The 71,492-nt window shown below is 47.3% G+C and overlaps 1 protein-coding gene and 1 long non-coding RNA gene across 2 annotated transcripts; one reads left to right on the top strand and one right to left on the bottom strand.

Moving 5' to 3' along the window:
- Positions 1 to 14,947: 14,947 nt before the first annotated feature.
- LOC308471246 lies at positions 14,948 to 15,942 on the top strand. The gene is made up of 2 exons (XR_013982836.1): positions 14,948 to 15,433; positions 15,661 to 15,942. It is a non-coding gene; the product is annotated as an uncharacterized lncRNA (long non-coding RNA).
- On the bottom strand, positions 15,721 to 30,446 carry LOC308470967 (uncharacterized protein). Its single transcript, XM_080994725.1, has 12 exons — positions 30,256 to 30,446; positions 29,564 to 29,680; positions 28,170 to 28,405; positions 27,086 to 27,265; positions 26,866 to 26,951; positions 25,048 to 25,151; positions 22,704 to 22,771; positions 20,717 to 20,863; positions 18,851 to 18,941; positions 17,646 to 17,770; positions 16,574 to 16,721; positions 15,721 to 15,922 (listed from the first exon to the last, which is right to left on the bottom strand). The coding sequence occupies exons 1-12, from the start codon at positions 30,357 to 30,359 to the stop codon at positions 15,871 to 15,873; spliced, it is 1,458 nt and encodes a 485-aa protein (XP_080850851.1). The 5' UTR covers positions 30,360 to 30,446; the 3' UTR covers positions 15,721 to 15,870.
- Between the last annotated feature and the right edge of the window lie 41,046 nt (positions 30,447 to 71,492).

A 71,492-nucleotide genomic window follows, 5' to 3' on the forward strand; every position in this document is an offset into this window, starting at 1 on the left:
TGAGTCTTATAGAGCAAAAAATATGGTAAATCCTGTAAAACAAGGTGGCTTCCAGACTGACTGACACAAAGGACGACCAATCAGCACTGTGCACAGGCTAGCTTTTACGGGGGAAATTCCCATGAAATTCACTAAATTTCATTCTGTTCTGTTGTAGATGCAGCTTTGTTTTGGTTACTTTCCCTAAGTTTTGGGGATGGGGCAGGTGATAAATCCGCACACGTACAGGGCTGACCTATGGAAATCCAAAGCAGCGCTTCTGAAATATACTTGGAGTCCTGCAGTGATTTCATGCTCTTTATTGCAGCTTGTAAAGTGATTAAATTTCCTCCCAAACCTCAGGCTTTTATATACATTATTTACACAATGAGTCCTGTCTGATTGGCTGATTCTGCTTCCCTCCTGGAGCCTGATTGGTCTTCTCCTGCAGGCCAATCAGTTGTTGCATTCTAGGATCCTACCTGCCTATTGTTCTAGGATCCAAGCTTAGTACATAACAGCTCCATAAATCTCTTTGATCTAATCTAAGTTCTGGGTCATGTTCACCTAACTTGGAAATTGGATCAATGAGGTTTCCCACAGCTTACTGGGTACTGTGTGCTAGTATGTCCGCCTGACCCTACCTTATTTCTTTTTTTGCCTTCCCCTTTAATTTGAGGTTTGCTCACTTGAGGCTACATGGTTGCTTCCATAATAAGCTTCACCTCTAGAATTTCCACATCTTCTTCACTCACTTTTTCTTGAATACTTTGCAACAGAGCAGTAAGAATTTTTGACTCCCAATTGTAGCAGCAGCTTCCCCCTGAAGTTAGGCTGCTGAAATGAAGGGAGCTTCAAATTACCTATTTATTGAGTACTCATCCTGGTTTGTTTGTTTTTCAGAGACATTAGACAAAGTTGACTATTTAATGAGCATTAATTCTGATTCTCCTCCCCAACCCCGACTATTCGGGCACGTTCAAAGACTATGCCTGCTTTATCTCTAGGAAAAGATCACCCTCTTCTTTAAGGAGGAGTGTTTAAAGGGATAAGGGGACCCCTGACCATTAGGTCCAGTCGTGACCGACTCTGGGGTTGCAGCGCTCATCTCGCTTTATTGGCCGAGGGAGCCGGTGTACAGCTTCCGGGTCATGTGGCCAGCATGACTAAGCCGCTTCTGGCGAACCAGAGCAGCGCACAGAAATGCTGTTTACCTTCCCGCTGGAGCGGTACCTATTTATCTACTTGCACTTTGACGTGCTTTCGAACTGCTAGGTTGGCAGGAGCAGGGACCGAGCAACGGGAGCTCACTCCGTCATGGGGATTTGAACCGCCGACCTTCTGATCGGCAAGTCCTAGGCTCTGTGGTTTAACCCACAGCGCCACACAGTAAACTCTGGTTTGGACAAGCCCTTTGGTAGTTGTAGGTGGTATAGAATCGCAGAATTGTAGTTGGAAGGGACCACAAGGGACATCTAGTCCACCCCCTGCAATGCAGGAATCTCTTGCTTAACGTGGGGCTCAAACCCACGGCACTGAGATTAAGAGTCTCATGAGCTATCCCAGCAGTTGTCATTAGTCCAAAGCTTTTGTGGCTTCCTAATGCCACATGCCACTGCTGGTTACCATGGAGAGGAGGGAGAGCTTGAAGTCTGCCAAACTTTGACAGCAAATCAGCAAATTATTGTTCCCCTGCACCAAGCGTCATCCATTTCGAGAGCTCACAAAATCTGAATTTCTGGAAGGAACAAAACAGCACCACAATCTCCACCTGTGCAGATTGCCTTGGTGCTTCTCTTCAGTCTTTGTAAAGAAGGGTGAGCAGCTTTGATGTGTGCAGTGACATTTTGGACAAATGAGCCCTATCATCATTTTCCCCCCAGCACATGTTCCACTATTTATTTTCTGCTCCAGCACCCTTTTAGCAGCATGGGTTGTTTTTAACATTATTTTAAAATTTGTATTTTGGTTATTTTGCCCACATTAGCAAATGTTAAAATATTTGCGTGAGAGTATTCGAAGCTGGGATGGGGGATATTTATTTTATCTTTTGCAGTGATACCCCACCTTTTTCTCTAAGGAGCTCAATGTGTCTTCCGTGGTCGTCGCCCCCCACATTTCTTCGGCACAACAACCCTGTGAGGTAGGTTAGGCTGCGAAACAGTGACTGGCCCAAGGTCAGCCCAGTGAGTTTCAAGGCTGAATGGGAATTTGAACCCTGGCCTTCTTAGTACGACACTCTAACCACTACACCACACAGTCTCTCCTGTAATATATGAGGTCATAGGATAGTGTTACCTCACCCCAGCAAGCATGGTCAGTAGTAAGGGATGATGGGAGCTGGATCATCACAATATCTGATGGGCCAGAGGTTCCCCATCCGTGTCTTGTATTTTAAAGGTGTCCTAAAGGTAAAGGGACCCCTGACCATTAGGTCCAGTCGTGACCGACTCTGGGGTTGCGGCGCTCATCTCGCTTTACTGGCCGAGGGAGCCGGCGTACAGTTTCCGGGTCATGTGGCCAGCATGACTAAGCTGCTTCTGGCGAACTAGAACAGCGTGTGGAAATGCCGTTTACCTTCCCGCCGGAGCGGTACCTATTTATTTACTTGCACTTTGAGGTGCTTTCGAACTGCTAGGTTGGCAGGAACAGGAATCGAGCAACGGGAGCTCACCCCGTCACTGGGATTCAAACTGCTGACCTTCCGATCGGCAAGTCCTACACTCTGTGGTTTAACCCACAGCGCAGCGGCAGCGGGAGGCCCCATTAGCTAAAGTGGTGCTTCGGGTTAAGAACAGTTTCAGGTTAAGAACGGACCTCCGGAACGAATGAAGTACTTAACCCAAGGTACCACTGTATAATAAAAAAGGCATGCTAAAAAGGCAAGTGCATTGTGTGGGCTATGTGTACCTGTTTTGCATTCCAGTTGCATCCCAGCTGCTTCCTCTCTCTCTGTCTCTCTTCCTACCTCCCCACTCCAAAAAAAGTCCCCTGTCTAACTAGCTCCCCCAAATTGTCAATAATTAGGTTTGGCGAGAGCGAGGCCCAAAGCTGCGGTCTCTGGGAATTGCCAGGGTTTCTGTCTCAGGACCCATCTTGGAGGCTGCTAGCAAAGCTCCTTGTGCTTTTAGGATGGCAGATGTTGCTATGGCAATGCCTGCTACTTTGGAGCTGTGCCCACAAATCCTTATGCTTGCATCGTTAACTCTTACAAGCCTGCGTGTCCCAGAGCACATCAGGGTGGAAATTAGGAATAAATTTGAAGAAGAGAGCTGTTTCCTCTACTTTATGTTGCACCCGAGGCTTGTAATCATAACCACGGGCATCTCCCCCCCCCCCCGGCAGGTGGTTAACCTTGCAGAACCCCTGGAGAATCCTGTTGTTTTCACATCCAAGGTGCTCAAAACATGCCCTCCAGTATTTCACAGATGGAAAGAGGGACACGCTCTCACACATACTTAGGACGCCTCAAACCCAAGATCAGTGCTGGCACCCCCATTCTTAATACTATTGCCTGAAATTGTTGAATGGCATCTATCATCCTGCTGTTCATTCAGTCTGTAACAGACTGTAAGCCTGTGCTGGCTTCTGAAGCAAGTGTGTTAGTAAACTGACCATAAGAATGTAACTTTTTGTTTATCCTCATTAAAAAACTTTAACTTCTGGCCCTCCATTTGTTGCTGAACTACAACTCCCATTAATAATAATAATAATAATATTTATATACCACCCTATACCTGGAGGTCTCAGGGCGGTTAACAGAACAAAATCAAAATATAAAACCACAAAATATACAATCAAAATAAAAACAACAACCCAATAACGCCCCCCCCCGAAAACCCACATTTTAAAAGGCCATAGGATGCCAATCAAATCAACCAAAGACCTGGTTAAAACCCCATGCTGGCTGGGGTTGATGGGCACTGGAATCCTACAACGTTTGGAGGACACGTTTTTCTGCCCCTGTTTTAAGCCCTCTAAGAGCTCAGTTTAAAAACAAAACACAGCAACTCAAAAACGTTCAAGACTGCAGTCCTATATACACACTGACCTGGAAGTAAATGCCATGGAACTCAGTGGGACTTCCTGAGCAGACAGGCGTAGGATTGCACCGTTCATTCTGCAGTGGGGCAGGATGTCTGTCTGGCAGGTTGTCAGTGTTTTTAAACAGCAAAATGTGATGTACAGCCAGTCCCTCATTGTGTCATCACGCTCTGTATTGCATGCTTTGGGGTAGTGTGACGTCACATAATGTGGCTCAAATGTGACTGGCCAATATAGCATTTTGGGTGCATCACAGAGATTTTTTTTTGATAGCAATAACAGCTTTGACAGCTGTGGGATAGCAGCCTCATAAAAACATAGGAAGGAAGCTGGCTTATATACTGAGTCAGACAGTTGGTCCATCTCTAGATTACCATTTTCTACACGGACTGACAGCGACTCTGCAGGGTTGCAGATGCAGGATATTCCCACCCTATGCAGGATTGAACCTGGGACATTCTGCATGCAGACAATGGTGATTTTGGCAGGAGGAGATGCTGAATAACTGAGGACAGAACAGGGTAAGAAATAGTCTTTCCCCAGCAAGAATTGATGATAGAAAATGGTGCGAAGAAGCCATTTTGAGCAAATTCTTCCCCGCAGTGTATTTATAAACTTTATAAACACATGGGGGTGGGATTCCCTGAAATAAAAGCATAGTATCTTAGATTTCTTCTCTTCTTGAAATCCTGTACTTCATCCTTGAGTAGTACAAAAATACCACACAGCACAGAAAAATCATTCCCAGATGCCTCTACCTACCTCAGGACCAGTGTGCCCTTGCTCCCCCCAACACACACACATTAAAAAAAACAGATTACATTTGGCTAAACAACTCAGACTCCGCACTGGCATGTTTCCAGTCGGCCTGCAAGCAGTTGTTGCCCCACTACCTGGTTTGCTTGCCAGCCATTCATCGCAGAAGGCACTAAACATCAGCGAGCAGTTTTTTTAATAAGCAATTGGTATTTAACTGGCTAAAAGGTACTAAATGTCAGATCGGGGGAACTCCATATCCATCGCAGGTTTAATGGACTAGGAATGCAATCCATTAATTGCTTCTGCTTTATGTTAATTACACTACGCCAGGATTGATGGCTGGGCTGCCCTGCCAGCCATGTTGGCAACACTGTGCCGCGCTGGGAGGTTGGTGGCGGTGGGGCGATGACGACTCAAATGTGCCAGCTTGAGAGTCTCTCCCAGTACCCCGTGCGACCCCCTGTATTGAGGGTCTGTTGACCATTGCTCGGTGCCTCCCTCCCCATTTTTGTGAGAGATAAGAAGCTGAAGCTTTTCCAGAGGTTGGTTCCTTGAGAGAAGAGAGTGCTGGAGGCTTCTTTTCTGGAATTTTTGCAATAATCTGTTGCAGAATCTCTTGGGGTTTACAAGCTGAGCATGGGCGAGTGGGCAAGCACTGAGACAGGCGCTGCTAGCCTTTAAAGCATCATTGGTTCCTCCAAAAATTGTACACTTTTGTGCAGAAGCCCACAAAGGGCTGCCTCTTCCCAGCCAGCAGCCAAACTCAGACTTTTGTCTCCTTCAGCAAACCTTTGTTGTTGTTGTTTAGTCGTGTCCGTCTCTTCGTGACCCCATGGACCAGAGCACACCAGGCACTCCTGTCTTCCACTGCCTCCTGCAGTTTGGTCTAACTCATTCTGGTAGCTTCGAGAACACTGTGCAACCATCTCGTCCTCTGTCGTCCCCTTCTCCTTGCGCCCTCAGTCTTTCCCAACATCTAGAGATTGGTTATTCCTTCACCTGCCACAACAGCATATCAGGGTACCCACTGCAAGACATGAACTTTATTCTGGAAATAAATACCTTTCCCTCTAATGGTCCACCCATTAGACAGATTTGTCCTGCCCACCCTAGAGAGGGGTAGTTTTGCTATATTTCACCTGGGAAAGGGGTTCTGTTATTTGAAAAAGGCAAAAGAAAAGGCAAACTTTGCAGGGATGGATAGGTAGCCGTGTTGGTCTGCCATAGTCAAAATAAAAAAATCCTTCCAGTAGCACCTTTAAGACCAACTAAGTTAGTTCTTGGTATGAGCTTTCGTGTGCAAGCACACTTCTTCAGATATCTGAAGAAGTGTGCTTGCACACGAAAGCTCATACCAAGAACTAACTTAGTTGGTCTTAAAGGTGCTACTGGAAGGATTTTTTTATTTTGCAGGGATGGGTATCTTTGTGTGAGCAGCCATGGCTGACTGCTGTCCTGCTTCAGAGCTTGTAAAGACAAGAGTGGTGAGTGAGCAGCCAAGTTCCTGGGCGCAGCTGGCACTTCAAAACAAACAAGCAGTCCTAGTTCTGCACCTGTGCTTCTTGCAGCTGCTTAAGGTACATTAATGTAGCAAAGGAAGCTTTTCCTCACATGGATGAAATGATGGGAAATGTCTCATCCAGTTCAGTTTTGGTATGTTACAGTCCTGCCTCCTTGGTTGACATAGCTTAGTATTTTTCCCAAGAGGGTCCTATGCTTTTAATATTTGTGCAACAAACAGAAATCCAGCAAGTGAAGCTTTTCGCATCACAGCATTGGCATGTCAGCAGACGCTTCCCTGTCTGTATTTCTATGTGGCTTTGCAATGAAGCACCTGAGGCAAAAAATACAGACTGGGCCAGTGAAATACCCAGTGATGGCAACCTGTGGTATTGTTTGGGGGGTGGCTCTGGGGTATCAGAACCTCAGGTCTTTTTCATTAGTCCCTGGATCTCCTGCCCCTTCTCCGTTTTCAACAAAATTACTATACAATCATACCTCAGGTTACAGACGCTTCAGGTTGCGTTTTTTTGAGCTATGGACCGCTGAAACCCGAAAGTACCAGAACGGGTTACGTCCGGGTTTTGGCAGTCGCGCATGCACAGAAGTGCTAAATTGCACTATGCACATGCGCAGAAGCCCTGGATCGCAACCTGCACGTGCGCAGACACGCCACTGTGGGTTGCAAACGTGCATCCCATACGGATCACATTTGCAACCCAAGCATCCACTGTATATCTATATTATGGGTCAGCCTGGATAGCTCAGCTGGTTAGAGTGTGGTGCTGATAACACCAAGGTTGCAGGTTCAATCCCCATATGGGACAGCTGCATATTCCTGCCTTGCAGGGGGTTGGACTAGATGATCCTCAGAACCCCTTCCAACTCTACAATTCTATGATATGCATTTCATTTTCAGGGCCGGTCCAGAGAAATCCCAACCTCCCACTGCCTTCGTTTGTGGAGGGCCTAATCCACGTAGTGTCCTGGGCCCAGAAAATCCCCATAGTTAAGAGTAAGCCCTCATGGCTGGTTCCCACCCTACCTCAGAAAGCCAGCCTATTTTTGCATTTGTACATACAGATTTGCCTATGCAAATGTTACGCAATTGTGTGCCACAGGCCTTTGGTCCCAAGGCTTTGATGTGCCTAGCCAACCCCCCCTGGTGCCAACCTTAATGTTCCATACAGCACCTCTGATTTTTAGGAATTAAGAGCCCCTTTCCTCCATCCCTCCCACCCACTCTCTTCTCAATGCCACATTCTTCTTGCACTCGCTTCTCCCCCCCCCACTTTTGTTCCATCCATCCGGTTCCTGCCAGCTGGGGCCTGCTCCCCCTCCCCTGCGGCTGGTGTTTGCAGCCGCGCTCCCCGCTTTTAATCGGCACGCAGCCGAGCTCTACATATTTAACTCCCTTAATCTGCCTCCATAACTCAGTCCCACCAGCCTCCTTCATCATTTTTGTAGCCGCTCTCCCAACTGCTTCCAGTTTATCAATATCTTTCGGGTAATGAGCTGCCTTTGCACAGGAGGAGGAGGAGGAGGCAGCCGAGGCAGCCTGTTGGGAGGAGTGCAAAAGGACAGAGAGAACGTGGCGGTTTCGCAGCGTGATGAACAATGCCGATTTGGTGCTTTAAAAGATGATCGCGCAAGATCATGCGTCCCTTTTAGGATGCGGCTGTGATTTCGTGAACGGGCCAATGGCACCTATATATACATACATGCATGTGCAAACAGCAAATGGATTAATTAGCCTCAGGGCTTAGCCAGGGCCACTTTCGACCAAGCCTGGAATGTATGAAGTCAGAATAGATTATGGGGTCACGGAACATGTGCAGAGTGCATCACCCCCCACCGAGGAAGCTACAAGCCACAGTAAGCAAAAAGAATAAGGGTGATCTTCCCAGGCAGACCAGTGCCCTGCTATCACTTTTATAGAAATTAAGCACTGCTGCCCTCCTGAACCCCCACATAAAAGCCTAAGGGGTGATGGACACATTATCACTTAAAGGTCTTTGAAACAGACTCTCTGCATACGGCTGCCTCCATGCCATAGCTGTAAATATATAGAGTGGAGCATCACTAGAGATGCATAGGATTGTATGACTGCAATTCTATGCATAATTTCATGGGAGTAAACTCCATTGAATGCAGTGATGCTCTCTTCGGACTGCATAGGTGTTGTCTACTCTGACTGGCAGCAGAATATTGGGCAGAGAGTCTTCACCTCACCCTTTCATGAAGCTTTCTACGACAGGGCGGGTTGACCTTTGGGCACCTTTGACCCTCCAGAAGTTGTTGGACTCCAACTCCCATCGTCCTTGCCCATTGTCCATGCTGACAGGGGCTGATGGGAGTTGGAGTCAAGCCACATCTTGATGTCCACAGGTCTCCCAGGTCTGCTACATGCAGAGCATGTGCCTTATCCCTGAGCTGTGGCCCCTCCCCATAACATGGCACACTAGGCCACATCCACACCCTTTATCCGTGCCCCTTTAAAAGTCATGGCTTCCCCCAAAGAATCCTGGGAGTTGTAGTTTACCCCCTCACAGAATTAGAACTTGCATTGTATTTTTGTGTATTGTATTTTCTTCTTCTTTCTTATACAGTGGATGCTCGGGTTGCGAACATGACATGATCCGTGTGGGAAGCACATTCGCAACCTGCAGCGCCCGCAACCTGCAGCGCTGCGCATGCGCATGCGCGGGTCACGATTTAGCGCTTCTGCACATGCACAAGCGCCAAAACCCGGAAGTAACCCGTTTGCTACTTCCAGGTTTGGCACGGTGCGAAACCCGAAATCGTGCAACCCAAAGCGTCTGTAACCCGAGGTATGACTGTACACATCTTTGTTTTCTCTTTCACACGCTTTCCCTTCTTTTCTTCGTATCACTTCATTTCTTTCTAATTGAAATTATTTCGATAAAATTAAATAATAATAAAAAACCTATAACTCCCAGAAACCTTAGCAAACCACATTTCTCAGGATTCTTGCCGAGGGTGGGCAGCCATGCGCTTTAAATGTATAGCATGGATGCCACCATAATTTGCAAGCTGCTGTTGGTTCAGAGCGGTGGAGGCAGCTCGCCATCAAGATATAATACCAGTGTGGGAAGCTCAGCAGCGGCGGGCAATATGCTACCAAGCCGGATATAATTTTGACATAAAGGCCCTGGATATCTTGATGTGCACTTGACCCTTCGTAGATGCCCTGAACATTGGGGCCAGATACCTGAAGCACCGTCTTCTCCCTTCCACACCTATCCAGACTTTTGAGGTCATTGGGGGACGCCTTTCTCTCAGTGTCTCTGCTCTTTGAGCATGTGGTGGCTAGTGAGAGGGTGTTCTGAGTAGCGGCACCCTCACTTGGGGTGTGCTCAGTGCTCTTTTTCTAGAAAAAGAGGTGCCAGAGCTCTCCATGAACGCCTCCCTTGTTGTCTTACAATGATAATGGCTCCCACCTGTTTTTTCGACTGAAAAAGCCTTGGGTGTGCTTATGGGAGTTTCTACATCAGGGGGAGAAGTGAGATGTTCTCCCCATCTCTTAATGTGGTGCTACGTCTTGCTTGGCTGATGTAATTATATTGTTGTTATATTGTGTGGGTGGTGTGGGTTGTTTCTTTTTTACATTTAATTGTATTTAAATGACATATTGTTTTATCATGTTTTTAATGTTGCCTCTGGGATTCGCTTGAAGAATGCAGAGCAGGTTATAAATAAAATTAATAAAACGTATGTCCCTCTGAAGGTTGTACGCCAGCACACACACCCTGGCACACCTGTATGTAAAGCAAGGAGGGGAAAGGAAAGATGCGAAAGACATTGTCGTGTGATGTGTGAAGCAAGGCCTCTCGAATGTTGTGATTTACTAGTTTCATTTGATTTCTGTTAAGTTGTGGGTTGACATAGCAGACGACACAGCGATTTCTCCAAAGCAGCTCTTTATTTTGTAAGCTGGAACAGAACTGGCTGAGGAGCTCAGTCAGCCTGCTTATATAGAGCTACAGAACAATTGTAACTGTTGCAACATTCTAAAACTATCCAATCACTGAACGTCACTTTTCGATCCTTCATTTGCATAGCTATCTACAGTATCCCCCTGCTGGCCCAGGATGAGAACTTCAGTGCATAACAATTTCTATCCCACCTTCTTCCCAAAGGCTTGCTGGAGGTAACGGGAGGGGGACGTTCAGTGATAGAGCTCATGCTTTGCATGTATAAGAGTTCGGGTTCAACCACAGTTACCTTTGGATTTATAATATTAAAGGTAAAGGGACCCCTGACCATTAGGTCCAGTCGTGACCGACTCTGGGGTTGCAGTGCTCATCTCGCTTTATTGGCCGAGGGAGCCGGCGTACAGCTTCCGGGTCATGTGGCCAGCATGACAAAGCCGCTTCTGGCGAACCACAGCAGTGCACGGAAACGCCGTTTACCTTCCCGCCGGAGTGGTACCTATTTATCTACTTGCACTTTGACGTTCTTTCGAACTGCTAGGTTGGAGCAGGGACTGGGCAACGGGAGCTCACCACGTCACGGGGATTCAAACCGCTGACCTTCTGATCGGCAAGTCCTAGGCTCTGTGGTTTAACCCACAGCGCCACCCACGTCCCTATTTATAATATTAGAATCACAGAATTGTAGTGTTGGAAGGGACCATGAGGGTCATCTAGCCCAACCCCCTGCAATGCAGGGATCTCTTGCCCCAGGTAGGGCTCGAACCCACGGCGCTGAGATTCTGAAATCTCCCACTAGCAGAGCTAAAAAGGCTCTAACCCCAAGGGACTTCCTCTAGGCCAGTGGGGCTGGCAGTGTGAGACGGCTGATTCTGGGAGGCCTGGAGAGGAAGTGGGGTGTTGGAAGGACAGAGCTGTGTGTCCCAAGTAGCCTTGCCTTCTAAGCTACCCTATTGGCAGCCCTCGGGGGTGCTGGAGGATGGTGTCTCATCACCAGGGCAAGCTAAGGTTCAACCTCCACTCTGGTTGGCTTCTGCATGTAGAATGAGCCATGTTGCTCCTTGCCTTGGGCATCAAAATGTTTTGAGCTGGCCCTGCCAGGCCTGTGTAGGCAATACTGAGCTTAGCAATGGTCTGACTCAGTGTAACACAGCTTCCTGTGCTGGTGTGTAAAAAGTTAAAACGTAAAGCAAATTGCAGTGAAAAAGAAGAAGTGGAAAGTACCCAGTTAACATTACAATCACTCCACATTAACTTTACCTTGGTTTTTCACTGTCAGCCCAAAGAGGTAAGTTGCATCATTAAAAGGTAAAGGGACCCCTGACCATTAGGTTCAGTCGTGACCGACTCTGGGGTTGCGGCGCTCATCTCGCTTTATTGGCCGAGGGAGCCCGCGTACAGCTTCCGGGTCATGTGGCCAGCATGACTAAGCTGCTTCTGGCGAACCAGAGCAGCGCACAGAAATGCCGTTTACCTTCCCACTGGAGAGGTACCTATTTATCTACTTGCACTTTGACGTGCTTTCAAACTGCTAGGTTGGCAGGAGCAGGGACCGAGCAACGGGAGCTCACCCCGTCGTGGGGATTCGAACCACCAACCTTCTGATCGGAAAGCCCTAGGCTCTGTGGTTTAACCCATAGCGCCACCCGCGTCCCAAGTTGCATCATTAATCTAGAGAAAAGTCAGGCTCAGACTTTTTGAGCTCCCCAGGGCACCTAGTTTGGCCCGTGTGGGAACAGGATTCTTGATCAGGGTGCCTACGGAGGGCCTGTTCAGCATTTATCCTGATTTGCTTGTACACTGCTTATGTAGCTGGTAGTTAGGCTATATCTGGCTGCCCTGTTTAGGGAAGTTTTATTCTGTTTTTAGTGTTTTGTTGGGAGCCGCCCAGAGTGACTGGGGAAAGCTAGCCAGATGGGCAGGATATAAATAATAAAAGTATGTATGTATGTATGTATGTATGTATGTATTTATTTATTATTTGTTCTCATTTGTTTATGGGGCGGTTGCATGACAATGGGCATTTGTCCTGTTTTGCTTGCAGGGTGTCTATACAGCTTCCTGTTAATGGTGCGTGCATCCCATACTTTCTGATGTATTTGGCCATTCATTTCCAAACTCTGTATACTGTCGAATTGTTGCGCTAGGCCGACAGAGTACTTTAACCCACTTTCAATGTGCAAACTTAAAAATCTCATATGCCCTTGAATCCGTCTGCAAAATCCCGAGTCTGGAGGCAACCCCCAGATCACACGACCTGATTTAGCAGGGCTCTTTCTATTCCTGGGACAGGCAGCCTCGGGAACGGCGGGTGTGCTGTCAAGAGAGTCACCTCTCTGAGTGATCTTGGTGCCTGTGACAGCACAAAGGGGAAGGAAGGTGGTTTCTTGACGTGTCTGGGGCTTCAAGCAGTCAGTGGAGGGGGAGCGAAAGTGACCAGATGGTCTGTGGTGGGGTGGTGGTCCACAATGCCAAGCTCTACAGGAAGGAGTCTCGGCCAGCTTTTTACGGCATGTTGCATCCTTGTGAGAAAGTTCTCTGCCCGTAATCTCCTTGCCCTTCTTAATGTTTTCTTTGCCTTCACTCTCTTTAATAAATGGCTTCTCTGCCAGCACCCGAGCCGCGGTTTATGGCGCCGTCACCTGCGCCTGAACTCGCTGCTGTAATAAAGCAGCATTAAAGGGGGAAGCGGGTGGCATGAAGCCGTTTGTTATTTCCCCCTGCCTCTGCTATGCGCTCAGTAACTAATGCTGCCTTGGCGTGGAAGGGAGGAACGGGAGGGGGTGGGGGTGGGGGCCCACTGTCTCCCTCTCCTGCCCTGTAAGCAGGGCAGCCCCTGGATCACGAGAGAAGCAGGATCTCTGGGGCTGGAATAAATCGCCCGGCGCTGTAACATCAGCGAGGAGTTTCTCTTTGTGTGTGGCTCCAAACGTTACAGGAAATTAAATGCAATGGTGCTGTTGCTGCTGTGCTGGGGTAGGAGCAGTTGATGCCATTGCGGTGTTGCTGGGGAGATCAGGGCGGCTGTCCATGCAGCATTGCTGAGATGCTTCTGGAGGGTGTTGCCAGGGCCATCTTAAGCATATCTGGCACCGTGGTGCAAAGATCCCTTCGGCGCCCCTCCCTTTCCAGAGTTGTCAACCTTTTTTAGGGCTGGAGGAGGTGGGCAGTGGCTGGAGGGTGGCTCCTCTGGCGGGGTAGAGGTGGAGGCTGGACGCGGTGCTTCCCGGCTTGGCTGGCTGCTTTGTGCCACGGTGGCCATGGCAGGCAGCACACTGAGCGAGTGAGCGGCTTGGTTTTTCCCCTTTTAGCCTTCTGGCGCCCCGCAGAATTCGGCACCTGCAGGCTAAAAGGGAAAAAACCGAGCCGATGCTCAGCCGGAGCGGCGCATGCACCCTTGCTCACTCATTGCGCTCATTCTGTGTTCCCTGGACTCTTGCCTGGCGCCCTCCAGAACTTGGCGCCCTGGCGCCCCGCACCACTAGCCTCTATGGGTAAGAGGCGCCTGGGTGTTGCTGTCATTGCACCAGGTTGGCACCATGTTGCCTGACAATGCTTATTCAGTGTTTCTTTCTCAGTTCTTGCTATTTCCTTTCTCTCGCAGCCTGTTCTGAACAGACTCTGAACCATCTCCCAGCTCTCCCTTTCTGTTGCCTGGTTTCGCTTGCATTTAAGTCTCTTTGTACGGAATGAATTTGCTTCCAAAGCATTCTAAAAAAAACCCTGTTGTCTTTCTCTGTGTATATTCTTCTATCCCATTGGGCACTGTTATATGCCCATTATGAAATCTGGCCAAAGTTGAGAATGGACTACAGATCCCCTCCCCCATCACTGGGGCTCATGTCTAGGCTAGACAAACAGCAAATCACATGATAAAGCTATTTATGGACAATAAACCACTTGAGACTACAGGTTGGGGATTGCAGGCTTGAATGACCTTCCAGTGTGAGTGTATTGGGGGGACGGGGACATCCTTCTCTAACAGGAGTGTTCTATGTGCATGGAGGTTTTGCTTTTTAATATGGGAAAAACATTCAGCCAGCAGATTCCCTGACCCACAGTGGTAAAGTGCAGGCACAGAATACCAGATACTGAGCTGTTTGTTTAGGCCAGGATTGAATGGGGGAAAAAATATTTCCTTCTGAAAAAGCCATTGCTTTTGCTGATACTCCATATATTTCTCTCCCTGTTCACTGTAAAATGAACTCATTCCAGTTCTCGTGTCTCCCCCCACAGACCATGTGCCCCAAATCTTTTAAAACAATTTCTGTTGGGTTTTTCTCTGCATCCCTCTCCAGTTCAGGGGTTATAATGGTTTAAGGCAGGGTTAGAAAACCTTTGGTCCTCCAGATGTTGCTGAACTAGAACTCCCATCATTGCTGGCCATTTGCCCATGCTTACTGGGATTGATAGGAGTTGTAGTTCCGCAACATCTGGAGGACCAAAAGTTTCTCAACCCTGGTTTAAGGAAACCAAGTGAATATAGTGCTTTCAAGCCCAGCAGCTGCCAAGGGGTAGAGCAGTAAAACTACCTTCTAGATTATGGAGTTTAGGATGGATAATGGGAAAAAGTGAGGGAAGAGGAAGAGGGGAACGTTCTGCTCACTATCTATGAAAAGTTTTCGGTATTTAGACTTTAGAATTCTAAGCATCTGTACGGTCCCTGAATACCCCCCCCCCCACGCAAACAGCCACAGCCTCGAAACAGACATTTTGCAGAAATATCAGTGCGTCTGTCATCTCTCTGGGTTCAAGGCAACGGTTTGCTCTCCAAACCGTTCCTCATTTTCCTTGGTTCATCATGCGAAATGGTTAGCCCTGGGTGTTTTTCATTGGTAATGAACACTGGTAATTGCCGTTTGTTTTGTGAATGTGCCGATAAGTTTTAGGGCAAATCTACACTACAAACCTGTATATTGGTTTTATTGCAGTTTTAACTGTCCTGGCTTTCTCTCGAAGAATCCTGGGAGCTGTAATTTTGGTGAAGGTGCTGAGAGATTCCTATAGACAGAGCTGTAGTTCCCAGTGTGTCCTGAGGAGCTGGAATGACTGTTAAATCAGTTTTAAGTCTGTAGTGTACATGTGTCTTTTGTTAGAAAGCCCAACAGCTTTAAACAGAACTGCAACTCACAGCATCCCTTGAGTGGGAGCCACATCTTGTTTGAAATGGGCAGAAACTAATATTGTAGGATACAGTGGTACCTCGGGTTACATACGCTTCAGGTTACGTATGCTTCAGGTTACAGACTCCACTAACCCAGAAATAGTGCTTCAGGTTAAGAACTTTGCTTCAGGATGAGAACAGAAATCGGGCTCCAGTGGCAAGGCGGCAGCAGGAGGCCCCATTAGCTAAAGTGATGCTTCAGGTTAAGAACAGACCTCCGGAACGAATTAAGTACTTAACCCGAGGTACCACTGTATTTAGGTTTGAGGTGGAGAAGGTGTCCTAGTTTCTATGTTTGCTTATTAAGAGGCTGTGACAAAATTCTAGGTTGATATTGCTTATAGCTTCATTGGAGATTGGCTTCCAAAGAGATGGTGATCTCATTTCTTCCTGCAGGGGCCACTCAAGTCCATGGGGGGTGGGGTGTTTTTTGTAGTCCTCTTTAGATCCCTGCTCTTAAGAGGTCACTCATTATCGCCGCTCTTCCCCATGCAGTGTGTTCAGCTGAAGTCTCCCCTGCAACCTGTGCCAAGAGTAGCAAAATCATCAGCCCAGCTACCCTCATTTGATAGCAAACTCATATCACACGACTTGCTGGGAACCACACTTGGACTCCTCTTTTGGAAGCATAGGAGTGCTGGGTCAGGATGATGACCCAGCTAGCTAAGCGGTCAGTTCTTTGGCAATGAAGCATTTGGCTGGATCCTGTTGCTAGCCTAGATGAACTTGTGATCTGATCTAGCCACGTTCTTCTTAAGTCCTTACACTTAAAGGCCAGGCAGATGCAGCAGCAGAGAAGCATCTCTATAGACAATATCAAAGTTGTCATCTCTTGCCTCGGACATCTGACATTGCTCTTCACATCTCCAGCTGAAGTGGCATAAAAGACCAGTTTCTTTCTATTGTCTGCCCCTACTGTGTCTCCAAGGTCTCCAAGTGTGCTGCCCAGCAGGTGAGGAGAAGACCCAGGAAGGAATGGGACAGAGGAGCACTGCCTGCTTTTTCTTTGCTTCAGCTGGAGATAAGCAGAATTAGTTTCCTGACTCTGGCCCCACCTAGTGTCTGTCTCCCTAGTCAGTCATTATGGGCACACCAGCCTCTCCTGCCCTTAACTAGTACAACATGCATCTCCAGAACTTTAAAGCTCCACTTCATAGGTAGCTGTGTTGCTTACCTCTGTGCAAACAGGTAAAAGTCACTGACGTCCTGGTATTGCAGCAGCTTCCTCCTGTTCTTGATCAGGACGGCAATGCAAAGCAGCACTTCAAACGTGATTTCCTCCCGATCTACAGATGTGAAAGGGCCTGGCAGGGGCTCCTCACCTATTGGCAGAGAATATTGTATGTTTTCTCCAGGACTTCTTTTGGATTGTGGACCTAGACCAATTCAGGGAGTTGTTTGCGAGTGAGGCACCAGGAAAACTCAGTGATGGGGGACCTGGGGATGGGGATGAGTTGTGGAGCAAGGTTACGTAAAGGGGCTTTTCCTTGATAAAGTCCCCTCTGAGGAAACCAGCAACTCCCTGCTCTCCCATTAGAGCTGAAGCAAAGATTCACGCCGATTCAAAATTTCGTATCACCTTGCAATTTGACTCCCTCTTAGAATTTGACTCCCATTTTGATCATTTTCTAATGTTGCCACTGAAATTGTACTGAAGGATGTATTTCACTTGCAAAGACAATCTGAGGCAAGAAAATACAAATGGTGCCAAAATGGTGATAATTGTAGTAATAAAAACTGTAGATCAGCATATATATTTTTTGAGTGAGTCAGTGGCTTGCAAAAATAAATAAACATTAATTAACTGACCACTTGCTGCCCTTAAATTGTTTGCTGAAACCTACTTCCCTGCTTTGTAATAGAGTTTATCCCAGAAACATGCTAAGAGGAAATTGGCAAATCCACACCGTGATCAACTCCTGCCCGGAAACCAATATCCCCACTGTGGAAGAAGGTGTGGATTCAGAATTGGCCTCCACAGTCACTTATGGACTCATTGTTAAAACCGTGTTTATGGAAGACAATCTTACTTGGCTATGAGTGATCGCCAAAGAAGATGATCCCAGAAACACCATTTCCTTCTCCCTAAGACATTTCTAGCCTGGTATAAATGCACAGTGAAAGGAGGCAGCAGAATGCTCACATGGCAGAATGATGTGCATCATTCTTGTCCCCAGGTGGAGGAAACACAGTTTATGCTACTGCCGTGCCTCCAGGGACCTGCTTCCCAAGAGCACAGGGCTCACCTTCCCTACGAGTCAGCCAGATCCAGGCTCCAAAATTCATCCTCTCAGATTCCAAGGCGCTGATCTCTAGGACCCTCACAGCATCAGAGTGGTCTAAGTCCTTCTGGAAAAGTAGCAGCAGCCACCTGACATAGAGGCACATAGAGCAGGGGTCAGCAACCTTTTTCAGCCATGGGCCGGTTCACCGTCCCTCAGACGTTGTGGGGGGGCTGGACTATTTTTTTTTGGGGGGGGGGGGAATGAATGAATTCCTATGCCACACAAATAACCCAGAGATGCCAAAATGGTCATAATTGTAGTAATAAAAACTGTAGATCAGCATATATATTTTTTGAGTGAGTCAGTGGCTTGCAAAAATAAATAAACATTAATTAACTGACCACTTGCTGCCCTTAAATTGTATGCTGAAACCTACTTCCCTGCTTTGTAATAGAGTTTATCGCAGAAACATGCTAAGAGTTTATCCCAGAAACATGCTAAAAGGACACATTCTGCTCATGTAAAAACACTCTGATTCCCGGACGGTCCGTGGGCCAGACTTGAGAAGGCGATTGGACCGCATCCGGCCCCCGGGCCTTAGGTTGCCTACCCCTGACATAGAGGGTTGCAAGAGGTGATGGATAAGGAAAACTGACCGTCTTAGCCTTTCATTTTACACTGACAAAAGCCCACTTCTTTACAGACCCCTCTAGCCCATTTCTAGGTCCTTCCTTGGCCTGGGTCAAATCTGATGCAGACCACTCTCCTGGGGTTCAGCACTAGCACCCTTGGAACACTTCGTCCCGCTTAATGTGTGATGGAGCATGCACAGCATGTATTTTTCCCCACCAGCCCCAGTAATCAGAGCTAGAAATTAAGAAGTACGTATTGGACAAGTTGACAGCAAGAGTGGAAGGCCTAGTATAGTATATAAGGAAAGAAACACACAGATAAAGCTTTGTATTTTAAAGAGGTCTTTGCATGGGTGCTAGCTTCCATATCTTAGAGGCATAGATGCTGATTATGCAAAACTTGTGTCTGCATAATCAATTATTCAGGATGGGCTTAATTTGTATGATTTATGCAGGTCACAAAATCAAGCTCTTGTTGCAGAATTTGGTCACCTCTGCATGCTGGCTGAGAGCCATCCCTTCTGTGGGGATCTCTGCAGTTTGCTCCTTCCTCCTTGTCCAGGGTTTGTAGGGAGGTGGGGATTTTTTTTTTACCTGAGGCAAAAGAGCAGCTTGTCACTGGACACGCTCTCGATGTGGTCATACAGTTCTGGGTCCACGTGTTTCAGAAGCTCCTCACAGATTTCTGTGCAGGCAGGAGAAAGGTAAAGGTAAAGGGACCCCTGACTGTCTGGGGTTGTGGCGCTCATCTCGCTTTATTGGCCGAGGGAGCCGGCACACAGCTTCCGGGTCATGTGGCCAGCAGGACTAAGCCGCTTCTGGCGAACCAGAGCAGCGCACCAAAACGCCGTTTAGCTTCCCGCCGGAGTGGTACCTATTTATCTACTTGCACTTTGACGTGTTTTCAAACTGCTAGGTTGGCAGGAGCAGGGACCGAGCAACGGGAGCTCACCCTGTCGTGGGGATTTGAACCGCCGACCTTCTGACTGGCAAGCCCTAGGCTCTGTGGTTTAACCCACAGCGCCAAAAGAATGCCTCAAATCATGCACTCAACCAACCAACCCCATGTCCCCATGCCATCTTTGCCCTCAACAAACTGCTCTCTGGAGAGGGGCAAAACTGGGACAGGTGGTGACAAAGATCCTGATTTGCAACGGTTGCCAACATGTCAAAAGAGGTGTTCTCACCTGGAGGAAACATTACATGCACATCATGAGCAATGCCTGGTAAAATGTCCAAGGCCGGTGGACTTTGCTGGGGTGGGGAGTGGAGCTTCTTTTTTCTTCCCCATGACTTGCAAAAGCTGAACAAAGTAGATTCTTTAGCAAATGTATGCCCTTTGGCTTTATTCAGGTTGCAGAATTTAGCTTTTCTTAGCACAGGATAGTCTTTTTCTATTTAATTGCACACAGCTCTGCCTATCAATACCCTCTCTCCTTCAATCTAAGACCTAATACAGGCATAGGCAAACTTGGCCCTCCAGCTGTTTTGGGACTACAATTCCCACCATCCCTGACCACTGGTCTTGTTAGCTAGGGATGATGAGAGTTGTAGTCCCAAAACATCTGGAGGGCCGAGTTCGCCTATGCCTGACCTAATACACATGGTCCAGCAAATAGAAGCCAGGAGACCATATACCTCCTCTCAGTGGCATAGCGTTGGGGGGGGGTTGAGAGGGGCAGTTGCCCTGGGTGCATTGGGGGTGCATATGCTTCCCTCTCCCTGTTGGCGGTGGGAGCAGCCTAGGCCCATGGTGAGCAGGCATTGATGGAGGGAGGCAGGCAACCTCAGCATAGACTAGCCCAGCTCTCCTCTTTGCAGGCTTCAGGGTGATCCGTCCACCAAGGGCCACGTCAGCCAGGCAGGCTCGCCCTGTGCGTGCAGGTAGGCAGTGCAGCATGGTCCTTCTTGGCTCTGGTGGGGGGTTGCTCCATTGTCAGCGTCAGCTTGCCTGCCCGGGATGCCAGCAACCCATGCTACACCACTGCCTCCTCTCTCCCAATGTCCCTTTCCACTGCTTGGTTAACTGTCCACTCCCATATTTCTTTCTCCCTGGCCGAAGACAGTTACAATATCTAGAGAGGCCACAGCTAGGTTCTTCACGCATGGTGTGAGCGAGGTTTCTTCCTAATTTTGCAATTTGCATGGCGGATCTGCATTCTAGCAAATGGAACACGGGGTGAGCAATGGTTGTGCCTCTTCCCCTATGCCACATGTAAGTTTACCAATTCATATGTTAATTCTAAGGCATTTAAAGGGGGGGCAGTTGCAAAATAACTATGGGATTTTTTGGAGTGACATCACAGGCAGCATTCAGTTGACACTTTCCACAATCCACATTCCCTGAAAATTTTCAGAACAGTCCATTCCTCCCTGGTGCTTAAACCTGGAGAGGATAATGTATGTTTGCATCAGATGTTGTGGGGAGGTGTTTCTTTCTCTCCCTCCCCACTTTCTCACGTGTCTTGCGGCGAACACCCATGGTGGTGAAACTCCACGCTGAACGTCTCATGTAGCCCACAAAGCACCAGAAGGCTTCAGTCTCATTTTCCAGGGTCTCCAGAAAGCGGCTGGCAAAGTCATTCATGCCCTGGCAGTATCCGATGTCTGCAGAGGAGGAAAGAAACCAGCAGTAGGGAAGAAGCTGTCAACCTTCCCTTTTTTTGCGGGAAATTCCCTTATTCCAGCGCTGTTTCTCGCTGCTTCCTGGATTGTTAGATATCCCGTAGACTGTCCCCGGGACAGGTGAGGCTGCTGATCCCTTATTTTCAAATCTGAAAGTTGACAGCTATGGGAAGAAGTGCTGTTGGCACCCGGAATTGCCAGCCCACCTTGCAGCCATTTAGGGGGGAAACATGGCATGTGCAAAGTGTCATGCAATAAAGGGATAATAAATAGCTCAAAATATCACAGAATCATGAATCCAGAAGAGCACGCTCCTCTACTGTTCACAGGGGGGGGGGGGGGATGATATACTTGTGTAGTTGGAATCCCCAAAGATCACAATCTGAGCCCACTACTGCAGTTACCCATTGCTGACTACATCTTTGCATCCCTTTACTCTGCAACAACCCTGTTTACTCTTGGGCTGCTTTAAAAGCAGAGAAAGAATCTATCGTTACAGAGGTTGTGAGCTACCCCTAATCTCTGCCGAGCGGTAGCAAGATTCCAGGGGGTCCAGGCACATGCCCAGCTATTGTGTTTCCGTTGGCAAAATTAAGGCTAGTGTCATGAAGAAATAGGGTTTCTTTTACACATATTTACACCTAAAGCCTTCAGTGGAGGGGTGCAGAACATTCTACCCCAAGAGTGTCTCTCATTGCTCCTCTCATAGCTTCAGCAAGTTGAGGTCCAAAGCAACAGTCAGTCATGGCTCCTGGTTTCTCAGTACAGCTTCCTCCAGCCAGCAAGCATGGAGTTCAAGGTTTCCTGCAGCCCCTCTCGTGCCTCTGTCCCAGCCTGCCAAGGTGGTTTTGCCCTTCGTGGCCTGGAATCCTGTCTACTTCCTCCTGCACCTTTAGATTTCAAAAAGGACACTTTTTCCTGTGACAACATGCTCCTGCCACCTTGGCTACTTCCCAGATCTCCTTTCGCTGTCCACTCCTCAGAGCAGGGGGGAAGGATAGCTTTTTGCATTGCCAAGGACAGTTAATGGTTTTGTCCCTGGCTCCCTATTGTTTTTTCATGGCTCTGCACTTAGCTAGCCCAGCTAAGCTGTTTCGCATAAGCCTAGCTCAGGAATTTATTGCGTGGCACAGTTCTGCAGCTTGTATTCTCCCTTCATATTCCAAATATTGTCTAAATACTACCCTTTATTAAGTTCTACACTTCACAGACTCTGGTACGCTAGATCTATGACAGAAGTATAGCATTGGCAAGACTGGTCTGGATGTCATCTTTGGGTCTGCAGTTTTATATTTTCATGATGGGATTCTGTAGAAAGCGAGGGTGCTAAGGTCACATCCATGGCATACATTTAAAGCACCATTTTAATAGCTCTGGCTTTCCCTGCCCCAAAGAACCCTGGTAGCGTGTGTATGAATACACACGAGCAGTGGACACACGTGGGCTTAGACACGTGAGTGTGATGCATACAGAGTGGGTCTAGGGAGTTTTGCACATTCCTTCTTGTGCAAAAATGTACGCGCTATATCTAGCACGGTCTACACTGCTGGCTGTGGGATGTTTAGCAGAGACCTCCTGAGGGGAAGGTCTGTTCCGCCCCTGAACTGCCTTGAGAAAAGCCCTACGCCTCTTTGAGAAACACTTTGGGTTGAAAAGGACATGGCAAATTAAAAGCACCATATAAATGATGAATGGCAGGCCTGTAAAGTGTCAGGAACGGATAGAGGGGTGGAGGTGAATGGAGCAGGGAAGCTGGCAGGCAGACATCTGATGCCATCAAGTGAGATTCCTGGAAGTGGGTCGAGTACAGCAGTTTCCTCACCTTGGTGGAAGGCCACGTACGTGACGAGAATTTCCCGGAGGTAAAGCAGATTCACTAGTCCTTCGCGTCTGGGGGGAGAGAGAGAGAGAGAATAAATCCATACGCTAGGTATTATGGTGGTGGCCTTGATCATGAGTGTACCCCAAATTAGTTCTAAAAAGAGGAGAAAGCATCTGGGACAGTTTTGAGTGGCCAGTTCCTTAGATCCATTAGCTGGGATTATTCACTGGCAAGGGAAAGGAACTTGGCACATACTCAGAGGATCCGCCCCCCCCCCCCCGCGCTATTCCTTCACATGTTCCCAGTCAGAGCCCTAGAATTAAAGTTGATTCAATAGTGGGGTAGGAGAGCTGGGGAGGGAAATCACATCTGGCAACCAATGCACCCCTTTGGTTTCAGATAATACATGGGTAGCCCAGGACACAAATGTTCACAACTCTCTAGGGCAGGCATAGGCAAACTTGGCCCTCCAGATGTTTTGGGACTACAACTCCCATCATCCCTAGCTAACAGGACCAGTGGTCAGGGATGATAAGAATTGTAGTTTCAAAACATCTGGAGGGCTGAGTTTTCTTATGCCTGCTCTAGCGGTTTGGTTGGCTCATTTACCAGAAGTAAGGTAAAGGGACCCCTGACCGTTAGGTCCAGTCGCGGCTGACTATGGGGTTGCGGCGCTCATCTCGCTTTACTGGCCAAGGGAGCCGGCGTACAGCTTCCAGGTCATGTGGCCAGCATGACTAAGCCGCTTCTGGCGAACCAGAGCAGTGCACGGAAATGCCGTTTACCTTCCCGCCAGAGTGGTACCTATTTATCTACTTGCACTTTGATGTTGCTAGGTTGGCAGGAGCAGGGACCGAGCAACAGGACCTCATTCTGGAAGTGTATACTTTGTTCCGACCAAAGTGTCTGAAACCAGAGGTGAAATATATTGGCCTTATTTTCAGCTCTCCTGCCGCACTACTGGATGTATCGACACTGTCAACGACTATTCCTGCTCTTCAAGGAGGCTTGGTGGACAGTAGCAGTGAGAATAGGGATTTCCAAGGGAAAATTCTCAACACTAACCAAACTACAATCCCCAACATTCTTTGGGAGAGGCTACGTTAAAACCTGTATATAAACGATAGAGGTTTGGAGGATAGAGAGTATTCCCCAATAGCTGCCTCAAAGCTCTGCTGTAGTACAGGAATTACAAAAGAAGATATTCAGGACCAGAGAGGGCAGGAGAAGAATGTAACTGGAAAGGGCTGGATGTGTGATAATGGGAAGCAGGGAGGAATCTAACAGTAGGTACTACAAAAGGACTGGCAAGTCTGCTCGTATAGGGCAATTTGTGTAACAGGTATATACGTAGGTGTAGCAGGTTCTGCGTGGGGATAACCTGAAACCTGATTATCTCAGGCCCAAAAGAGGAGTGACAATTTCTGATTGGATATTTCAACTTAAAATTATAATAATAATAATTTTTTAAAAAAACACCCTTCGAAACAGTTCTCTCTCTCTGTGTGAGGGGATTCTAGTTTTCCTGGAGGAGTGATGCTAGATTAGGGAATCCTTAACCCTTTGCCCTGCCCTCCTTTCCTGATCTAAATCCCACCCACCCACTGGTGCTAACAGCAGTGTCATGGTAGATTTAGACCAGCAAAACATCACAGGAGTGGGAAGGTTTAAACTTTCCTTCCACCAGCGCCATTGCTCTCTGAGCAAAATCAGAACTGCTTTTAAGCTAAAACGAATAATGAAAAGGAGATATGATCACCCGTCTCCTGTATCACATGTTTCTTGGCTTAAAGTTTTCATTTTGAGGTGTGGGGTTCCCCCTCTCCCCCCCCCCCCAGATTGTGGGGGGTAGGGCATATTCCAGCTTTTGACGAATGCTGACAGCTTAGTAATGTGATCTGAGTTTTGGAAAAGTCCTATATGTCAAATTCCTCTGCTGTTACAAGCCAAATAATCCCAGGAAGAAATGTTCTGCGCACTTCTTCCTGAAGGAGAGGGCAGACTTGTCCATGTTTGGGTATAATCTGTTGGGATATTACAATATTTGACTTCAGACCTGCACAATGCCTACCAAACTAAATGAAAACTGCCAGGTATGAGCGGCAACCCTCCAGTGGGTTTGATTCCTGCCTGCCTGGGTTTGCAAAAATGGATGTGTGTATGTGTGAAGACAGGACCTGGCGAGCTGATTCCAGCTTGTGGGGGAAGCAGTGGTCATAGTTTACACAGGCCTGTACATCATTCAGGAAATCCCCCCTTTGAATTTTCAGAATCTGAATTTTCAAAATTTGCTGGAAGTCCCAACTTTTTGTTTTGCCTTGGCTGGGGAGGGCCAACTTCTCACTGAAAGAATGTCCGGTGTCTGTCCGTCTGGGGTACGTCGGCATCAATGTCTTGAAGCGCCTTTTGGAACTGTTGCTCGTTAATGTGCGAGAAGGGCAGGCTATGCTGACGAAAGACAGAATTGCATTGACGTTAGAGTGGGAGACATTAGGTGTTATATACTGAAGTTCTCACCCTGGGCCAGCAGGGGGATACTGTAGATAGTTATGCAAATAAGGGATCGAAAGTGACATTCAGTGATTGGATAGTTTTAGAAAATTGTTACAGTTACGTTGTACTGGAGCTCTATATAAGCAGGCTGACTGAACCCTTCAATTCAGTTCTGTTCTGGCCTGTGAATAAACAAGAGCTGTTTGAAGAATCGCTGTGTCGTCTGATATGTTCACCCACAACTTAACATTAAGGAAGGGCTAGTTAGCACACTGACGCTTGGAAGCATATTTCGTGAGTTCTCAGTTCCACCCCATGTCTGGGAATGGAGTAATTGTGTGCTGGATTAGGCCAAGAGCCAGCCTGGTCCAGGATTCTGTGGCCAGTAGATGCTTCTGAAAACCTTCTCAAGATGGAGCCCTATACTCTATGACCATTGTAAAATAGGAGGATAAGACATCAGGAGATCCCTGACATGACTCTCTTCCTTCCATCAAATCCCTTCTCAAGAGTCAAGATCCATTTCCTTGAAAGTGAAAAGCAGCCATGCAGAGTGAGGGTGGATTGGGACTAGAACTCTGGGGCAAGGTGGGGCTTAATTCCTCCTTCTGCTGTTGTTTTCCTGATCTAACTGCCACCCTTCCACCCGCCACCATTTTTCAGATGTGGGAAACAGTGTAAAGTGTAAAGGGACAAAACCACACACAACTCCACTCCTCCCCCAGTGTCATGGCTCTGAAGTGGTTCACCTCTCCCTACAGCTGCTTTTAGCTAACAAAAACCAATCCTGCAGGACATCCACTCTGTGGATCTTACACTGTCTTGTCATTTGGTTTGGTCCTAAGAGTTAAAAACATGCACGGGGAACACCACATGTAGCACCCATTGCTGGGCTGCACCATTTCAGACTGCAGCCAGGCGTTTAAATGTTTTTCTCCACAAAGAATATAAGAATTACAATGTCTGGGAGAAGATTGGGGGTAAGTCTTTTCTCTGATGTGCTGGCTTCAAATGTGCAAGGAGTGGTTTTTTTTATACCACCCTTTGCTGAGAGTTAAAAGGCAGAGATTTCCAAGTCATTACAATTTCAACACCACTTGGAAGAAATGTCCTCTGATGTGGAAGCCTCTAACTCAGTGTTTCTCAAACTCGGGTCTTCAGCTGTTTTTGGACTGCAGTTCCCATCATCACTGGTCTTGCTAGCTAAGGATGATGGGGATTGTAGTCTGAAAACAGCTGGAGACCTAAGTTTGGGAAACACTAACTCTATGTGTCCTCTGGCTGGTTAAGAGTCACTTTGTGGTAACTGGAAAATCTTCACCTTGCATGTGCTTAAAGCATGACACTTTTTTTTTAAAAAAAGAAACAGTCTTCCCAGGGTTGTGTCATAATAATAATAATATATATATAAATTATTATTTATACCCCGCCCACCTGGCTGGGTTTCCCCAGCCACTCTGATCGGCTTCCAACAAAATATTAAAATACAGTGGTCTGTTAAACATTAAAAGCTTCCCTAAACAGGAATGCACTGAAAACAAATTTTAGGACTAAGCTTTGCCGAGCCTGAGTTAAACTACGCCTTGCTCACCAGCTCATTACCCTACCCGCCTCAACATCATTAATTAATATCCATTTCAAGAAAGTAATTTTCTATTTCATATCTCACCTCATCAAAGATATCTGTAGGAGGACTGGCTGTTTCAGCTTCCCTCCATTGTTCGTCATGTCTCTGGATCGCCAAGGAAAGCTCCACTATAGGAGTAAGTGAATAGTAAACAACACATCATTTGCCAGGTGTGGTCCCTTTAAGAGGTGGAGCCCTGTTGCTCCACCCAGTGGGAGGGATGTAGCAGGATACTAAGCCATCAGGCATTGGTTGTACTTACAGTCGGAATGAACCCTCATTACGGCAGCCCAGGGGAAGCGCTGTTTCCACGAGCGCTTCATCCACCGATACTGAGAGGACATTTGCTGGTCCAGCTCCTTCCTCTCTTCAGTTGTGGATTTCTCTGGGTACACCCCAAAAAGAAACTTCCAGGTGATCTTTCTCTCACTGGGATGCGTGCCTAAGAAAAGACACACATTACCCTACATTGACCACCCCTCCCAGTGTAGTAACACCAAACCACAGTTTTAAACGGGTCCCCATCCAGTTGAGATGCCTGATGGATAGCACTGCAGTAGTGGTGGGGCGGAATCGGAGTTGGGGTTAATCTTGCAAGCACGTGTCTAAACCCGAGAAGGAAGAGGATGCAACTTTGCGGGAAGCACAGAAAAATGTCGCTGGGGGAAAGGGTTAAGCATCCCTCCCCGCTACTGCTTTTCAGCTCAAAACTGCTTTCTTCTCCACTTCCCACACAAAAATTCAGGGCTTTAGTACTAATCAAACACCCGGGAAACTGAATTTAGTGTCCTTTCACCACATTCTCTGTGTGGTCCTGTGCTGTGAACGAATGACCTCCCAAAATTCTCCACTGTGTTTGAAGAAAATGTGGTTTGGGGCTGAAAAAGGTTCCTCACCCCTGGGCTAAAAAGGTAAAGGTAAAGGACCCCTGGCAGTTAAGTCCAGTCGCAATGACTCTAGGGTTGTGGCGCTCATCTCGCTTTATTGGCCGAGGGAGCCGGCGTACAGCTTCTGGGTCATGTGGCCAGCATGACTAAGCCGCTTCTGGCGAAACCAGAGCAGCGCACAGAAATGCCGTTTACCTTCCTGGTGGAGCGGTACCTATTTATCTACTTGCATTTTTGGCGTGCTTTCAAATTGCTAGGTTGGCAGGAGCTGGGACTGAGCAACGGGAGCTCACCCCATCGTGGGGATTCGAACCGCCGACCTTCTGATCGGCAAGCCCAAGAGGCTCTGTGGTTTAGACCACAGCGCCACCCGCGACCCCTGGGGCTAAAGGATGCCAGAAACAGGCTTCCCCCTCCCTGCCGCCACCAGCATCTCCACAGTGTAGATGGTGGGGCTACCTCTCTCGTAGACCAGCTTGCGCATGCGGAAGACATCCAGCCGCCCATCTTTGTCAAATAAGGTGTAGATTGACTGAGAGGGCAGAGATGTGTTCTCTCTTGCAGAGCGGGAGGGAAATGCCGCGCCATCTTCGTCCCGGTGGTTTTTAGTGGGATCTTTCTGGCTACTGCCTGCTATCTCTTCTTGGTTCTTGCTGGGGCTTGTCGTGAGCTCAGCAGAACTTATGTGTTGGCTTCTTGAGACCAGGAAAGGAAAAGTAGAACATGTCAGATTTTTTTAGACTTCATTTCTGTAGGCGGTCTGCTGGCCCTTAGGATGAACTTAGCTGTATAGTGGTACCTCGGGTTACATACGCTTCAGGTTACATACACATCAGGTTACAGACTCCGCTAACCCAGAAATAGTACCTCAGGTTAAGAACTTTGCTTCAGGATGAGAACAGAAATCGCGCAGCGGCAGCGGGAAGCCCCATTAGCTAAAGTGGTGCTTCAGGTTAAGAACAGTTTCAGGTTAAGAACAGACCTCCGGAACTAATTAAGTACTTAACCCGAGGTACCACTGTAGTACAAAATGAAGAACTGAAACATCATGCAAATTTGAACTGGCTAGCCCATTCTCCAGACTGAAATGTTGTGACATTTAAATATTTTCTCAAATGGTAATGTTGTGTGGGAGGTGCTTGACAACTTTCTTCTGCCTCTAAAGTTCACAAATCAAACTGCATCCACAAGAGGGGATTTTGTGATATATAAAGGAAAATAGAAATCATAAGATGTACAACCAAATTTCAGTCAGTAAGGTTTGAAAATTCCTTATACAGTTGTACCTTGGAAGTCGAATGGAATCCGTTCTGGAAGTCCTTTGGACTTCCTAAATGTTCGGAAATGAAAGTGCGGCTTCTGATTGGCTGCAGGAAGCTCCTGCAGCCAATAGGAAGCTGCGCCGGACGTTCGGCTTCTGAAAATCGTTCGAAAACTGGAACTCTCATTTCTGGGGTTTGATCGTTTGGGAGCTGATTTCAGGAGACAAGGCGTTCGAGATCCAAGGTACGACTGTATATTTATTTTCTGTACTTTGATTTGTCATGTACCTTGATAGGAACCGAAGAAACTGCCATGAAGTTGAGTTTATTTATACTAGACTCCTTATTTTGTGCCCTCCTGTGTTTTGTTTTTTTGCTGAAACACATTCTGAATGTCCTTCCTGCCTCACCAAGGACTAGACACCTATTTTAAAATAATTAAGCTGAAATTCTTGGAACTGTATCAAAAGTGACTTAGGATTTGCTCAGTGTCTCCTCTTTGTGTCCTGCCATATGAACACCATCCATATAATCACAGCTGTGATTCCCCATCTCTCCCCCCCCCATTTTCTTCCTGGCAGAAGCTCTGACCTTGCAAAGGATTCCAGACATGGGAACAGGGCCTTCAGGACACGGTAACTGGCAGCCGTTTGAAGTAACCATTGGGTCTGATCTTCTGCAAACTGCAACAGGATTGCAATGGTCTCTCTGTGGGGCATAAGCATTTGGTTAGCTCTGATCATCACAGACAGGGATAAGGAGCCATGTGGAAGCTGGTAGGAGCAATTCATGAATGAGAGAAGCTAGACGACAGAGAGCAAGTTTTGAAGTGGCAGCATAGGAATATAAAAAGAGCCCTGCAAGTTTGGACCAAAGGTCTATATGTAACCCACAGTCGCCAGCCAGACGCTTTCAAGAGTCCTGTCATTAGAGCAGTAACTGGTGGTTGAAGGCACATTGCATCTGAAGATGGTGGCTCAAATACCCTGGACATCTGCTTGCAGGCTTCCCAGTTGGCCACAGTGAGAATGGGATGCTGGACCACATGGTCCTTTGGCCTGATCCAGCAGCCTTTCCTTATGCTCTTATGGTAAAGCCATATCTTCCATTAATATCTCTAACCCCTCTTTTGAAGCCATTGCAGATGGTGGCCACCAGGCGCCGCCAACACATCTTGTAGCACTGAGTTCCATAAGTTAATAGCACAATGAGTAAAAATAAAAGTACCTTTTTTGTCTCCCAGTTTCAGAGGTTGACTCTGAGTTTCTGGCATTATAACTTACCGGATGGCTCGTAACCAGCTCCCGAGGAGCTGAGACACAAGACCTTTGGGCTCTGCGACCTTCATCCCCTGCCTCCCGGCGCCATAGGCATGGGGGCTATTCATGGATACAGGTGCACATGGCCCAGGAGGCTCTCCTTGCCTGTTTACCTGCCTGCTTGGGCACCTCTGCCTGCTGACGGCATTGTGGAACCCCTGTGACCTCACAATGGCTCTTTGTGCTGCTAGACCAGTGATGGCCAAACTTGGCCCTCCAGCTGTTTTGGAACTACAACTCCCATCATCCCTAGCTAACAAGACCAGTGGTCAGGGATGATGTAGTCCCAAAACAGCTGGAGGGAAAAGTTTGGCCATCACTGTGCTAGACTCTGGACTCAGCTATATTGGCAAAGAAAAAGCACGTAACAGTATATGCATTGTTTATGCATTCTAATGCTGTGACAAGATGGCGCTGTGTAGTTCCATTTTTGCTAACCCCATTTCCCATACAAAGTTTGCAATGCATTTAACAGAAACTTATTTGATCCAACCTCTGTAGCCTTTCCACTTGCCCTGTTTTATAGCCGCCTGACCAGGCTTCTCGCTTGCCACTCCCTTGTTTCGTTTAAAGGGAGATGAAAAGGAGGCAAAGGGAGGAGGTGAGAAGGGTTGGAGTGCGCTGGGACAAAGAGGGATCTGGGAATCGGCTAACAGAGAGACATGAGTGAGGACATGAGTGAGGAAACTCTGGCCCTCCAAATGTTGAACTACAACTCGACATCAGCTCCAGCATGTATGGCCAATGGCCAGGGATGATGGTGTATGGGCAATCTTTCTGGAAAATAATTGTAATTTCAAGGAGTTAGTTGATCTAGCATGGTCATCTCTTCCTGCCTCTGTTTACTTCCCCTCTCTATCTCTTGTTAAAGTTCTTTGATGGCTGAGAGCAGCCTTTAATGTATAATCTGCTGGAAGGAAGACGCAATAGTGATGGGTACTTTCTGACCTTCTTTGATGTAGAAGCATTGGGAAGAGGGTGATTAATGAATGACCTGCACATAGGCAGTTGGGCAAGCCATACAGGCTAGCTATCACTAATCTATATATCAGATGTTTTTTGGGCAGAGTGCTGAGAACCTTGTGCACAGACTGTTGGCCGTGGGGCTGTTGAAAAATTGAGACTACCTGGGGGAGTCACTTCACCACTTCTTGAGGGCTTCCCAGTGGCAGATTGAAGTGTTGCTTGGTAATGTATATATTGCTTGCTGTTTAGAATAAAAATCACTAATCTTCTCACTCACTTGTGTTTGGGCGTTGTAGTTCAGCAGCATCTGGAGGGCCAAAGGTTCCCCATACCCAATCTAGGGTGGCCCAGATTTTAGTGGCTCAACCTTGACTGACTGGTCTCACAATGCTTCAGAGAGTTGGGGGCAACTGGATTGTGATGCTGTAGCCTATGCTGCAGTTGCTCAGTTCACAGTAGGCCATTCCAGCAGGTCATCGTGAGCCCATGTACACAACTACCCTGTTTGGCATCCCAGGGCTCTGCTTATGCTTATAGCAGGTGCTTGCTGTGGTGAACATCGGGAGAGGTTTTGCCTGTCGCCACAGGGGTCTTCATTATAAAGGTAAAGGGGACCCCTGACCATTAAGTCCAGTCGTGGCCAACTCTGGGGTTGTGCGCTCATCTCGCTTTATTGGCTGAGGGAGCCGGCGTACAGCTTCTGGGTCATGTGGCCAGCACGACTAAGCCACTACTGGCGAACCAGAGCAGCGCACGGAAACGCCGTTTACCTTCCCACCAGAGCAGTACCTATTTATCTACTTGCACTTTAGCGTGCTTTTGAACTGCTAGGTTGGCAGGAGCAGGAACCGAGCAATGGGAGCTCACCCCATTGCGGTGATTCGAACCGCTGACCTTCTGATCGGCAAGCCCTAGGCTCTGTGGTTTAACCCACAGCACCACCCGCGTCCCTACCTCTTCATTATAGGGCAAGCCTAAAGTAGGACAGTTTCAAAGCACACACGCAGGGCAAATTATCCCTTTGCCATGACAAAGCAGAGCAGAATTGCATTAAAAAGGCCTGTTGCCAGCAAGGAGGGTCTTCTGTACCCTTGGTGTGGGTGTGTCAGTCAAGTTGCTCTCAGTGGATTAGGCGGAACATGCCTGCCTGCCTCTTGGTGGGGCATATAATAGAGGAAGATGTGCTCATGGTCTTCCAAGAGCCTGAAAGGCTGTCAGTGCGGAAGATGGAGCAGACTGCAAATCTGTTGGTTGGATGGCAGGGCTAGAACCAGCACTGAAGCAGAATTCGGCTAAACATCCAGAGAGGCTTCATCGTGGTAAGAAATAGCCTGCATTGTTGAAAGGTGGTTGCCTCCAACCCTGCGATTCCTCCTTATTGTTGGTGATACTTCACCCCCACTTGCCTCTCCCTCTGGGTCCCATCTACAACCACCTGCCAGCGAGGGAACAAAGCATGCAGGTGTGATATGAATTTATGGTCTTAGAGATATGGTAATGTTCATAAGTGTACCAACCAAGCACATACATAGATCAGCACAGGAAGGCCAACCTGGCACCATTTTGATTCCTAAACTGAGCAAAATGTTTTCTCTGCAAGGTCAAAGTGGCAAACCTCCCCATTGTCTCTTTCCTCACAAATCCTGTCTTAAGGGCACATTTAAGATATCAAGTAACCTGCCAGACAGGAGATAAACAATGACAGGAGAAAAACAACATTCAAATTTCTGTTTTAAGACCGCCTTTTCTGTGATGTAGGTATGATGTATCTGAGGGGTGGTCTTAGGTTACACCCTTTCTGTGATGTATGTATGATGTTTCTGGGGGTGGTCTTGATCTACAGGGTGGCAATTTCAAAAGTCTTTATAAGGCCTTGTGGGCCATTTTTCTGGGTCCTCCTCCTTTCCTGCGGGTGAGGGGAGCACCCTGTTGCAACAGATCAATAAAGATCAAGCTTACTAGCTGCTTTGCTTCTCAATATTCTCTGGTTGGCCTCTGTTATTTTCTCCTACCAATAGGGAACCTATGTAAAGACTCTATATGGGCTCTTGGATACCCCATAAGGGAAAAGGACAATTTTTGTTTACAACACAGGGATCCTCCACCTCCTCCTCCCACCCCTTTCTTCTCTTCCTCGCTCTTCTCATGGCTCACTCCCTTGGCTGGCAAATAAGCAGCAAAAGCAAGGAGAAGGAGTAGCAAGGCTGGGTGCCACTTGGGGAAGGATCCCTGCCTGAGAGGCTTTGGACAACTGCTGCCTGCCAGAGTAGATGATACTGGGTTAGATGGACTAGTGCCTTAATTCAAAGCAGGCATTGGGACTGCAAGGCAGAAGCTTTTCAGTTTCCCTCTCCACCCTCCTCTCTCCTCTGTCACTGCACCACTACTTCTTTCACAATTTGCAATGCGCTCCTTTTCCTTTCCAAGCTTTGTGGTTTGAGGTCACTGGTTAGATATTTGGAGAGACAATGCATTAGTTAATTCCGCATTCAGCCGCTGAGTTCATTAGTGCTTATTGCCTGGGGCAGGGGAAAGCGTGCTTCAGCAAAAGTGGGAAGCATTTTCTTGCTAGCAGATTGCTCTTTAAAAGAAGAAGTCCGTTTCCTGAGTGCATGGTTTGTGGTACGTCTGTGCCGGAGTTCAGGGAAATTGCAGGGGGCATGAATGAATGTAACAGGCTAACAGGAAAGAACTGACTGGAATCCCCAGAAATTCCTGAATGCGAATTTGTGGTTGTGTCTTGAGTCGGATCACCACGGGGGAAATTATTTTGGGGCAAGCATGCAGAGGAGATGAACACAAATAACAGGGAATGGCAGTAGCTCAGTGGGCAGAGCGTGTGGTTTGCATACAAACTTCAGCCCCCTACATCTCCTACAACAACGTTGTTGTTAAGTGTGAACAAAGGAAGACAGTTCCAGATAAAGTGGCTTATTGTGGAGCAACCTGTGGTTGCATTTGGGAGATGGTGGGCTGCCATACATTTAACAGACATGACTTTCCTCAAGGAAACTGTAGTTTACCCCTCACTGAGCGCCAATGCCCAACACTCTTCACAAACTGCAGTTCCCAGGATTATTTGGGGGACAGTCATGCACATTAAATGTGCTTTAAATGTATGGGGTGTGCAGCCTATATCTTGGGTGCAGCTGGAGGTTAGAAAGGGTCACTGATGACTGAGGTGGCAGCTGTGCTCCACCCGAGACATTTTCTTGAGGTGAAATAGTTAATGGTGCTGATGTGTGAGAGAGAGAAAGAGAGAGAGGTGATGGTGAAGCAGGAACAGGGCAGGACCAAGAGATGCTACTGCCTAAGGCTAAGACTAGGATGCATAGTTGTCAACCGTCCCTTATTTGGCGGGAAACTCCCTTACCCCAGCGCCGTGTCCCGCTGCTGTCCCTTATTGATGATGTCCCTTAAATTTCCCGGGTTTCAAAGGAAGCAGCTCCTCTCCCTCCCTCCCTGCCAGCCAGGGAGGAGGGAGGCTCCAACTGTGTTGCTTGGCTGCCCGCCCCGCCCCCCTCTGGCCCCCGGGAGCCCCTCCCCGCTGGGACTGGCAGGAGACTCGGGCCCTTCCGCCGCCATCCTCCTCGCAGCCGCCAAACTGAGCATCTCTGCCTGGGGCCTCCCCTCTGCCTGCCGCTGCCGCTCCCGCTAGGTCGTACTGCGGCTGTGCCGCCGAAGGACCCGGGTGAGATGGGCAGCCTGGTGCGGCCTATGAATTGCTAAGGAGCCTTGAGAGGAGAGCGAGCGCAACCATAGAGAAAGCAGTTCAGAGAGAGGAGGTGGAGGCGGAGGCACGGGCAGGTGTTCCAAGGGCTAACCATAGAGGGGGAAAGCGGAGGAAGGACTGCAAGCACTTCTCCCGTAGATTTGTAGTGGTAGACTAGCGTAGATGGTCTGATCTGCGGGTTTACTTCGGGCACTATTTCCACCCCTTTCTTCCTCCCGCACCGCCTGATGGAACTGGGAGCTGCAGATGGAGCACAAGAGAAAAGATACAGAACTGCAGCAGCATTTTTGTAGCTTGGACTTCGTTTTGAGCGAAAAGTGGTTGCTGCTTGTAGTTATTTAATTGCAGTGTTTCATCAGCTGGTGTCTTGAGCAGCAACCTCTGGAAACATAGGGCTAAAAACCGGCGCTGCTCTCCCAAATTATCTGGTCCCTTTTAACTTCGTATTTCAGCTGGTTGATGAAAATCCCTTGTTTTGGCTGCTGATCCCTTATTTTTGAGGCTGCTGGTCCCTTATTTTCAAATCTGTAAGTTGACAGCTATGCTAGGATGCCCTTTCCTATGCGGTTTCATGTAGAGAAGCTGCCTTGACTGGCAGTTCAATCTGACTTTAATACTGGCAAAGGGGACAGTGTCTGGCCCCGCACCTGAAGGCAGCCTACTATCCCACTGGTAGAGCATTTGCCTTGCATGCTGGACATCCCAGGTTGAACCCCCAGCATCTCCAGATTGGGCTGGGAGGCACTTCTGTTTGAAAACCTGGACAGCTGCTGCCAGTCAGTGTAGACAGTACTGAGTCAGATAGGCCTGTGGTCTGACTCGGCATATGGCAGGTTTCTATGCCTTCTCAAAACCTCGCTGCCTTTCCCTGATCCAGAGGCAGCTGTCTCACTCTGCCTCACGGTGGGCCCAACCTTTGTAGAGTCTTACCTAGCAAGATACTGGACTACTGTAATGCAAAATAAGTGAGGCTGCCCTTGAAGATGGTCCAGACCAGGGGTCAGCAACCTTTTTCAGCCGTGGGCCGGTCCACCGTCCCTCAGACCACGTGGTGGGCCGGACTATACAGTGGTGCCCCGCAAGACGAATGCCTCGCAAGACGAAAAACTCGCTAGACGAAAGAGTTTTCCATTTTTTGAGTCGTTCCGCAAGACGAATTTCCCTATGGGCTTGCTTCGCAAGACGAAACGTCTTGCGAGTTCTTGCGAGTTTGTTTCCTTTTTCTTAAAGCCGCTAAGCCGTGAATAGCCGCTAAGCCGCTAAGCCGTTAATAGCCGCTAAGCCGTTAATAGCCGCTAAGCCGCTAAGCCGCTAAGCCGTTAATAGCCGCTAAGCCGCTAATAGCCGTGCTTCGCAAGACGAAAAAACCGCAAGACGAAGAGACTCGCGGAACGGATTAATTTTGTCTTGCGAGGCACCGCTGTATTTTGAAAAAAAATAGTAATGAACAAATTCCTGTGCCCCACAGATAACCCAGAGATGCGTTTTAAATAAAAGCACACATTCTACTCATGTAAAAACATGCTGATTCCCGGACCATCTGTGGGCCGGATTGAGCAGGCGAATGGGCCGCATCTGGCCCCCGGGCCTTAGGTTGCCTACCCCTGGTCCAGACTCTGCAGGTAGAGTGCGGCTGGTAAGTGAGGCAGCCTGATAGTTCCATGTGCTGCCACAAGTCTTGAAAACGTCATCCTGGCTGCCATTGAATTACTGGGCCCAATACAAGGTGTTCATAATAGTGGCATATAAAGCCTTAAATGGCTGGGGACCCAAGTCCCTTAAACAGCACCTTCCTTATATGACCCCAGAGAAGGCATCTGAAAGCAGCCCTGTATAGGGAAGTTTATTTTGAATGTTTAATGTTTTATTATGTTTTTATATGTTGGAAGCTACCAGGAGTGGCTGAGGCACCCGGTCAGGTGGGCGGGGTATAAATAATAAAATTGATGATGATGTTGATGATGGAATAGGATGTCCCTATTTTCATCGGAGAAATATTGGAGGGTATGATACTGGCCCACAGACAATTGCCAGCCAAACTCGTGGTGGATGGAGCTAGCCTGGATTTCCACAGAGAAAGCCTCAAAACAGGCCCTTGCTTGTCACATGTCTGTAAGGGATCTTCATGTCTATCTGTCTGCCTGTCTGTATTATATTTCTGCCTGGCAGTGTTGCATCTTCACAGGTTCTGGTGCTCACACAAAGCCCCCAAATTCTGTGTCTCCTCACTGAGGAGCCTAACCAGTTACTTCAAAAACACGCACCCTTCCCTCCTCCTCTCCCTCTCGTCTGGCACCATCCGTGGCCAGCAACAGCAGCAACACAGCACTGCTACCCTCTAGCTGCCTAGCAGGTTCGTTTGGGGAGCCCAGAGCACCGCTAATTGCGCTAATTAATATGGAGCAGATGCAGCAGGAAGTGGGTGGAGGCGGCGGAGGGAATATTTCAGCAGGCAGAGGCGGCTGGATTTATGAGGGAGGTAATTCCCGGCTTCCTTTGCTGTGCAGCCGCAGGGTAAAGGAGCTGCCATGTGGAGAGTAATTTAAAGACAATTTTCCTGGGTGGCAGAAGGAGGGAGGAGGGCCGGGATTGGCAGCAGGGCCACTTCTGCAGCGAGACAGTCTTAAGATGGTGGTTATCAAACTGCGTTCCGGGGAGCCCTTGATAAGACAGGCGGAAAAGCTTCCCAGTGTTCGCCCACTGCTAAGGAGATTCCCTGCGGTGCTCAGCGGGAGGGAGGTGATGGGCGACATTGGCTGTCCTGCGTTGGAGGCTGCATGCTCCGGACAAATGTGTGTGGCATTTGGCAGGCCTCACCAATAGTCTGTGCGAATGCCTAAGGCTGGCACACGGCATCTGGCTTCCTGAATGCACAAGAAAGGAAAGAGGACAGTTCTTCTCCTCCTCGTGACTCCTTGAATTGTTGCATAGGGGAGCGGATTTCAGCAGGTGGAGTTCGTCTCACACCAGCCGCAGCTGCTGAAATTCCAGGAAAAGGTGCAGGCTGCAGCCCCTGCCCTCTTTTGCATCTGGCCAGCATACATTGGAGGCCCAAGAGCCTCTATTAAACAGAAAAGCTGGCAACCTTACTAGAGAGGGAGAGCAGTTGGCTCTCACAATCAAGTATTAATGCAATTTACTCTGAATATAAAGGGACGTGGGTGGCGCTGTGGGTTTAACCACAGAGCCTAGGACTTCCCAATCAAAAAGTCAGCGGTTCAAATCCCCGCCACGGGGTGAGCTCCCATTGCTCGGTCCCTGCTCCTGCCAACCTAGCAGTTCGCAAGCACGTCAAAGTGCAAGTAGATAAATAGGTACCACTCTGGTGGGAAGGTAAACGGCGTTTCCATGCGCTGTTCTGGTTCGCCAGAAGTGGCTTAGTCATGCTGGCCACATGACCCGGAAGCTGTACGCCAGCTCCCTCAGCCAGTAAAGCGAGATGAGCACTGCAACCCCAGAGTCGGCCACGACTGGACCTAATGGTCGGGGGTCCCTTTACCTTTTTACTCTGAATATACTTAAACACTCATCTCATGTTCCAAGAGCAAGTCCTGACTCACATAAGTTAGTCCCTGTTAGTGCTTTTGCTTCCAAGCACGGAAATCTTTCTCTGGCATGGAAATGCAGCATTCAGAAAAGATGCACCGGTTGAACTCCTGCCTGTTGCACAGATGTCAACATATTAATAGTAGTAAGGCAGACGATTAAAAGCAGGGCGGTAAAGTTTTTTTTTTTTAATTGGCAGCCCCATTTAGTATGACCTTCATCACTCCCCTCCCTTCTATTTTATTTTTAAAAACAAAACTGCATGAACCTTACTGTCAAACAAATGAAGAAACAGCCCTTCTTCAAAATTCTTTTTCAAAATCATCCCCCGTAATTTTGAGATCACCTTTTACAATGGCAAAATTGGGGTGGGTACCACTTTCATTTCTCCATAGTTTTCCTAATGCCCCAGTCTGTCCTCCTCACTTATCTCTCCGACATGCACACATCCTTCTCCCCAATGCCATCTTCTGGAATTTTTTTTTGGGGGGGGCACTGCCAGTGTGCAGTTTGATCCCTTGAGGATGGGAGAGCTTTGAGCAGCTGCTGCTGCTGCCCCCCCACTCGTGTATAGGCATTTCAGGATGGGACCCCCCACCCTGAAGGGAACAAGAGCCAAAGGGATTTATATTGCAGCAGCTGGAGACTCATAAAACCACAGCCCACCTGCCCCACTGATCCCTAGTCTGGAACATGGGTGGGCTTGCTTGGGAAGCAGAGGCCAGAGCCTAGCATCTGTCACTGCTCAGTCTGAGCCTCTTGAACTGTGCCTGCTAAGCTCCCCACCTCCGTTCTCAGATTTATGTGGACATTCACATGGTGCCGGGTTTCTGCGGCTTTTGCTCCTACCTGGAAGTGTGATCTATTAGCAAGGGGCAGAATTAAGCCTCTTCCCGAGGTTCCTTTCCACGGTCCCTCATATATGTTTCCCACTCCCGTTCCCCAAAGCCTTTGACCACGCCGTTCTTCTTATGCCTGAAATAGCCTCCTTGCCTCCGTGATGTTTTAAATTTTTTAAATGGAGCGCACATATCTGCAGGGGCCATAACAAACAATACATCATAGGAACATAAAAGGAACCCCGCTAGGTCCCCAGAGGTCCATATCTAGCCCAGAAAGGCTAAAGGACAAGCAGCCTATTGCCTTCAAAGAGCAAAAGTAAAGATCTGCAGCAGTGGACGGATTCTCCAGAGCTTAAATATATATGTAACGTGCCCTGGATTTGAAGACAGTGACAGTGGGGGGGGGGGGGACCAGTTTCTGTTATAGCTGCTTTCCAATAGCATTGTGAGCATTCTGTGGAACTTTAAAGCCCTAAAGGTTCTGTGATCTCTTAAATTAAGGAAGCTTGTAAAACAAAAGACTGTTGTTAGACACGGCTTTATCTCCGTCCCTGGCATTCTTCATGTCCACACTTGAGTTCCAGGTGGCATTTGTTTTCAAGGCAACTGAGCATCATGCTTTGACGCAGAGCCGTTGGGTTTGAGTTTTGAGTTGCATGTTTCAGTTGCAAATGTTAGGGTATGTTTTCCCTGACTTTGAAAACATTAACGGACGGATTTCAACAGCATAACCCGGGCTTTGCTTGATTCTAGTACATACCTTTGTCTGAATTTGGAAAGAGCGATCCACCCCTCCCTGGTTCAAAGTTAATTGTATGCAATTTTGAAGCATATTTGCCTTGGTTTTCGTAAAACAAATCGGTTTCCTCTTTTTATGTTTGGTTTCTCTTTTCCATCATCATCGATTTGGGGGGACAGACACAAAGACCATCCTTGCGATTCCTGAGTTAGCCACAGGGGGGCCTCTTTGTGCTACCAATTTTGATAAGATTCCTCATTGCCTGTGGGGCTGCTGCTCACCTAGGATCAAATCCCTGGGTGAAGTCGGTGCTACTGCTACTAGCAGACATGGGAGGAGATCAGATTTGCATCTCATTCTTCCCTTGATATTTGAGTCTCACCTTGGGAAGATGATTCCGTGTCTGCTGCCCTTCTGCCAGAACAAAGGCTTGCATGTATCCACTGAAATTCTGATAGCATACTGCCAAGATTTGTTAAGTAGACTATTTTAGGCTTGCCATTGCAGTCTGTGCAGTTGACAGAGAGATTGAGGCTGCTTAGTTCCTGCGTACAAAAAGCAAAAATCCCTCTCTGGCTTTTAGGATTTCTGCAGGCATTGGCTTTCAAGCATATATTTGCAACCATGAGGTTTCCAAGCTGCTTATTGTTAAAAAGGAAAGCTAAGATGCTTTGAAAGCATCCTGCAGTTTTTCTGCACACATCCCTGGGTAAGTGCCTCTGCACCAGCACACCTGGCGATGCTAGACTCCCTTGGGAGCATGTCTCAGGGAACCTTCCCTGTCTCCTGACAGCCACAGGTGCAGTGGAATCTCCCTGGCCCCGTGGTGGAGGGAAGTGGCTCAGCAGGTGATTTCCCCTGGTTAATTTCATGGCACTTAACGAGCTTGGCATTAGACGCAGCTCATCCATCGGTTACTGATTGCTCCCTGACTGCTAATGATCTGCTTTCATTCACTGGAAAATTTGCCTGAGAGGAGGAGGGAGCATGAAAGCATGCCGGGGAAGCCCTGCTTGGAATAGCTCCCAAAAGGAGCTTGCCACTGCTGCCAGCATCTGCCTGCCTGCACTGCTGTTGGTACCGTGATTTGCCCAGGCATCACACAGGCCACGCAGCAAAGGGCAGGGGGATGTGATGTGTCCCCCAGCACATCTGGGGGTTATTTTGGAAAGGAGACAAGGGATGCTAGGGTAGGGTGGATTGCATGGACCTGTATCTTTTGGTATGAGGTTGCCCACCTGTCAATCACTGGGTGATGGGCAGATTGGGGTGTTTCAACCCTACTAAGTATTGGTTGTCTGGGGAGGTGCAGAGAGCAGGATTGAACATTCCACTCATCAGCTGATGAGCAGAGAGTTCAATCCTGCTTCCCCAGCACCTTCCCTGCTCAGTAAATGGACTACTGCAATGCACTCTACGTGGGGCTACCTTTGAAGGTGACCCGGAAACTGCAATTAATCCAGAATGCGGCAGCTAGACTGGTGACTGGGAGTGGCCGCTGGGACCACATAACACCGGTCCTGAGAGATCTGCATTGGCTCCCAGTACGTTTCCGAGCAGAATTCAAAGTGCTGGTGCTGACCTTTAAAGCCCTAAACGGCCTCGGTCCTGTATACCTGAAGGAGCATCTCCACCCCCATTATTCAGCCCAGACACTGAGATCCAGCGCCGAGGGCCTTCTGGCGGTTCCCTCCCTGTGAGAAGTAAGGTTACAGGGAACCAGACAGAGGGCCTTCTCGGTAGTGGCGCCCACCCTGTGGAACACCCTCCCTTCAGATGTGAAGGAAATAAGCAGCTATCCTATCTTTAAAAGACAACTGAAGGTAGCCCTGTTTAGGGAAGTTTTTAATATTTAATGCTGTACTGTTTTTAACATTTGATTGGGAGCTGCCCAGAGTGGCTGGGGAGACTCAGCCAGATGGGCGGGGTATAAATAACATATTATTATTATTATTATTATTATTATTATTTCATATTTTTACATATTTCTATGTTGCTTTCAGCCCATGAATAAATACAGATAATCAGCACCCAGCAAATACATTCCTGGAGGACGTGGTGTTTCAGCCATAAAGGCTAGGAATGGAGCTTCCATGTTCAGGGGCAGTCTATAATACCTCTGATTCTCAGATACTGGAAACAGGGGCTGTGCCTTGCATGCTAGCTTCTCAAGGACATCTGCTTGGCTGCTACTGGCAACAAAACACTGGGGCAGTTTGGGGTTTATCCAGCATGACTCTTCTATACCTTAAGCCCTTTCATCCCAGAAAGATGTGAACTGTAGTTAGTAGGGTGAGAATCTGTCCACGAAGCAGACTGAGAATCGAAAGGAGATGCCGTCAATGCAGGAGAAGCAAGGAAAAGTGGCAGCAGCGGCTTCCAGGTTCTGCCAACAGCCTTGCGAGATCTCGTGGAACTGCCACGAGATTTCACAAGTGCTCTTGTGAGATCTTGTAGGAGCTCTTGCAAGATCTTGCCAGAACCCAGAACCCGCAGCCATGCAACCCTGGTGAGTGTAGCGGAGGCGCAGGGCATCACATTCCTGTTTTGCCTCAGGCGGTGAAACATGATGGGTCGCCCCTGGGTGAAATGAACTTTGCACATGCACAGAGGTGCTTGTCTCGCGCTGAGTCCCGCATGGCACCCTGGCCTAAGCTTTTACCCGGGGAAGCAATTTTTCTAACTCATCCTAGCGTCGTAAGCAATACACATCTCAAGCTAAGCAAGCAACGACCCACCCACCCACCACAGATCTCAGCTTAAAATGAACCTGAGGATTTTGTGCTGTGTCATATTTTGGTTTGCTTTTGTCTTTTCCTCGGTGCATGACCCCAGAGTTTCCCATTTGTGCCCATATTTGCATGAAAATTTGGGCAGGCAATGCTTTCATTCATTCGTTCTTTCCTTCCAAATATTTATAGGCTGCCTGTGTAGCAACAACACTGAATTCAATTTAAAACAACTATCTGATTCGCAAAACAAGGAGCAGATGAGGTCATAAATAACACCTCTCCTCTTAAAAGCGCAGAGCGGCGACCTACCTTAATAATAAGCCACACACAAAATAATTCATAAAAGCCTGATAAAACAGCCAGGGCTTGACCTGGAACTGCTACAAAGCCAAGGCTGGCATCAGGCAAACCTTGGAGGAAGAGGATTCCGTAACTGGGGTGCCACCATAGCGAAGGCCACCCCTCATTCCTGCCCTCCATGTGTGAGCCGGCACACACCGCCACTCCAGATTGTACACAGTCAGGAAGGATCCCATACATGAATCATATAGTTGGAAGGGCCCCTGGGGGTCATCCAGTCCAATCCCCTGCTCAGTGCAGAATCTGGAAAGCTGGATGCAACTACGCCATCCCTGGCAGGTGGCCACCCAGCTTATATCGAAACACGTCCAGCAAAAGGAGATCCCACCGGCTCCCAACAAGGCAGTGTGTGTTGCACTGTTGAAAAAGCTTCTAGTGTTTTACTGAAATTTGTTTCTCTGCAGTTGCTTCTCCCCTGCTCTCTGAAGTGATAGTGACCGATGAAAGACCTCTGTTTATTTCAGAATTTTCTTGCATGTGCAACCTTATGAGATTATGCCAACAAGGAAACGGTCAGTCTCCAGATTGCTGCTCCCAACATCCCTAACCACTGGACATGTTCACTGGGGCTGATGAGCGTCCAACAACATCTGGAGGGGCACAGCTTCCCCACCCCTGCCGCAAATGCTTTACTTCATATAGCCACGTGACTTTCTGTTTGTGTCACGCTTCGCCAGTTGAATTTCTGCCTGGTGCAAGCTGCTAAATGCCCCGAAGCCTCGCCAGAAAAAAATGTCAAGCCTAACTCCCCCTTATTGACACTACTTTCCTCTTGACATCTTTATTCGCCAGTGGATTGGTGCTGGGAAGCAGATGGAGCTTTTTGGAGCCATGAGATGAGTGAGAAAAGGGGCTGATGTTTCATGCCCTGGGGAAAATCAACCCCTTTTGAGTTAACTGTGTGTGCAGTTTTCTTCCTAGTACAGTGGTACCTCTGGTTACAGACGCTTCAGGTTACAGATGCTTCAGGTTACAGACTCCGCTAACCCAGAAATAGTACCTCGGGTTAAGAACTTTGCTTCAGGATGAGAACAGAAATCGCACAGCAGGCCCCATTAGCTAAAGTGGTGCTTCAGGTTAAGAACAGTTTCAGTTTAAGAACGGGCCTCCAGAACGAATTAAGTTCTTAACCCGAGGTACCACTGTATAGTGTTGCACTGGAGAGGGTGGGGGGGTATTGCATTAATTAATTCATTAATAGCATTTCTAATTCACTTAATACTTTAAAATCTCTAAGCAGTTTGCAAAATAACATTTGGAAAGAAAAACAAAAAACAAAAAACAACAACCCAGTAACACAGCACAAGATTCGGGAGTAAAAACAGGAATTCGGAGATAGCAGGGCCAAATTTTATGGGTCAGGAAAAGCCTGGGCAAAAAAAAAGAGATAAGGGCTTCACAAAGGAGTTTGAAGCAACCAGCAAATGATGCTTTGCAGATATGGCAGAGGAAAAGGAGCGCTGTTTTGGGGGGAAAGAATGCCCCATTACTGCAGTACAGCGCCCCCCTGTGGTTTGGCACAGCGCTGAGATTTAAGATAGCATGAAACCACTAGAGGGGAGCTCCCTTTTATGAGCTTCTCAGATCGCATAGCAGCAGCGCTCAGGTGTTCTCTGGAGGCCTCTCGGTTTGACCCCATGCACTGGGTGAGATCAGAGGCATTCGGTGCCTGAGGTGTTTTGGCCACTGCCTGGCCTGTTCTTCCTGCAGGCTGCTTATTTATATGCTACACGGGTGCCATGCTAAAATGCAGGGCTAGCTCTCAGCATCTCGCTGCCTTCGGAGCCATCCCCAGACCTGCATGTGGCTTTCTGGCCCCTTGCACCACAAATGTTTCATTCTTTCCTTGCTTCTCCCACCCCCCACTAGAACTTGACCAAAGTGATCGTGGAATGCAAACCCCTCATCCTGTACCCTAGGGGATAATAACAGGGTGCACATCCATCATTTGCACAGACACTGCTTTGCACCCCACCTAGATGGACTCGCTTTCTTGATATCCATAAAATTGCCCCAAGGAAAAGCAGTGGAGCAATAAGCAGTTGCTCTGTTCCCAGTATCTCTGGATGTACTTTTAAAAAAAATATTTTTTTTGCTAACAACAACAACAATAGTAAATATAAAATTCTGATTCTCTCAAGCAAGTTAACAATACTGCTGGGAATTCTGAGCTGCATCATTTCCACCTGCAGGAGGGAGGGGTGAAGAAAAAGCTCTGAGTGGAGGGGCCCCCACTTTCCCTGTCCTATGGGCCTGAGGAAGCAGCGTCCACTTTGGGTTTGCCCATAAGAAGCAAGTCTGGAGTGAGAGATCAGGGTGTTTCCAGGAACTCTTCTCGTTGTGGAACTTTTGTGGATGAGTTGAGAGTTTGTTGGACCCTGGGTGAGAACCCGGAAGCTGAGAGGAAGGGTGTGTCAGAAGGAAAATGAATTCATACTGATTTATATATCTATTTGTATAAGCTTTTGGGGAGGGGCGGGGCAGGGGTGTATTTTAAATGTTTGGTGGGTATTCAGCCCCTTATATCATCAGCTGATACAGATGCGGGTGGCGCTGTGGGTTAAACCACAGAGCCTAGGACTTGCTGATCAGAAGGTCGGCAGTTCAAATCCCCACGACGGGGTGAGCTCCCGTTGCTCGGTCCCTGCTCCTGCCAACCTAGCAGTTCGAAAGCACCTCAAAGTGCAAGTAGATAAATAGGTACCGCTCCGGCGGGAAGGTAAACGGTGTTTCCATGCGCTGCTCTGGTTCACCAGAAGCGGCTTAGTCATGCTGGCCACATGACCCGGAAGCTGTACGCCGGCTCCCTCGGCCAATAAAGCGAGATGAGCGCCGCAACCCCAGAGTCGGCCACGACTGGATCTAATGGTCAGGGGTCCCTTTACCTTTACCTTTATCATCAGCTGAAATATCTCAGATTGCAGAGGTGGTAGAATCCTCTGTCCAAAACCCCATAGACCTGGAAGGCAGCAGGCTGAGCAGATACCTTCGCCCAGGGAAAGAGATGGGGTGGGCACGCTTGCTAAAGCCATTTGCTTGTTGCAGTTGGGTGTCCTGTGTTGTCTTTAAGCAGGCATTTGGTTAAATTGAAAATCCTCATTGCTGTATTAGAGGCTGTTTAGCTTTCCTGATGGGAGGCTGTTGATTTGGTCATTACTTCCTGGATTTGTTTTTTTAATGGATTCTGTAATTTTCGTATATTGCTGTGTCCGGGAGCGTTCGGTACGGCGGGGCAGAACTGAGCACCTTGTTGTGGAATTGCTGTTGATTGCTGGGAGAGGGGCAAGGCGGCAGGGAGATTGGCACTGTGTGGGCATGTTGGCAGAGCCAATCTAGAGTTTTACCAGCCTCCCAGGCACTCCCTGCTCCTGACTTCATTCAGGGCATGTGGTATCACTGCTCTCTTACCCACCACTTGCATTGCTTGTGTGTGTGTAAATTTGCAATGTTGTTTTATTTCATTGCTCCTCACTCTGGGACTGGACTATTAAATGAAGAGGGGGGTTAAGCTGCAATCTGATGCTTATCTGGAAATTAACCCCATAAAACGTAATGGGGCTCTCGGGGCAGATCCACATCATACATGCACCACACATTAAAAGCACATAAAGGTAAAGGGACCCCTGACCATTAGGTCCAGTCGTGGCCGACTCTGGGGTTGCGACGCTCATCTTGCTTTATTGGCTGAGGGAGCTGGCGTACAGCTTCCGGGTTATGTGGCCAGCACGACTAAGCCGCTTCTGGCGAACCAGAGCAGCGCATGGAAACACCGTTTACCTTCCCGCCAGAGCGGTACCTATTTATCTACTTGCAATTTGACATGCTTTTGAACTGCTAGGTTGGCAGGAGCAGGGACCGAGCAACGGGAGCTCACCCTGTCGCGGGGATTCAAACCGCCGACCTTCTGATCGGCAAGCCCTAGGCTCCGTGGTTTAACCCACAGCACCACCCGCATCCCTATTTAAAAGCACATGGGTTCTCCCAAAGAGTCAAGGGAACTGTAGTTTCCCAACATAGAACTACAGTTGCCAGCCGCCTTAACAAACTACACTTCCCAGGACTCTGACAGAAGCCATGGAATTTTAAAACCCTTTAAAACTTATTGGTTGCACTGTAATTGACGTATGTCAAAATAATTCGAAAATAATATATTTTTGTAAGGCAGTATGCACATTGTTTTTTTTGGGGGGGGGGCCCAAATAGTGAGTGCTGGCTGATTTTGTGGGTTTTTAAAATTTGTTGCTCCCATTTTCAGCCATGATCCTTAAAAGCACACCTTGATGAAGGGGATGCAGCCTGTAAATTATGTAAATACAATCCATGAACTGACTGCCCAGTTAAAAGCCAGACTAGTAACTGATCACAGCATCTTGAATCAAACACTGTTGGTGGTTTTAGCATAATAAACTCTGTTCTAGTACTGACAAAGAAACCCGTGTACGGTACTAAATTTCTCAACCCAGGCTGTTCACCATCAGGACACTAGAGGGCAGTGAAGGGCTTCGCCTCTGAACTGCTGGCTTTTTGCAGTGGCAGACTCCAAAATGGCTAATAAATAAGCGAAGAATGGGACTTTGCGTATAATGTGCTCATTAATGGGGATAATTGGCATAGTTTAGAGAGGGCACCCTCATGGAGGAGGGGTGGCAGCGAGTTGTCTGTCTGCTGCTTTCCTGTGTACGTGTGTGCCATAGGCCGGGGCCAGGGGGAGTTCACGGCTGTGCCATCTGCACTTGCCACCTTTCAACTTGACAGGTTCCCTTATTTTCTAACACTTGCGTGAAAGGCAGAAATTCAACAGGTGAAGATATAGGAAAGCTTTTCATGCCGGGTGCTGCTAAAGGCACAGGAGGCCTAGTTGGGAGAGAACAAAATGTACGTTTGTTATCAGCTGTCCTGTATAATATGGGATTGTCCCGTATCTCAATGCAAAACGCTATGTCCTGTATTGATCTAGTTTTGCCCTGTTTTTCAAGTCCTCTCTCTCTCTCTCTGCCAAGTTAGGGATCTTCTCCCAATGCATGTGTTTCAAAGGGTGTGTGAAAGGTCATCTGTTTAAGCTCTGGATAGCCAAGCAGAGACAGATTTACAAATTCATGTACAAACCACAGCACTTCCTTTACTAGGTTGCTGTGCCCTCATCTGCATTTTGCTGTGCAGACATTAGTGAGTGGCATTTAATCTCTATGCTTAACTTGCTTCTTCCTCACTTGTGCTGTTGAAAGCACAAGAGCAGAGTTTCTCTCCCCAAGCCATCAGTTGGCAACCCACACTTTCACCACTGTGGTTTAAAGCAGCATTCATAACAATGCTAACTTTCACCTGCAACAGTTCTTGGACAGTTTAAGTAGAAAACAAATTTGGAGCATGGTGTTTTTGTGAAGGAGAAGACAATGGGGAGGCTACTCCATTTGACCTTGCAGAGAAAACACCTGGTCAGCCTGGGAGTCAAAATGGCTCCATGGCTGCTCTCCTGTGCAGCTTCAGACATGTGGCCTATAGATCTATGTATGTGTTTGCTTGGTACATTTATGAACCTTTATGAACGTAAGACCTTAATTTATTTATTTCGCTGGGAAGAAGCGGATGTTTTGCAAAGCTTAAGCAGAGGTTCTGAGGATCAAAGTTGATCAAGCCACAGGAGACCTTAACTCAAGGGCGGGGAATTTTGAGAACCACATCACAACCTTGCCGGGACCACAGACCAGTGGTAGGTGGGACCTGGGTGGGTCAAAAGTGGGTGGGGCAATGAAAACAAATATTAGAATCGTAGGCTAATAATGTCTGTGCACCCCTCTCTTTGTCCAGGCATGATCAGAGTTCAAGGGCACATTCCAGGCAGGCAAAAACACCCAAGGAGAATGCAATACATGCAATGTGACTTGGGGGGGGAGGCATGGCCTGGGAGAATTCCAAGGGCCAGGTAGAGAGGTCTGGAGGGCCACATTCAGCTTCTGGGCCTGAGGTTCCCCATTCCTGCCTTTATTTTGCATGCCACTGGGGTGCGACTCTTGGGCAGTGACCGAAAGCTCTGGACATGTTTAAGAGGACATGTTTCCTTGCTTGTTCCCAGGCTCGGTACATTTTCAAAATCTTGTCCCCTTCCCAGCTCACATGAACCCTAGATGCAGCACAGCGGATAAAGGTAAAAGGAAGATTGTGAGACTGGACACATGGTGAATAGGGAAGGGTTACTTGGGAGCAGTGGAAACTGCTTCTAGTTCACTTACAAACTGATGTTGGATGGGGGAAGGACCGAAGTTCCTCTTTCCTGTCGTTCGCATTGCTCTTCAAAGCCCCCCTTTGGCTCAGTCCCTTAGTCCTCAACCAAAGCATCACCAAAGTACATGCATATCCCTCACTTGATCACACTCCATCCTTTGTTTAAATTCAGACAGCATGATGAAGTGCTACAGATTTAATTGTGCTGCACCTCAACCACTGAGACCTTCTGAAAGAGCATTTTTGGTGGCCCCTTCTTCCCACCAAAGCCCCTGAGGTTTGGTCATCCATTATCAGGGACCAAGCCTTTAATGTGGCAAGCCCTTCCCTGTGGAACTCATTGCCAGCAGAGGTTTGGCAGGAGTCACCCCTGCTTTCTATAGGTATTTTTTATTAGCTTTTGCATAACAAATTTCAATTTAAACATATCATTCACCTTCACATTTAGGATTCTCAGAATTCCTTGACTTCCCCCAACCTGGTTTCTGTTATCAATCCCTTTTTTCCTTCAGCTTATCCTAGTTTCTCTAATTTGTTAGAAATATTATTAATATTTAGAATGTGATGCTTTTTTTTTAAAAAAAGCCTGTTTTTATGGATATGCTATTGTTTCTACATTGGGGACGCTGATGGCGCTGTGGTCTAAACCACAGAGCCTAGGGCTTGCCGATCGGAAGGTCGGCAGTTCGAATCCCTGTGACGGGATGAGCTCCCATTGTTTGGTGCCTGCACCTGCCCACCTAGCACTTCGAAAGCACGTCAAGTGCAAGCAGATAAATAGGTACCGCTCCAACTGGAAGGTAAACGGCGTTTCCGTGCACTGCTCTGGTTCGCCAGAAGCAGTTTAGTCATGCTGGCCACATGACCCAGAAGCTGTCTGCGGACAAACGCCGGCTCCCTTGGCCTATAGAGCGAGATGAGCGTGCAACCCCAGAGTCGTCCGCGACTGGACCTAATGGTCAGGGGTACCTTTACCTTTACCTTTATTGTTTCTACAGGTGTTAAGGTGTTATGGTGGTGTGGTGTTTTTATGCCATCTTGCTACAGTTTCTACAAAAATGTTGCTTGTAATTATTTAAATAAACAAATGGACATGTCTAAATTCATACCGTACTTTTCCGTGTATAAGACATCCCCTTGTATTTTTGGGAACTCAAATTTAAGGGGGGGGGGAGATGGCACAGAATTATTGAACTTTCTTTGCAGAGGATTGAATTGTTGAGCTTTTTTTGGGGGGGGGGGAAATTACCCATGGCTGCTGAGCTCACCCGCACGCGTCACAACATCCGTCTCTGTCCGCTCACTGGCAATCGCCCACCTAATTGCTGCAGCATCAGCCAATCAACACCAGCTATTGACGCAGCAACCAAGAACATGCCCAATAACTGCTGACAGCCACGGCTGCAACCCATTGAACGTCCACCCTATGCACTATCCATGGATAAGACGACCCCAACTTTTTAGCATAATTTTTAAAGAAAAAAACCTAGTCTTATACACGGAAAAGTACGGTAAGGATTGCTGGATTGCAGCGGGCGTCTGGATGAGTCTAGGATTCTTTGCAAGAATCCCAGCAATTAGCAACACGTTCTTTGGCAGTCCACCAGGAACTGGTCAGTGGTGCCACAGGACCAATCTTCTACACATCCCTTCTGAAAATAGCAAGGGAGCTCTCTCTCTCTCTCTCTCTCTCTCTCTCTCTCTCTCTCTCTGTCTCTGCATGTATGGACCAGCCAACTGGCTCCAGGAGTAAAGGGAGGGCTTGTCCTCCTGTTAACCCTCTGTGGAGGATAACAAGAGGTGTTTATCTTGGAGGGGAAGCCAACTTGTCTGTCCTGCTGATCCTGCCACATTCCATCATCATTTCTCCTCTCCCCCGCATTGCCAATTCTTCCTAACTGGCCCAGCACATGCATTTAGCCTCTCTCCCAAAGGCGACGGCTTTGCTCATTCCCTCCAGCCATAAATCAAGTCTCTTTCCCTGGGAGTAAGTGGGATCGGGGAGGCCAGTCTGAAGTGCTACAGCCACAGAACTCCACCTTTGCCTCAGTAATGCCAACGGATTGCACCGTCGCCTTGAGCACTTCTGAGCGTCGTCTTCCTTCTCTTCTGGGTGCCTGAGGAGCGAAGTCTTCTTCTCTGATCTATTTGTTTTGGAATGTGTGGCCTGCTTTTCCATACGAGTATACCAAATATTGCTTTTTTAAAAAATGTGCATAAAAATTGAGATAAGATCTCCCCCCTCCCCATTTTTAAAAATAGCTCTGGAGTTTTCCTGTATTGATCAGAGTAGTAATTATGGAGAGGGGATGTTTAATCCTTTCTCCTCAATTCTTAGACAGTTAAATTCATCCCCTTCCCTGAAAGCTACTTTTAGCCTCGCTGGGGACAGCAGACAGAAAGTAGGCAGGCTGACACCATACTTTTAAAGCACATCAGACACATAATTGAAGCACACACGGCTTCCTCCAGTGAATTATGGGAACTGTAGTTTCCCTCACACGGAGCTAATTCCAAGCAACTAGAGTGACCAGGACATGTGCTTTAAAAGTGCATTAAAGGTAAAGGGGACCCTTGACCATTAGGTCCAGTCGTGACCGACTCTGGGGTTGCGGCGCTCATCTCGCTTTATTGGCCGAGGGAGCCGGCGTACAGCTTCCGGGTCTTGTGGCCAGCATGACTAAGCCGCTTCTGGCGAACCAGAGCAGCGCACGGAAACGCCGTTTACCTTTGCCAGAGCGGTATCTATTTATCTACTTGCACTTTGATGTGCTTTCAAACTGCTAGGTTGGTAGGAGCAGGGACGGAGCTCGTGGGGATTCGAACTGCCGACCTTCTGATCGGCAAGTCCTAGGCTCTGTGATTTAACCCACAGCGCCACCCGCATCCCAAAAGTGCATTAGATGTGCTTTAAATGCTTGGTGTGGATCTGCCCAGGCTGAGCGTGTTTCCACAAAGCACTTCAGGCTTGCCTGGAAGACCTGTTGCCTAACCTCAGGTGTTGATTCAGGTTTCCTGACCCCTATACTGTACTGCACTGGCTGGGTGAGCTGCAAGAAAGAGGCTTCCTGTGCATGATCAGAGCAGAGGAGACTGTTCCATTAGGGTGAGCTGGGCCCTGCTCCACCAGCCTCAGCCTGCCTTCTGCCAGCCCCTACCTACATATCTGCCTGCCTTCCTACTTATAACCAGCTCAAGGGGGTGGCACAGCTTGGCAGCTTCCTCTTCTCCAGTTTTGCCCTTGTGGAACCCAGCGTGGAGGAGGATGGGGGCAAAACTGGAATTAGTTGGTCTTGCCTGACATTGGCCTCTCTGCCTTCTGCCCAGAGGGCACTAGCTGGGTCAGAGGTTGTTCTTAATCATTACCGCAGGTTTCTGCTCCGAGCCCTGACATTCGCAAGAAGTTTGGGTCTGAGCTCCACTAATCCTCTAGTCCACAAGATCAAACCCTTCTTCTTAATCAAGCGCAGGTCTGGCTTCCACCTTGGTCTTGCCGCTCGTGCAGGTATCTGCTCTGGAAGGGCCAGAAATGCGCACGGATTTGTAACGTCTATCAGGCCTTGGTCCTGCCTTGTCTGTTCTGCCGACCAGCAGCCAGCCAGCCTGCCAGACTAACTCATGCTGGACGAGCATTTGCAATCCAAGGAGGTCAGAGGCCGGCTGGTGAGAGCCATCTGCAGGGGATCAGCGACGGTGTTTACACAGGAGGCTTTGCTGGGAAGGTGTCTGGCCCGAGAGATTGGCGATGGCAGACTCCCCCAGCCAGCCATCCGGCAGAAGGCGAGAAAGCACCAACCGCCATGTCTATCAGTCAGTCTGTCTGTGTTTGGGCCAGCCATAAATCGCCAGCGAGACGGTGGGAGGGGAAGAGGCATTGCAAGGGCCTGGTTTTATGGCTGCCCTTGCTGTGCAAAAGGCGCATGATTGTGCTGCTGCCTTTCCCAGAGAAACAACCTTTGCTGCCATCTTTGGTCCCCTGTTGGGCTGGACCAGGCAATTCCCCCAGGGCCAGCCTGCTCCAGTATCTCTCCAGCCACCACTAGACACCTACCGGAGAGCAAGCAAAGCCTTGTGAATACTAGCCTTGCTTCTGCGCAGTGTGATCTTCTGCAATGTTAACTTAGAAATTGGCCCCACTAAGTACAATGGGATTTATCCCCAGGTCACGGGCCCACAAAGGTGTGTAGCTATAGCCCTTTAATAATGATGCAGACGACACTGTTGGTAATGTGATCACCGGCAAAACCGCCCACACATCATTTCTGATTATCTGTCAAGTGATAACCAAGTTGTATACAGACTGCTGATGATAACATGGGGATTGCCTGCTACTGGGGCTGCTCTGTACACTGTGAGTGCCCCACCCAGCAGCTATTATTAGGCCATAAAAGATGTTATCTTCACATTTTATTTGGCCAAATATCCGCAGGAGACTATAATAAGCGATTCTAATCTGGGGTTATGATTGACACATTGCTGGAGCCTGTGGAGATGGAGTGAGCTAGAAAGCAAGCAAGCAATTACATGATCCAAACATTACTTTCAGAGATAAAAATAAGAAACCAGGCAGCCCAGTGCTGTCTGCTCTGACTGGCAGCCGCTCTCCAGCATTCCAACCTCACTGTACCCGAGGTCCTTTTGAGTGACGATGTAAGAAAGTCTTGCTGTTATCAAGGGGCTGCATGAGGTCCAGGCACTCAGCCTTGAGGTCATCAGTGGGCTCTGCTGCCTAGTGGGTAGAGGCCAAAGAGAAGTATCAGCATAAAGGCAGGAAGTGCCAGCTGAATAACCCTGCCAACCAAGGGATACCCTGTTGCTGAAACCAGACTTATATGTGATTTTATTCTGAGAGTCCTTTGTAAGTCACTTTAAGAGCCTCCCAGGGCTTTAAAGCAGGATATTAGTATTCTAAGCAAAATAAATAGAAAGAACATGAGATATTCTACTTGCAAAGTATGTGCTTTGCCAATGAGTTTCAGTCTCTTACCAGACCGGAGTAGTCATTATAGATATAATAGTACCCTTATACATGATTTGGTGGGTGGGGGGGAAACCAATATCTAAAAAGAGATTTAGGTACCAGAACCTCACAATATATATATTTTAAGAGACTACAGGTGTGGTTCCTAAACATTTGACTGGCAGCACAATCCTATCCATTTCAACTCAGAACCAGAAGTCAGTCCTATTGATTTCATTGATGTATTCCCAGACATGTGGGTTTAGAATTGTGCCTTAATTGCTTTTTAAAAAGTGTGTGTGGGGGGGGGAAGGGTTTCCTAGCCCACAGTTTGAGACCTTAAGATAGCGATTCCCATACTGTGTATCAGAGCACATCACATTAATGTGCCTTGACTTCTGAGTGGGGCTAGGTTGTGCCTTAAACTAGGAAGCACCCACCACTCTTTGCCATTCAGGGCAGGAAGGCTGAAGCAGTATTGATTCCCCCTATTTCTGACCGTAATTGACAATTTTTGTCATTCTGGAGGAGGAGTAAGGATGCACCCGGGTTCCTTGAACCATCCTCTGCTGCAGCCAACAAGTAAGGAGCAATCACAGAAGCATCCCTTAGTCCCAGCCAGACCTGTTCCAAACATGCATTTGGTGTGGTGTGTCTTCAATGGCTTGAGGAAGGAATGTTTTGGACTGGAGAAGTGGCAAGCATATAAAGGATGAAGCACCCCCTTCCCTCCTCCTGCTTCGCAACTCCAACCGCCTCTTCCCAAAGCTGCTTTTTCCTATTGGACTTTCATTCCATGTGTATGTGTGCTGCACATACCGTAGTTTTTGCTCTATAAGACGCACCAGACCACAAGACGCACCTAGTTTTTGGAGGAGGAAAACAATAAAAAAAATATTCTGAATCTCAGAAGCCAGAACAGCAAGAGGGATCGCTGCGCAGCGAAAGCAGCAATCCCACTTGCTGTTCTGGCTTCTGGAATAGCTGCGCAGCCTGCATTCGCTCCATAAGATGCACACACATTTCCCCTTACTTTTTAAGAGGGAAAAAGTGAGTCTTATACAGCAAAAAATACGGTAATTCCTCTCAGTAAGCACTATGCCTAAGAGGGGCTTTCAGTGTAAAGTACCCCCAACACACACATATTAATTCACAAGCAACATCCCTCCATCCCAAGGTATTTTTCTGAGCACTGTTACCATGTTATGGTGGTTACAGAAGGCATTTTTATTTATTTATAAATAATGAGGCAGAAATTTCATTGTTTGCTGGCCTTTTTACCTAACAATGGTTATTTGAGTAACCAAAAATAGCAGTGCTATTTTTACAAAGCAGATAAACCTCTGACAGCAAAAAGAATTAGATCCCCAATGTCAAATATTCCCTCTCTCCTCCCTCTTCTTGTCACACATACAAAAAATCAAGACTGCAATCCTATACAGGATTAGCGGGGAGCAAGTCTCATAGAACTCAATGATAATTACATCTGAGAAGGCAAGGGTTGCATACACACAATACATTTAAAGCACACCCTAAGGATCCTGGGAACTGTAGTTTACCCATCACAGATCTACAATTCCCAGCACCCTTAAGAAAACTGTTCTTGGTTTGTGTGTGTGTGTGGTTTAAATGTATAGTGCGTATGCAGACATATATAGGTTTTTGATGCAGCTTAAGAAATTGATGTCACTATTAGGCTACAACCCTAAATCCACTTACCTGGCAGTAACCCCAATGAGCTCAGTGGGATGTAGTTCTAAGTAGGCATGTATAGGGTTGTAATGTCTTCCTGTGTAGACAGCTAAATGTACCTCATGCACAGAAATGTGCAAAGAAAGAGAGGCCTGCAAGATTTCTCCCATGCACATGCATTCATGCACACATACAAATGACATTACTGAACATGAAAGGATGGCTGTACTCTGCAATAGACTTCCTTCAAAATTCTGCAGCCACGATAATAAATTAAAACTAAGCTCAATTTGCATGCGCTGGAGGAGACTCTTTAGAGTCCCATGGACTGCAAGAAGATCAAACCTATCCATTCTGAAGGAAATCAGCCCTGAGTGTTCACTGGAAGGACAGATCCTGAAGCTGAGGCTCCACCTCATAAGAAGAGAAGACTCCCTGGAAAAGACCCTGATGTTGGAAAAGATTGAGGGCACAAGGAGAAGGGGATGGCAGAGGACGAGATGGTTGGACAGTGTTCTCGAAGCTACCAACATGAGTTTGACCAAACTGCGGGAGGCAGTGGAAGACAGGAGTGCCTGGTGGGCTCTGGTCCATGGGGTCACGAAGAGTCGGACACGACTAAACGACTAAACAACAACAACAACTTATTTTGCGTAATAGGGTTTTCCTCTAATAAGCAGGCTTCAGACTGGTTTGGGCCATTTTTACAGAGTTCTGGGTTGAAGAGGATGCTGAAGCCCTGCAGGTGGCCCAGAAGATAATTTCAAGGTGACTTCTGGTCTACAAGTCTACATTTCCTGTACTACCCCATTGATTATAGTGATAGGTGTACCCTTGTGTGCAAGGAAGGCACACCTGTGTCAAGCTTCTGAGTTGAGACCTTATTTGTGCAGTGTGCAAGCTGTGGGAAAAGTCCACACCCATGAATTCTCCACATGCACCCGGTCACATCAAAATGTGCTTGCAATGTGCACTGGCCCACTTGCATTTCAACACTAGCATCCCAGCAATTCATGAGCTGGGTTGATGAGCTGCTGATGTGCTAATCATTAGCAGCTCATGGTACATGGGAATGTGTCCAGCATTGCACATGGTAAAAATGGTCTGGCACAGACAGAAAGGCTTCCCTCCTGGCCCATATAATGTAGAAATCAAAACTTGTGTGATAGCCCAAAGCTGCAAATTTACATTATATATGTTGCATACAAGGGACGCTGGTGGCGCTGTGGGTTAAACCACAGAGCCTAGGGCTTGCCGATCAGAAGGTCGGCGGTTTGAATCCCCGCAACGGGGTGAGCTCCCGTTGCTCAGTCCCTGCTCCTGCCAACCTAGCAGTTCGAAAGGACATCAAAGTGCAAGTAGATAAATAGGTACCGCTCCGGTGGGAAGGTAAACGGCGTTTCCGTGCACTGCTCTGGTATGCCAGAAGCGGCTTAGTCATGCTGGCCACATGACCCGGAACTGTACGCCGGCTCCCTCGGCCAGTAAAGCGAGATGAGTGCCGCAACCCCAGAGTCAGTCACGACTGGACCTAACGGTCAGGGATCCCTTTACCTTTACCTTATGTTGCATACACAGGCAAAAATGCACATGCCCTTGAGCTGAATGGGCCTTCCTTGCGCACAATGGTAGCCATATTACCACATTCAATGGCGGAATCTAGGAATGATAGAAATGTTGATCTGGAGGTCACCTTGCGATGATCTTTTGCACCATCTCTCTTCTCATTCTGAGGTAGGATTACTGGAACGTAAACCACCCTTGACAGATGTTTATCTAGCCTGTTTACAAAACTCCCAAACTTGGAGTCTCCTCAGCGGTTGACCGCCTTCTTTTTTAATAGCACCCTTTTAATGTATCCTGCCCATTATAAATATTTTCTTACTGTGAGTAAACACTCCTGGGCCCTTCCCCTTTCTTTTCTTCTAGATCCTTCTCCCGCCCCCCAGAACTCTTTATCACTTCCATTGCTGCCCTCTGAACCCTGTCCAGTGTTTCTACATTGTTTTTAAAGGCTTCAGGACCCAAATGTGTATCCATTACTCTCAGTGAAGCCTTAACAGTGCCAATTAGGTCAAAATTAGGATTGTAATCTTTTCTGAAAACAATTCAGCTCTCAACGTGTCCATTGGAACACGTGGGTTAGGGCTACGGATGCCAAGGGCCTGAGGTTGCCCTGGACAATTTAGGAAACAATGGTGTAGATTACCGGCGCCCAAAATTGTATACATTGTTGAACTTGGATAGATATTTTTTTGCCTTTTGTATAAGGTACGGTCACCGATACATAATTGTCTTTGCTGCATGGATGTAACCTTTGGTGGGAGGTGAGGTTACCATGTGACTTTATAGACTTCTTTATTTGTAAGTGAATCCTAGAAGTAAATCTTGCTGCATTCAATAGGACTTACTCCTGAGTGCTTCGGACTGCAGTTGCAGCACCCGTTTCAAAATGTGGCTCCACATGTCCAAAGGATGCTATCCACACAGGGTAGGCCCAAGGATGCATGGAAAAGCCTCCCTTAAGTAATTTTTTTTTTTTATAGACAAGGGCAGCTGATACATAAATTGTGCCCCTGCACAATTTGAAGCAGGCTTGTATTAAATATACTGATGAGAACAATGATTTCAGTGTATTACCCACCCTTCACCATCAGGTCCCAGGGTGGGTTACAGTAACTTAAAATTCAATATTAAAAACGGTTAAAACAAATTTCAGTCATAATAATAGGGTGGGTCCTAAAAACATATACCTAAGGTTTCAGTATGTTTCAATAACACAAGTCTATTAGGGCTTAGAACATATTTCCACAACTAACCCCCCAATACACTCATTACTTCTCTGTGACACAGTTACAAATATCCAATAGTGATACTCTAAAGCAGGCATCCCCAAACCTGGCCCTCCAGATGTTTTGGGACTACAACTCCCATCATCCCTGACCACTGGTCCTGTTAGCTAGGGATGATGGGAGTTGTAGTCCCAAAACATCTGGAGGGCCAAGTTTGGGGATGCCTGCTCTAAAGCAATCAGAAATCTTTGGAATTCTGCAAGCTAGCAGTCTCTCCCCCCCCCCCCAACCGCCCACGTGAAATGTAAGGCAATCGTGAGACCACATGGGCTAGACCCAACCCATTTAACCATGCATTTGGTGAGTGAATGAAGATGCCCTACACACACACTTTAAATGTGTGAGGAAACGTCTCTTGGAACCGCTCCCCACCGGCCCCAGTATCTCATGATGATTTCAAATAAGCAACCAAATCTTAAGCTTTGGGTCACTTGCCAGTTCAGAATCAAATAATGCCAGATGCGCTAAAATGCTCCCGCCTCCATCTTGCAGCTTTCACATGTTGTGGACGTTAGCAACTTCCACTCGCCCTAAACGTGGCACAGATGCAACTGCCGAAAAAAGGCCTTCCTGGGCGAGCTCTTCGCTCGACCCACCAGAGGGCACCATCTTTCAGACCAGGTTGTGGAGCGCAATGAGGCAGACTGTAGATGGGGAAGCGTCTGTTGCGCAAGTACACGGGGGCATGTGGAAATTTCCCCTGCATGGCAGAATTGTGCATTTTGTTTAAAGCGCGCCAGTGTGCAAATCTGTGGGTCGTTCCCAGTTTGCGTTACTCTCCGCGTGCAAACCAGGTTGACGGTGGAGATGCCTCTTTTGCTGTACAAATTGTGCTCATTCATCCCTTGGTGGATCAGACCCCTCATTTCTGCAAGGCAGAACTGGATCCTTCCCTGGGAGGGTATTCTAAGGTGGGGGGAAGACACAAAGGAAGACCCCTCTGGGTGGGGAAAGCAGATGGGATAATTGCCTTGGTTCAAAGGGGATTGAGGGGCTGTGGGGTCCCCTTCCAGTGAGGCCTAGGAGGGGCAATTCTGTGTGAACAGCGCCGCTGCAGATGGGGCAGGGCGCAGCGAGACAACAGGCTCACAACCAAGTGCAATAAAAGGCCAGCAGCAGGCAGCCATAAATACCTTCGCAGGAGGCCTGGCGGCGGAATGCAACTCCAGAGCAGGCAGCGTCTCGCTGCAGGCCTCAGCCAGCCAGGATTTCCCCTCCATCTCCTGGGCCTCTCAGCCCAGGCATGGATGAGGCCGGCATTGGGTGGGTGGCTGGGTGTGTGTGTGTGTGTGTGTGTGTGTGCAGGAGGCCAGACACTTTGTTACTCTTCGCTCTTCAACAACAAAGCGCAGGCCCGGAGATGTTTATCTGCTGTGACTGGGCTTTGGGGGCCTCTGGGGAGCTTGGAGAATGAGGCAATTACGAGGCAGACCGTGATGGGTTTATGGTCTACTCTGGGGAGGAGGTTGGATGGGCAGGAGCGAGGGAGGGAAGAGGCCTTGCCACATCTCGCATGGGCCCGCCAGCTTGGGGGAGAAAACACAATACAGTACAGTGGTACCTCGGGTTAAGTACTTAATTCGTTCCGGAGGTCCGTTCTTAAGCTGAAACTGTTCTTAACCTGAAGCACCACTTTAGCTAATGGGGCTTCCTCCTGCTGCTTAGTCATGCTGCTGTTGCGCCGCCGGAGCATGATTTCTGTTCTCATCCTGAAGCAAAGTTCTTAACCTGAGGTACTATTTCTGGGTTAGCGGAGTCTGACCTAGGATTTATTTCTGTCCGTTTATTATTACATTTGTATCCCAGCTTTCCCCCCAAGAAGCAAAAGGTGGTGTATGTGGTTCTCCCCCTGCCAATTTTATCACCACAAGAATCCTGTGAGGTAGGTTTGGCTGAGAGACGGTGACTGGTTCACCCAGGTCACCCAGCGAGCTTCATGACTGAATGGGGATTTGAACCCTGGTTTCCCAGGTCCTAGGGTGACCCTCTAACCACTGCACCTCACTGTCTGCTTCCGATAATGAGATGCATGCAAGGTGCATTCAAAGGAGATCACAGACGAAAATAGGTTTCCAGGTGGAAAAATCGAAACTAGAGACAGAATTGTTGGAACCAAAGACCAAGGTACTTTCGAGAATGTATAACTTGCTGCTTAAATGGAACACTCAGGATGAGACAGTCAAATCAGCAATGATAAAATGGGCTCAGGACATTGGGTACAACATTATGTTTGAAGACTGGGAAAGGTTATGGACCACTGATATGAAATTCACGGCATGTAATGCCTTGAAAGAGAATATTATGAAAATGATATACAGGTGGTACATGACCCCAGTCAAGCTGGCTAAGATATATCATTTGTCTGATAATAAATGTTGAAAGTGTAAGGAGGCTGAAGGGACATTCTTTCACCTCTGGTGGACTTGCCCAAAAGTGAAGGTCTTCTGGGAAATGATCTATAATGAGTTAAAAAAGGTGTTTAAGTACACCTTTCCCAAGAAACCAGAGGCCTTCCTCCTGGGCATTGTCGGCCAGAAGGTGTTAAAGAAGGATAAAAAATTTTTTATGTATGCAACCACAGCAGCAAGAATTCTCATTGCAAAATACTGGAAGACTCAAGATTTACCCACACTGGAAGAGTGGCAGACGCAATTGATGGACTATATGGAGCTGGCCGAAATGACTGGCAGGATCCGAGATTTGGGAGAAGAAGCAATGGAGGAGGATTGGAAAAAATATAAAGATTATTTACAAAAATTTTATAAGTTATATGAATGTTAAGAATTCGCATGATTAGGGAAACCTAGCTCCAGCAATAAGATTAAGGTAGGGTAAGCTAAGTTATATGAATGAAAGGACTAAATGTTTAAAATAATATTATATATGTTTTCAGCGTAAATAGACAATAAGTATTTTAAACATAAATTATAACTATTTGAAAGAGCAAAAGAATACACGAAATAAGGTTATAATTTGCTGAAAAATTTTTATTGTAAAGAACGCACGGTGAGGGAGACGCGGGGAAGTCCGGTTGGTTATGGAAAAGTGTTTTGAAAAGATGATTTTTTCTTTTTTTCTTTTTTCTCCTTTGTTATTTCTTTGTATATCTGACTTTGTATTTCTATCTGGAAAAAATGCAATAAAAAATATTTAAAAAAAAAAACAAAAACAAAACAAAGGAGATCACAGACGATGTGCTTTTAATAGACAAGATGGGCCAGAGTAATGGTAAGACACATGGTTTCCAGGCAGACTGGGAAGCCAGTTTTTATTTGGGGGGTGGAATTGTATTAAATCAGTATTAATTTGGCGTTGTTGTGTTATACATTTGAAAAATGAATAAAAATTAATTGGCTAAATAAATAAATAAATGTGTGTCTGCAGAAATTTCTGGTTTCCTATGCACTTGACAAGGGACGCGGGTGGCGCTGTGGGTTAAACTACAGAGCCTAGGACTTGCTAATCAGAAGGTCGGCGGTTTGAATCCCCGCGACAGGGTGAGCTCCCATTGCTCGGTCCCTGCTCCTGCCAACCTAGCAGTTCGAAAGCATGTCAAAGTGCAAGTAGATAAATAGGTACCACTCTGGCAGGAAGGTAAACGGCGTTTCCGTGCGCTGCTCTGGTTCGCCAGAAGCGGCTTAGTCATGCTGGCCACATGACCCGGAAGCTGTATGCTGGCTCCCTCGGCCGATAAAGCAAGATGAGCGCCGCAACCCCAGAGTCGGTCACGACTGGACCGAATGGTCAGGGGTCCCCTTTACCTTTACCTTTATGCACTTGACTAGAAGGGAAAGGCTATACATTGAAGTATATGTCAAAGCATCCCATCTCAGTGCCCTATAAGTGCATCAGCTCCTGCCATAGAGAAGTGTTGTTATATGATACTGCTGCAATTTAGGTCTTGATTTGGCTAAGGGCCAGTGATCAAACAGCGGTGGAGTCTGTGTAGAAAAGGTGCGATACTTCTGACTGAGGTGCTGTGCACCAAAGAGGCCAGTAGGGGGCGATCAGGATTATGTGATGCTTTCTGTCTTTTTGCCAGGCTGGTAAAAATTTGATGTTGGTTCCCTGCAGGTCATATATCTGTCAGACAAAGGTCCCTCAGTTGCCTTCAGCCTAGCCTACACATTTCAACTTGCAAAAAAAGATGCCTGAGCATCTGGTCACTCTGGCAACAGCTCAAATTTTGCTGGGATTCTCCGGAACCACTCTGGAACAGCAGCTGAGAAAGGAGATGGAATTACTGGCAATTCTTTAAATGAGCCATATGCCTTTAAACATATCTCTTTATATAATTTCCTTTTTATTTCGTACTGGGTGATTTGTAATAATAATAATAATAATAATAATAATAATAATAATAATTTAAAAAAAAAATATCCAGCAACTGTCAGATTTAGATATTTCCTTTTTGTCATAAATATATATATAGGCAATGGTACACAATACTCAACATAATGTGTTCTACTCAATAGTCTTTAGTTTGTGGATCGGATTAGAGGATTTGGTGAAAGCCTATAGTCTCTCCTATCTTGTGAAGGTGAATCCTGAAACTAAGGTTTCTAGATAGACTACACACACACACCTGGAGATTCTGTGCCAGAAAACATCTGGCTACACTTTGTGGGTCCCATGACACAGCTGGTAACCCATCCACAAAACACCTGGCAACTAGAAAGAAGCCCTCAGACATCTGGAACCCCCTATAGATGGCATCCATTGGGTCTGGAAGCTTTGACTCTTCCCTGCAAAACAGATGTGGCACTCTGTGGAGCCCATCTGTCAGTCAGAAGGAAGAGCAGGCAGATGTTCATCTCTGCAGATGAGATGTGGACAAGGGAGAGGTCACGATAATCCCCTTTGAATTCAACCTGGAAATCCTCGGCACTAGTGCAATATTTAATCTTTAAAAGTCGTGTCTCACCTTTCCACATCCCCAATACATTTCCAAAGTGACTCATGTCAAATTTTTTTTTAAAAATGGAATGCAACCAATAGGCCTCAATTTGAAAGAAGCCGCAGACTAAAGTACATGAGCCATATCAGCAGTGATAAGTGTATAACCAGCTTCTCCAAATGTTTGTTGAAATAAGTGTCTTGGTCAGCCCTGACCAGGAGTGAGTGGGACTATGCAGATAGGAGTTCACCTAGTTGTCAATGGCTCCCATTCATTTTTTTGGAGGTGTGTGGGTGGTTTGCAGTTGGTAAGACTGTTGGGCAACACCCCCAAAGCTCTGATGGTGTCACTAAATAGGCACATGTGTTCTATGAAATGATGAGTTTGTGAACGGTTGTCTTTCGTTCGAATGGGAAAAAATATTTGGGAATTATTTTTTCTGTCTTGAGCCACGGCTGCATTTGAATACCATTCCCCCCCCCCCACCAAAAAAATCTCCCCAGGATTGCTTTGTTAGAATTTTTATTCTGCCATGATCCTTTGACCCAACTGGAAAGCAAGTCAATGAAACAAAAATATATAACGTGTTGTATTTGCTCAGATTGTTATTTCCTAAGAGCATGCTTAAAGCAAAAGAATACCCACTTTATTTCTGCCACGTTTTAAGGCTGAACAGCAGTTTGTATCTTGGTTCCTCTGTCTTGTTTGTAGATTTTAATCTTTAATTTACAGTTGATTATGTGCAAGGCCTTATCTGGCTTGAACAGGAGTTAAGGGCTTTGCAAGGAGTTCTGCTTCCATCTTGCAAAACTTTTTCTAATTATTGCCTGGAGGCAGAGTGCATTTTGCTCTGCTTTCATCTTGCAGTGTTTGACCTACTGTTAGTTAAAACAGTAAGCAACCAGGAAACAGTGCTTTTGTGAAGCTGCTTAATATTATATTTGAGACCTGGCTTACTGTGGCAGGGCTTTAAGACGGCATGCCCATGACAGTTAAATCCATTTAGGCTTGTAGTGTAGTTAAGACTATGCTACAAACAGGGATTTTGCTGTTCTGCTCCCAGATAAGTTGGAACCTCCAGTGACTATCACTAACAGTGATGCATTGTCTTCCATATTGTGCCAAATGGAACAGTTGAGTGGCCCCATCAAGCAACATTGGTTAAAGGGTCAGTATTAATGGCTCTCTCAGATCCATAGATTCACTGTTGATACCATTTTACACTGATCTGATCTTGGGTGACCACTTACGAATTGCAAAACTACAGAGGATGCAGATTTGCATAAAATTTGCATATACTAATTGATATATATACACAGGTGCAAAATTAGAAGTAATTACTATAATTCAGAGAGAAAAACAATACATCTCACCATAGTGGGGAAAGACTGGGACCAAGCAACTTATGTGATTGCTCAGTCTGCTCTCTCCAGCTGTTAACGAAGTGCAAGCACTTATTTATCTTTAAGTCGGACTTGGATAAGGTAGCCTTTCAAATGGTAGAGGACTTGGTCTCTAGATTGCCCTTCAAAAGAAGGCTTGTCAAACAGAGGACTGTCCTGCAATATTCCTTCAAGCAGAAGATTGCCCTCTGTAAAGTGAGATGCACAGCCACTCTGTTATGATGTGAATGTGATTATTTTGCAGCAGTGGACCGTCTTTTGAGGGAGTGTGGTACATGTCAAGTCAAAACAGCTTCAAATAGCACAACTCTGAGGCACACTGCAGGATACAGGCAACCCCCTCCCTTGGCAGCATCGCTCCTCTAGCCAGGATTTTTCAAATATTGTATCTCAAGGGGACCCTTGTTTGCTAAGGAAGCCTCTGCATGTCGGCCTTGGGACTCCTGTGTGCTGCAAAGGATTCTGGAGCATCTTCTCAAGAGCACGCTCTGGTCACACGGCTGGGGATTTGGGGTCTAGAACACACCCAACATTTCCTGGAAGCAGGGGCGGCTCATCCTGTTCCACCGCCAGAGGTGAATCAGGAAGGTGCGCTCCCCACTCCACCAAAGCCTCGCTCTCTGGGGTTGCATGGCCACCAGTTCTCCAGTGCTGCCCCGCGGGATTCCACAGCCTGAGGCAGCTTCCTCAGCTCACCTCATGGGCAGGCCGGCCCTGCCTGGAAGTCACAGAATAATAGCATTGTAGAGTTGGAAAGCTGATCGCCGAAGAATTGATGCTTTTGAATTATGGTGCTAGAGGAGACTCTTGAGAGTCCCATGGACTGCAAGAAGATCAAACCTATCCATTCTGAAGGAAATCAGCCCTGAGCGCTCACTGGAAGGACAGATCCTGAAGCTGAGGCTCCAATACTTTGGCCACCTCATGAGAAGAGAAGACTCCCTGGAAAAAACCCTGATGTTGGGAAAGATGGAGGGCACAAGGAGAAGGGGACGACAGAGGACGAGATGGTTGGACAGTGTTCTTGAAGCTACCAGCATGAGTTTGACTAAACTGCGGGAGGCAGTGGAAGACAGGAGTGCCTGGCGTGCTCTGGTCCATGGGGTCACGAAGAGTCGGACACGACTGAACAACTAAACAACAAAAAACAACAACAAAGAGTTGGAAGGGACCCTGAGGGTCATCTAGTCCAACCCGTTGCAATGCAGGGATCTCAACATCACAGCTGCACCTCAGTGGTAAGCAGAAAGCTGTTATTCAGGAAAGGCTGTCTTCATCTCCTTTTGAGGAACCTCTGATAAGCTTGCAGTGAACCGAAGTCTTCCCAGGAAGACAGCCTAGTTTGAAGCCCATCCTGTCCTAGTCCATACAAGTTCTAGTCTAGAGTCACATAACTGTAGAATTACAACAAGGGACCCCAAGGGTTCTCTAGTCCACCAGGAATCTTAGTGACAGAAGGCCATTCAACCTATGCTTAAAAGCCTGCAATGGAGAGTCCACAACCTCCCGAGGGAGACCATTCCGCTGGCCAGAAAGTTCTTCCTGATGTTAAGTTGGAATCTCCTCTCTTATTTATATATATATTTTAAAATAATTTTTATTGAAGATTTAAACAAAACATATCATCCTTAATTTCCCCCCCTTCCCCCACCCTCCCACATAACCTCACCCCCCACCCACACCCCGACTTCCCTCAGTTCCAGTCTTTGGTTTCCCTGTGAATGCTATTGTCTGCATGTTACAAAGTTGTATAAATCCTTAAATTATTCAACTGATTATTGTCAATAAAAAGTTTGTGAATGTTTATTCAAAACCTGCCAAGGAGTCCAATTCACTTTGTTGCCTCTTCAAATACTTTGTAAAGGGTTCGTATTCGTCTTGAAAGTCATAGTTATCCTTGACCCGTAGCTTATGTGTCAATTTTGCCAGTTCTGCATAGTCCATCAATTTTTCTTGCCATGATTCTTTAGTTGGAATTTCTTCAGTCTTCCATCCTTGTGCTCTTAGGACTCTCGCAGCCATTGTCGCATACATGAAGATGTTTTTCAGCTTTTTTGGCAGGTCTTTCCCTACAATCCCTAACAAAAATGCTTCAGGTTTTTTAACAAACTTTAGATGGAACATTTTCTTCAATTCATTGTACATCGTTTCCTAAAATTGTTTAATTACATTACAATCCCACCACAAATGGTAAAATGTCCCATTTTCCTTATACTTCCAACAAATATTTGAACTAGTTTTATACATTTTCCCTAACTGCACTGGTGTCATATACCATCTGTACATCATCTCCTCCTCTCTTAGTTATAGCACCAGTTGCTAAAGGACTGGGCACTTAAATCCAAGGCCCTTCCCAAGCTTCCCAGGTAGGCTTTGCACCCTTCCTAACCTGTGCTAGCGGAGGACACGCGTCTACAAGTGTGAGCCAGCTCCCTGATGTTGGAGCCTCTTTGCGAACTAAGCGGCAGTAGCTGATGGCATCAGCTACAAATGCACAGGCTCTTCTGTTATGGAAGGCAAAATTAGACTGCGGTAAAAGTGAATGGGGAGGCAACTGTTGCCTTAGAAAATGAGTTTGGAAATCCATTACAACCCCGCCAACATCTGACACATCCTTGCTTGAGTCTGACTAATCTTTCATTTGAATGTTCATTTATTTATGATCCAAGATTTATGTCCTACCTTTCTACAAAACACCCACCCGAGGAATTGCAACTGGGGTGAATAACTAAAGACACAAACTGTGCTAATGCAACAATGCAGCCAGTATCAAGCGACACACACACACACACACACACACTGTGTCCAAGGCAGGAAGAGCAGACAGAATACCTTGTTGAATAGCTTCATCAGGTGCGAAGGGTGATGGTAAAGTTAAAAGTGCAATCCCGAGCATGTTTAAAGGTAAAGGTAAAGGGACCCCTGACTGTTAGGTCCAGTCATGGACGACTGGGGTTGCAGCGCTCATCTCGCTTTATTGGCCGAGGGAGCCGGCGTACAGCTTCCAGGTCATGTGGCCAGCATGACTAAGCTGCTTCTGGCGAACCGGAGCAGCGCACGGAAACGCCATTTACCTTCCCGCTGGAGTGGTACCTATTTATCTACTTGCACTTTGACGTGCTTTTGAACTGCTAGGTTGGCAGGAGCTGGGACTGAGCAACGGGAGCTCACCCCATCACAGGGATTCGAACTGCTGACCTTCTGATCAGCAAGTCCTAGGCTCTGTGGTTTAGACCACAGCGCCACCCACTCTCGAGTAAATGAGTACAGGGTTGCCAGCCACACAGGCGATCTGCTCAGAAGTCCAACGGGGCTTGCTTGCTCTCAGGTAAGCATTTGTAGGATTGCACCATTATTATTTTGGGCAACGAGGCGCCTACTTTTCAGCAACCCCATCCTCTTCCAAAAAGCGGAGTTTATCATAGGAACAACCCCTGGCCCAGGTGGTGATAAGCCTCCGGCGCTGCTCCCGCCAGGCTTCCCTATCTCAATATTGTGATCGTGCAAAAGCAGCCTGGGTCGCCGCACTCTTTTGACTGCTGAGATCTGCTTCCCCGCCCGCCCCTTTGATGTAGGGCCAAGAGTGGCTCTAATGGGAGCTGCTTAAATTTTACAGTCCCATAAACCATAATGGAGAGACACTAAACGCCCGTTTATGGGTCGGGAGCGAGGCCGGACGGGAGAGAGAACGGCCTCTTTGCTTGTGTGAAGTTTCCTTTCCGGGCTCACTCAAGCTTGCAATCAAACATTTCCCTGGGAAATTCCTCCAGTCGCCTCAATTTCCAATGGCTGCATTTCAGCAATCTGAAATTTTGCAATCCGAATCAGGGGGTGATTCTGCTCTCCGTGTTGCAGTGCATGCGAAAGGCGATGGGAATTCTCGACACCCACCCCCATCAACGGCGGACATTTGCATAATCGAGGCGAGGTCTTATAACACTGTACAAAAAACGTGGGAAGTGAGACCCTGTGCTCCGTTGTTCCCGTGACTGTCCAGCAGGGGGCAGCAGACGCCTGGCCTGAAAAGGAACGAACTGGGACAGGAAGTTACTATATTTTGTAAGCCCGGGCTAGGAGGGTCACCTGGCTTGGGTGGGTGGGTGTGTTTGCGCATGTGCCTCGATTTTTTCAAAATTTCAGTACAGTAATTAGTATTGTGATTAGATAAGGGGTTTCTTGCAAATCCTGCTGAACTAGAAATTCGTGGCAGTGACGAAGACACTGGCAAAATAGCCAACTTGGAGCACGTTTACTAGGGGGAAAACCCCTTGTGAATGTAATTAGGATGGCACTGCAGAGATTGGACGTTGACTTGTTAGGGAAACAAGAAGCTGCCTTATAGCAAGTCTGGTCGTTTGTTCATGTCTAGGGTTGCCATATTTCAGAAAGTGAAAATCCAGACAGAAAAGTTGTTTTTTTTTGGACAAAGTTGGTGGCCATCACTACATTGTCTGAGGACGAACCTGGGACCTTTTGAATGTAAAGCACATGCTCTGCCGCTGAACTGTAAAGTGATACCTCTGGTTATGTGCTTAATTCATTCCAGAAGTCCGTTCCTAACCTGAAATTGTTCTTAACCTGAAGTACCACTTTAGCTAATGGGGCCTCCAGCTGCTGTGCAATTTCTGTTCTCATCCTGAAGCAAAGTTCTGAACCTGAGGTACTATTTCTGGCTTAGCAGAGTCTGTAACCTGAAGCGTCTGTAACCTGAAGCGTCTGTAATCCGAGGTACCACTGTAGTCCCTTTCCATTTGTGTACGCTCATAATAACAGAGTGTGTATTAATGGAAAGGGATAATAACAATAATAATACGCTGCAAGGATTTTAACCAGAGTTTGTGTGACCAGTTGGTCCCCAGCCACTCTGTGTTCAGTCTGTCCACAGCCCCATAACTCCTGCTGGGATGTAACATCATGGGAGAGGGTTTTCTGGCTACCCCACCCCTTGGCCTATGGAAGCCTTGCAAGAAATGACTGTGAGAAACATCATAGGACAGGTGTTTCTAGGGCTAAGGTAAAACAGTGAAGCTCCCTTGCTAATTTTGCTATTGGTGTGCTGCATGTCGTTCAGGTGATATAGTATCGAAGTGTGGCTTTTCATACGTTATTCTATTTTTAGCTGTTTTGCTGTGTTATAAAATTGTTAATATGTTACATAGTTTTGCTATGTTGTTATGAAATTGTTTTTGTAGTGTTTGTTTGAAATGCATTTCTGTTTTCTTTGCTGTAAGCTGCCTTGAGCATGATTGTGCGTGTGTGTGTGTGTGTGTGTGTGTGTGTATAGAAAAGTGTGTTACAAATAAAATCTGCTGATGGCACACAACTGTATCTGGTGCCTGGTGCCACACTCCAGCAAAAACCCAGATGTTAATAGGTTATCAACTTTTCAAGTAGCCTCTGTAGTTTTTTTTACCTTGAATAGCTGATCTGTAGCAATTAGCAAGGGAGGCGGGAGACGACTTTATGCTAGGAAATGTCTTGTCTGCTGATTCCTGCTGATGTTTATGGCGCTGCGAATAAGTTGGCAACCTTAGGTGTGTGGGTGGTGGTGAATTCACACAGATATTTATAAGCCAGTGGTTGTGAGGTGTGTACCCGATCGGGGCTGATGTTTTCAAGGGATTTTGGCACAATGCTTATGATGTTGTTTTCACATTTTTGTAGTCCATTTTTAAAAATTTCCCATAAGGTGAGGGTCAGCCCAGGACACTTCAGTCTCCATCAGGGCTCTTGCATTTAGAAGTTCATTATTACCCTCTCAGCATCTTGAATGCATATGCACAATAGATCTTGGGTGCAGCCAACCACGCACAGGGCCTACTCATGTCAACATCTTTTACCTGGTAATTACAGGGTGAATTCACCCTGTTATAACTGAGATCAAAATTATAGATAATGCAGCCAAAACAAATTTGCCGCAGGAATTCTCCTCTGCCAATTTCATGTTGGTTATCCCAACAGAGGCCAAATCTTAACCGGATAGTTGATCTCTGCAAGAATGTGTGAGTTTTCATTGCCTGTCTATATAGATAGCGGTTCCTGAGGGTAATAGCAATTTTATAGCCTGTTATCTATTTTTGTATATATAAATCAGTTACTAACCTGCCAAAAAAAGAAGAAAAAACAGCTAGCCTGCTATGAAGTTAGTACCCTGTCTTTGCATGCTGAGCAGTGACCATGGAAGAAGGGAAGTTCAATCTTCTCACTTGTCTGAATGAAATTCCAGGTTGCCTATAGCTATCAGGTAAAGGGACCCC

This window comes from Podarcis pityusensis (genome assembly GCF_964106645.2).
Source record: "Podarcis pityusensis genome assembly, chromosome: 2".
NCBI classification, from domain to species: Eukaryota; Metazoa; Chordata; class Lepidosauria; order Squamata; family Lacertidae; genus Podarcis; species Podarcis pityusensis.

Coding starts and splice junctions, on each gene's coding strand:
- LOC308470967 (XM_080994725.1), bottom strand. CDS start 30,359: ATGAATAGCCCCCATGCCTATGGCGCCGGGAGGCAGGGGATGAAGGTC. Junction 22,772..25,047: donor AGACACCGGACATTCTTTCA/GTGAGAAGTTGG, acceptor CTCTCCCCCCAG/ACGCGAAGGACTAGTGAATC. Junction 17,771..18,850: donor AAGCTGCTCTTTTGCCTCAG/GTAAAAAAAAAA, acceptor CCTCTATGTCAG/GTGGCTGCTGCTACTTTTCC.